We start from the raw sequence: 72,089 nt of genomic DNA on the forward strand, positions 1-72,089 counted from the left end.
CCCAGGCTGGAGTGCAATGGTGCCTTCTTGGCTCACCGGAACCTCCACCTCCCAGGTTCAAGCAATTCTTCTGCCTCAGCTTCCGGAGTAGCTGGGATTAGAGGCGCCTACTACGATGCCCAGCTAATTTTTGTATTTTTAGTAGAGACGCGGTTTCACCATGTTGGCCAGGCTGGTCTTGAACTCCCAACCTCAGGCAATCCACCTGCCTCAGCCTCCCAAAGTGCTGGAATTATAGGCATGAGCCACATGCCTGCCTGGCTGGAGGTGTTTTTTTTTTTTTTTTTTTTTTTTTTTTTACCTGCTCATCTTCTGCCTTGATGCCCCTGAGATTACTTTACAAACCCATCTTATGTGTAAGAGCTGTTGCTTGGGCGGGAGGGCTTCTTTTCTCTAATTCTAGGCCTGCCGTTTTTCTCCATGATGGACCTGATCTCCTTTTGCTTTGGGTCCCAGAGTTCCCTGTTAACTTCTCCTTGTCCCCTGAGTCCTGCTCTCCCTCCTCTGGATAACCCCTTCCAGCCCTTCACTTCTCCCTCCTGTTATTTGCAGGAATGGCTCATTGGCTGACCCCCCAGTCCCCATGGGAGACCCCTCCAGCACCAGAAGAGGCAGAGTAACAGTTTCTTTGGTAGCAGAATGTAAAATTGTAAAATGTGAAAGATAGGAGAAACACTATTAATTGTTCTGTTATTTATTGACATTTTAATTTATAGAATTATAGACTTACAGCAAAAATTCAAACACTGAGGGTCATCAGTGAAAATAAACATTTCTGCCTCTATTGCATGATACTTCAGCTCACTCTCTGGATGTAATTGTTGTCATGCATTTTTGTGTATTCATCTAGAAATTTTCTATGCATAAATAGACACATGCACATGTGTGTGCACGCTTCATGTGCATAAAACAAATATTGAGTGCCTATGATGTGCCAGGCCCTGTTTTGTTTCCTTGAAACCAGCATTCTACTGTTGGGAGATAGACAATAAGTAAATAAATAAATGGATAATATGTGAGGTGTTGATGTGCATTATAAAAACGATAAAGTGGGGTGTAGGTCTAGAGAATGATAGTGTGTGGGAGTGGATCTGTAGGTGGTATTTGAGGGAAGACAAGGAGAAAGTGAGGGAGTGAGCTGTGCAAATAGCTAGAGAAGGATGCTTCAGGAAGAATGAGTAAATGGTAAGTGAAAAGCCTTGGGGCAGGACGATTTGTGCCTTGGATCAGCAGGTGGGCAGGAGGCCAGCATGGCTGGGGCAGAGAGCACCGGGGAAGTGATAGGAGACGCAGGGCCTTCCAAGCTGGCCGTGCGAAGGACTTTGACTTTATTTCTGTTGAGACATAAAAGAACTTAGGGTTCTGAGAGGTGTGATCTCACTCACGTTTTACCAAGAGTTCTTGGGCTGCTGAGTGAGGAATAGAGCCCAGTGGGCAAGGTGAGAGCAGGGAGACTAGGGAGTATCTGTGGGCATTAGAGCACACACACTGGTGTCTGGTGTCAGGGAAGTGGGGTTGAATGCTGCGTTTGCCAGTTGATTAGAAAAGAAAGTTACTGAGGATGCTGTTGGGATTTTAGCCTGAGCAACTAGAAGAAAGTCATTGCCATTTGCTGGGAGGGGGAAGGCCGAGGAAGAAGCAGGTTTGGGGAGGGTAGTTCATAGAGTTTGTACATAGACGTGTTAAGCTTGAATGCCTATTTGACAGACATACAAGTGTAGCTGTCAGGAGAGTTCAGGGAAGAGGTCTGGATGAGATGGGCCTTGGGAGTCATGGTGGGTGGTAAACAAGGCATGTGATATGGTTAGGCTTTGTGTCCTCACCCAAATCTCATCTTGAATTATAATCCCCATAATCCCCACGTGTCAAAGGAGAGAACAGGTGGAGGTAATTGGATCGTGGGTCATTTCCCCCATGCTGTTCTCATGATAGTGAGGGAATTCTCATGAGATCTCATGGTTTTATAAGCGGCTCTTCCCCTTCACTCAGCACTTCTCCTTCCTGCTGCCATGTGAAGGAGGTGCCTTGCTTCTCCTTCCCCTTCTGCCATAATTGTACGTTTCCTGAGGCCTCCCCAGCCATGTTGAGCTGTAAATCAATTAAACTTCTTTCCTTTATAAATTACCCAGTTTGGGGTAGTTCTTTATAGCAGTGTGAAAACATGCTAATACAGAATGGCACTTGGCAGCACTTCCCACAAAGAGGAGGAATCTACTTTCCCATGCCTTCACTCTGGGCTGGTTTTGTGACTTGCTTTAACCGATAGAATGAAACAGGAGTGATGTATGAATTCTGAGCCTTAAGCTTCAGGAGCCTTCCCTGGCTTCTGCTTTTGTGCTGTTGGAATCCAGTGACCCCTAAATGAAGAAGCTGATGAGAGCCATGTGGCCCACTCACTCTCACCTCAGCTAACAGCCTGCCAACCCAGACCTGTGAGTGAGGCCATTCGAGATCACCCAGTGGCCATAGACTGACCAGCTGAGATTAGTTGAGTCAGCCCACACCAGATGAAGAACCTAGTCAAGCCACAGAACTATGAACCACAGAAGTGACTGCTGTTTCAGGTCACTAAATTTTGGGGTAGTTTGATATGGAGCAGAAACTGACTTAGGCAAAAACCGTTGGCATATAAAGGATGTAGATTAGTACAAGCATGAAGCACAGCATGGAGACTTCTCAAAGAACTCAACATAGAGCTACCATTTAATCCTGCAGTCCCACTACTTGGTATCTACCCAAAGGAAAATAAATCAATATATCAACAAGATACCTGCACTCATACATTTCTTGTAGCACTATTCACTATAGCAAAAATATGGAATTAACCTAAGTGTCTGTCAATGGAGGACTGGACGAAGAAAATGTAATGTTCAAACACAATGGGATACTATTCAGGCATAAAAAGGAATGAAATTACATCTTTTGCAGCAACGTGGATGGAACTGGAGCTCATTATCTAAGTGGAGTAAATCAGGCACAGTTAGACAAATATTGCATTTATCACTCATAAGTGGGAGCTAAAAGATATGTACACATAGACATAGCAAATGGAATGATAGACAATTGAAAGGATGAGGGGGTGAGTGGGGGATAGATGATGAGAAATTACTTAATGGGTACAATGGACATTATTTGAAGGATGGATACCCTAAAAGCTTTGATGATCACTATACAATCTATGCATGTAACAAAATGGCACTTTTATCTCATACATTTATACAAAAGCTTGTTTTTATAAAGATATCATGTTTTTCTTAAGTGAGATCATAATACTGTTCTGCAACTTGATATTTCTATTTAATGATATATCTGATGATAATTTCTCATAAGGTATATTACAATCTATTATTTTTAACAGCCAGATGAATATATTACAATAAACTCAACCAGCATCCTATTTAGATGGTTTCTAGTTTTTGCTATTATAAAGCCTTGGTGAACATTCTTATATACAGTATTTATATACATGTATATTTATTGGATAAATTCTTGCAAATCCAATTACCAGGTCAAGAGATTTGCATTTAGAATATATTAATAGTTGATGCCAAATTGTCTTCAAAAATGATTTACTAATTCACACTTTCTTATAAATGAGAGTGCCTGTTTCATCAATTCCTCACCAACATTTTAAATATTTACCAATCTGAAGGGTTAAAAATATATTTCATTACTAACTTACTTACATTTTTAATTATGAATGAGGTTGAGAATATTTTCATATGTTTAGTACCTATTTGTATGTTTTTCCTGTGAATTTCTTATTTTTGATTTTTGCCCATTTTCTATTGTTTGGTTAGCCTTCTTTTTTTCTCTTTTCCTTTTTTTTTTGAGACAGAGTCTCGCTCTGTCGCCCAGGCTGGAGTTTCAGTGGCATGATCTCAGCTCACTGCAAGCTCTGCCTTCTGGGTTCATGCCATTCTTCTGCCTCAGCCTCCAGAGTAGCTGAGACTGCGGCGCCCACCACCACGTCCGGCTAACTTCTTATATTTTTAGTAGAGACGGGGTTTCACCATGTTAGCCAGGATGATCTCAATCTCCTGACCTCATGATCCACCCGCCTCGGCCTCCTGGTTAGCCTTTCAAGAAATTGAACTATAAAAGGTCAATGGATATTAAAGAAATGTTATTATAGTTCAAAACACTTTACAGATATGCTTTTAAACTTGAGTTCTAGAGGAGCTTGAAAAGTAATAAAGATTTCCTACACTCCTGAAGTGTTTTATAAGCACAAAACTATACACACATCATCTAATATAATCTTCACAGCAGTCTTCTGAGGCAGGTCTTATCATCCCCATTTAATGGATGAGGAAAGTGAGATTCAGATAGATGAAGTAACTTTATGAGGGTAAAAATTTTTGAAAGATTTTGAAAAGGGCCTATGAAGATTACAGGGTATATTGTCTAGCACACTCTTTCAGAATATCTACATCTTTATTATCTTTGAGCTACTTTTCAACTTAAATGAGTAGAAAATGGTTAGAAATGCAAAGGATTCTTGTCATGAGAGATGCAAATAAGTCATGTTTAGTGGAGATGAAATTGATTATTTCCCTATGGCTATTGACTCTTGTTTTTCTTTATTTGTAATTCATTTCAGCATTCCTGATTGCCTATATGCTTGTCTGGTCTTTGAATATGTGTGTGTGTTCACCTGCACCCCTGACCCACCCAGGAGTTGGACCGGGAGTTGGGAATCCTAGGTCTTAGTCCTACACTCCTTCTAATTTGCTGTGTAACCTTACCATTAATCTCTCTGGACCTCAGTTTTCTCATCTGTTTTGGAGCTAGCAAGGCTAGCTCTGCCTTCAGGCATGCAATATGCCAGAACTACAGACAACAGCCCACAGGATCCAATATGTTGAGCTGGTTATGACATCTTAGTAGTTCTCTCATTAATTAATAAGCTGAATAAAACTTGGGTATTTGTTCATTTTCTATTGGCCTTAGTTCATTTTGTGCTGCTATTATAGCATACCACAGCCTGGGTAATTAATATATGAACAGAAATTTATTGGCTCATGGTTCTGAAGGCTGGGAAGTCCAAGAACAATGGACTGGTGTCTTGTGAGGGCCTTCTTGCTGTCAAGGCATGTCATCCCATGGTGGAAGGAAAAAGGTGGGGGAGTGGAGGAGAGAAGGGGAGAGAAGGTGCCAGGGGTTGGGGGGTGGAGAGAGAGAGAGAGAGAGAGACTGGACTTATCCTTTTATGAAGAACACATTCTGGTAATAACAACATTAATCCATTCACAAGGACAGAGCCTCATGGCCTAATCACCTCTTAAAAGTTCTGTCTCTTAACACTGTTACAATGGTGATTAAGTTTCTGACACACACTTTTTGGGGGGGCACATTCAAACCATAGCAATATTTTTTTATTTTACCTTTCCAAAATAGTTATCCTTGATCTTCTCTCAAGTCTGTGGTCCTCATAGCTAGAATATGAAGCTGTCAAGATCTGACTCAGATATGTCTGACAGGGATTCTTTATTATTATTGTTTTTAAGCCCCAGAGCTCTTTGAAAAACTGATGAAAGCAATGAACCCTTTCCTTAGAAAAAATAAACACACAGATACACACAATTTTGCATAGTCTCTTGGGAGCTCCTTGACTTCCTGGAGACTGGTTTAAGAACTCCTGGAGTAGAGCCTGAGATCAGAATGGATGTTCAAGCTCAGAAGTAGAAAGAGGTAGAAGGTGTATTTGGGAAAATGAGCTTTTCTTAATATGGCTTGAGTGCCCACCATGTGCCAAAATGTATTAACTCATTTAATTGTCACAGAAACACTAAGAGGCAAGAAATTGTTGTTATCCAGGGAACAGGTACAGAGAGGGGCTATGCCACTTGCCCAAGGTCACACAGCTGGCAAGAGTTCTAAAGTGATTCCTTTATCCCACACACATAAGGTAAAGGGAATAAAAATAGTTATTGGGGAGAAGATTCCTAGGGGGAAAGAAATGGCCTCACAAAATCAATGTTTACCTCAATAGTGAAGCTGAGACATCTGGTCATCTGAATCTCTATGGCTGGGAAAATCCTGTTTCGAAAGGAGCCTGGGGAAGAAGAGTATGTTGCTGAGAAGGGGGAGTGGGACCCCAGAGCAGAGAGGACCTGCATCTTTTCCACTCTTCTTACAAGTTTGGAGATCTGCAAATCTCATCCATGACCTGCCTATCACCAGGGCAAGAGAAATGGCTGTGGGAGGTCTAGAATGAGTGAGACCTGCTGCCTGGCCCAGGCCTCCCATGACCCTAGAAGTGTGTGGGAGAGTTGTCAGCTTTTCCTCTTGCTCATGAAAGAGAGAGGAAGCCAGCAAGGATTCACAACTATGGTGAGAGGCTACAGGGGAGGATGTGGAGTGAACCCCCAAAAGGCAGTTGAATGGGGTGATGAGTCCCTAGGGCAGAGAGTTCATGCCCAAGGCCAGGCTAGATAAGACACTAGCAGGAGGCTGAGAAAGCTGAGAAGCAAACATACCCTCTGGGAGGCTGGAGGTGGCATTTGCATAAACACTTCTCTAACCCTCCCGCTCAGCCTAGCAAAGACCCCTGTGGGAAGAAGGGGAACAGAGGCTAGAAGTTACCAGAATACGTTTCCTGCAAAACAACATAGAAAGTAAATCCAGTTATAGCAAAATGATAGAAATTTTATTTTGCACATTTAGGTTTAGGGTTGTAAAATGGGTACCTGCTACCCAAGTGATGAGCTACTGCCTTTGTTTGTTAACTGCTCTTTCCACCCTCAGCCTCTAACCGCCTCCTTTCATCCAGCGGTGCTAGAGACCTGGTGTCGATATCCACATTCATAGGCTCTGGGTGATCTGGCGCTTTTAAGATGGCAAAGCACTTTTGCATCCTGTGGGCTGTTGTCTGTAGTTCTGGCATATTGCATGCCTGAAGGCAGAGCTAGCCTTGCTAGCTCCAAAACAGATGAGAAAACTGAGGCCCAGAGAGATTAATGGTAAGGTTACACAGCAAATTAGAAGGAGTGTAGGACTAAGACCTAGGCTTCCCAACTCCCGGTCCAACTTCTGGGTGGGTCAGAGGTGCAGGTAGATTGCAGAGGATCTGGGATTTGGGGAAGATTCCTCGAATTTACTTTAGGCTTGTGCAAGAGGTCATTCCAGGCTTCCCAGCTTAGGGGAGCAGGGCCCTGTCCTTCATCTGCAAGGACAAGAATCAGAGACACCTGTGCAGAAGGGACACTCAGTGGATGACCTCCCTGAGAGCAAGAACTACTCATCCTGGGCTGGGATCCAAAGCAGCCACTTTTGCAGTGGAATCTTGGAATAACGATGTCACTCCACACTGGGTCTCGCCCTCACTTTGCAAAGTACACTCATGTCCTCTCGGAGCCTCCTGAACGCTCTTTGAGGCAGGCCAGGCTACCTTCATTTTACAGATAGGAAAACTGAGGCTCAGACAGAACATGTGGTTTGCCCAGCGTCTTTGCATGGAAATAGGGAGTTGAATGAAAGCTTAGACTTTCGAGGACAGAGTGAGGCTGGTCTTCCAGCTGGTCCCTTTTCATATATCCTAGAAAGATAAACTGAATGAAAAGAGCTTACCGTTCTACTTTTCATCTGTGCCAGAAATGACAACATCCCTTCCCCATCCAACGAGATAACGAAAGACACTAAATCCTGTTCAGAATTTTAAAAACTTTCTGCATTTTTCTCTCACTCTGAGATGCTCACAGTCATAAAGAATGTGTTAGATTTGGGCCAACAACAAGGTTGTTGAGCAAGTATTCTGCTTTCAGAGGTGGGCCAGAACCACCCTTTGACAACCGTGGACAGAACCCGAATTGTTTATCTCTACATCCTGTTCTGTTTATGGAGTTCTCAGTAGGTACTCCTGTGTCATGGATGAACGCATGCATGAACAAACAACCTCTCCTTGGCCTCCTCCGTGCCTCGGTGCCCACCATGGAAGGGTCTTCAGAAATCATCTTATCCAGCTGGCTCCTCTTACAGATGAGGTCCAGAGAGGGTGAGTGACCGGCTGGAGGTCACACAGCAAGTTAGAGGAAGCACAGGTGCTGGAGGATTACCTCCCTATTTCGGAGCTCAGCCTGAGATCTCATCCAGCCTGTCTTCTGAACCAGGAGAGCAGCTTTAGCCAGGAGAGACGAGAGCTGTCCTTTATTGTTTACTTTGCTTTCGAGTCTGGTGCAGCTTTCCAACTGGCATGTTCAGGGTAGCTTCCTGGGCTGTGGACCATTTTTGGATTGTGAGATCCATTCCCCCAGAGGCCCAGGGCGCATCTGCTACCTGCCTTCACCTAGATGGGAAAATGGCTCATTTGGGAGAGGATGTCCAATCTCTATGTTGAAGTAGCACAGATGCTGCCCCATTTGGGGTGTGGAGGTGGAAGGATGCATAACACAGGGATGCAAGTTTGATGGATGGGAGGACTTGGGACAGGCTGTGTGTCCCATGGGTGTCCTGGGAGGAGGGTGATCCAGGCAGGAAACCAGGCAGAGGCCAGCTGATCTTGAGCCGATGGACAACAGCTTGTGGGAGGAGCCAGCCTGTGCAGAGCAGTGGATGTCCACATGGGCCCCTGTCACAAGGAGAGGTCAGGAGAGAGAAGTGAGTCCTGAGCTGTCTCTGCAGCTTCTCAGCCTTTTCCTCCCTGGCCTGTGCAGCTAAGGGTGGGTAATGTGATCCACTTGTTCTAGTTTGCTTAGGACCTTCTGGGTTTAGCTCTGAAAGTCCTGTGTGGACCCATGCGAACCTGGACGGTTGGTTACTGTAGGTAGGGAGAAGTGCATGGTCTGGGGATTTAAAACCTGGCTTGAATCCTGGTACTTACAATTGTTTGACGTGGAAAAGTCACTTTGCCTCTCAGGGCCCAGCTTCTGCATTTGCAAAGACTGAATAAATGAAAAATCCCAGGCATTGCCGTGGGTATGTAAAAACCTTTAACTCTAGGGCAGAGAAGTAGTGTCTATTTTGTTTATTGCTCTATCCTCAGTGTTTAGCACCTGGTGCTGACTCGAAAATATGTGCTGTCTCCATGGATGGCTCCCTAAATACTTAGGGAGCACTTCCTAGGTGCTAAGCATCCTCTATGTCTCGGTTATTTCATCCTCATTAAAAAACTTGATTACACTCTCTGAGGGATTAGGTGACTCTTCCAAGCCACACCTCAGGCAATTCAGAGCTGGGATTCGAACTCAGGCACTCTGACTCCAGCCTCTGTGTACTGCACTTCCCTCTGTGATCCTGTTTTGTAAACTGAGAATTTTTGCACAGGAAGGACAGGCACCATGATGATCACTAAGGGAGGAGGACATGAGGACAGAGAGGCAGCCACTTGTCCCAGGCCTCACAGTCTTCCAGATTTCTCCTTGACCCATGCTGTTTCTAAAAGATTTTTCCTTGCACCTTTTCCTGTAGACAGAGCCCCCGAGGTGCTTCTTCACATCTGGGTCTGACTGGGATATTCCCAGACAATGGCTCCCTCCACCCTACCTTGAGTCCTCAGCCACTTACAGCCACATCCAGATTTGTGGGCAGGGCCACGCTGGCTTCACTCAGCTGCTGTGGAGCCCCCAGGCTGCCAATCTTCTCCTGCTTCCGCCACTTGGCTCGCTGATTCTGGAACCAGATCTGTAATTAGGGAGACAGGAAGGGGATAAGCAAGAGTTTTCCTCCATCTAATACCACCTCCCCCAAATTCATAATAACTATGCCTTCCAAGGGACTTCACTTTACAGTTTGTAAAGCTCTGTGGCATCCAGGATGTCTTTGGATCTGGAAGTCAGCTTTCTGAGAGGGAACCAGGGTTTCCACCTTCAATGCCTACAGGGCCAGGGGGCCATGCATGAGTGGAGCAGCTGGTGCTGCACAATTGGGAGTGTTGGGGTCTGTGGTGAATAGAGCCAAAATGGGGCAGCTTCTCAGCTCCTGTCAACAGTCACCACGTGGAAATGTGAGTCCGGTGTTGCAGGTTCATGCAGTCTCCAAAGTGGAATCTTGATTTTTATGTGAAAGCTTCTGAGTTTTAAACTACTGTGCAGACCAAATGGAAATCATGTGTGGGTCACCAGTGGGCCACCCGTTTTCAACCCCTGGGGCCCCTTGGCAGGCTGAACATTGGCAGCTCCCTGCGTTCCTGAGCAGGTGCTGATGGTCCCTGACTTGTGTCCATTTATCCTTGGTAATTCTGCACAGGCAGGTGTTGAATTCTGGGCTTCGTGGCTGATACAGGGGCTTCCCATTTAGCCAGTGCCTGATTCTAAATGGGAAGAAAAAGGAGAGAAGTCTAAGACAGGAGTGGTCCTCAGCCAGAAGGAAAGGATAGAATAAATAACCAAATGTTGGCCTGATTTTGAATTAGAATGAGTCCATCGCGTTTGTGGAAAGAAAAAAAGGAGAGCGACTTACAAAACTATTTTAGAGAGAATGCTAGTGGTGCCACAGTCGGATCTGGTGGAATGTCATGTGCTAGAGTGGCACTTGCAAAGCTGGGTGCATGTGAAGAGGGCAGGAAATACCTCTGGTGAGTGACAATGGGCTACTGTATTTCTAACCCTGCCATGAAGCAATACATAACTGGAGTGAAGAGATCACAGATGAGAGATTAGCCTGTTGGTGCTTAAACCAGGTCTCCAACCAAGACCATGAATTCAAGACTTTTTCCACTTTGCTACACTGCCTCCAAAGGAATCCCCATGTGTTCTAGATCAGGGGTTGACAAACTGCAGCCTACAGGCTAAATCTGGCCTTCCACCTGTTTTTGAATGGCTCATGAACTAAGAATAGTTTTCACATTTTTTTTTTTTTTTGGGACGGAGTCTCGCTCTGTCGCCCAGGCTGGAGTGCAGTGGCCGGATCTCAGCTCACTGCAAGCTCCGCCTCCTGGGTTCACGCCATTCTCCGGCCTCAGCCTCCCGAGTAGCTGGGACTACAGGCGCCCGCCACCTCGCCCGGCTAGTTTTTTGTATTTCTTAATAGAGACGGGGTTTCACCGTGTTAGCCAGGATGGTCTCGATCTCCTGACCTCGTGATCCGCCCGTCTCGGCCTCCCAAAGTGCTGGGATTACAGGCTTGAGCCACCGCGCCCGGCCTAGTTTTCACATTTTTAAATGGCTAGAAAAAAAAAGAAGGGTAATATTTTATGACATAGGCAAATTACACAATATTCAAATTTCATGTTCATACATAAAGTGTGTTTACATATTTTCTGAGGCTGTTTTTGTGCTACCTTGGCCTGTTTGAACAGTTGCTCTGACACTGACAATATACCCTGCAAAGCCTAACGTCATTACCATCTGGCTCTTTGCAGAAAAGTTGTTGACCCCCGGTCTAGATGGCTAAGACCTATTTTGTGAATGAGGCTTCATGGTGAACGACATTTTGGAAGTGTCGCCAAGTGGGGAGGAAGGGTATGGAGCAGAGAACCGTGGTGATCACTGATGCCACTTCACTCCCTTTCCATTCCCAGAGGAGAGAAACCATTTTGGAGCTAGAGTGACCTCATTTCACAGAAAATAATATTTAGCCAAAATGACTGTACTCACAGGATAAAGCCAACAGAAACTTTTAGATGGGGCAACCCCAAAGGGCCCAGGATATATTGTGTCTCACACATGGTCCCAGGGGCATGGAGGCTGGGAGCTGAGGAAGGGATGGCTGTACCTGCACCCGAGCTTCTGGGAGGTTGATCCTGGCTGCCAGCTGGCTGCGGATGTGAACGTCTGGGTAGTGGGTAAAGTGGAAGATCTTCTCCAACTCATGCAGCTGCTCGGTGGTGAAGGTGGTTCGAACCCTCCGCTTGCTCTTCCTCCCTTCTGCATGGGAGAGGGTCCAAGTTGGGTCAGTGGCCTTGATGTCAGCACCTAGGCGAGGTTTTTGTGTTGCCTTGTCCTACCCTTCCACCCCACTGCTGTTCCCGAGCCTTGGCCTCTGGCTCCTCAAGCTGGGAGCTTCACAGTATTCTCTTTCCTAAAATCCTCTGCCTCTACACCGACCCTCACCCACCATGGACAGTGAGGCCAAGTTAACCTTCTAGAAAATCTTCTCTGATTGTGCCTTTCTGCTGCTCAGTTGCCTTCAATGACTCTCTTTTGTCTACAGCAGGAGATGGCCAACTATGGCCACCAGGCCAAACCTGGCCCACTGTCTGTCTTTAAATAAAGTTTTATTAGAACACAGCTTCTCCCTTTGGTTTACATATTGTCTCTGACAGTTTTTGCACTATAACAGCAGAGTTGAATCATTGCAACAGAGACCATGTGGCCTGCAAAGACTAAAGTAATTACCACCTGGTTCTTCATAGAAAAAGTGTGTCAGTCTTGGTCTGCAAAGTAAAGGATGAGCTCGGTAGCAGTCAAAGCTGTTGACGGTCTGTCTCCAGCCCACCCGTCCAGCTTGCATTTTATTCAGGGCTGGCTGCATCATTTGTGGGACCCAGTGCAAGATGAAAATGTGAGGCCCATTGCTCAAAAAGCCAAAGAATAGCTTTTTATTTTTTCCATCGTCTCTTAAACTGTCATAGTGGGTTTTTATTTGCTATTTCATGTCATGCATCCCTCAGAGAGCACAAGGATACTCACAGGGTGAGAATAGACCTCACAGGGACCTGGGGACCCACCCTAAGACTTGCAGTCATGGATACCCCATGAAGAAACTTGGTTCCACTCTGCAACTCAGTGCTTGACCTCAACCCTCCGTGAACCCCTGCCCAGTCCCCTTCCCCACCAAGATGGAGGGAACAGCAGTTGCTGGGTAGGAGCAGAGAAACAGTTGACCAAAAGCCCGTCCTAGAGAAGCTGGGAGGTTATGAGAAGGCGTTGATCGCTTCTGGTGCATTCACCACTGTTCCACTGGATTTCACTAATCAGATATTCAAATATGCAATTAGTAAGATTTCAAGATGGTGACAATATGCATTCAATCCCACTCTCAGGGCCTCCTTCTAAGCACAGGGTCCTGAGCATCTGCATTGGTCACACACACGCCCATGAAGCCAGTCCTGCCTCCAATACTTTGTCGACCCACATACCTTGCTTCATTCAAGTTGGGCTGCTTACCATATCCATAACACATCACGTGTGTGCTTATCATTTTGTTTTTTCTAAGGCAATCCCCTCTGTCTGGGATCACCTCCTCTCTCTCGTCTGCAATTCTAATGTCTGCTGATTCTTTAGCACCTGCATTCATTCTTACAATCTCCAAAAATTATGTCCTAATCTTTCTAACCCTGGGTGATCTTCCTTACTGGCAATATCTTCATTCTACTTGCTAGCTTTGTCATTCATACATCCACCTTTTTTGTTAAGCACATACTTCTTTGTGCCAGGCACAACAGTAGGCAGTGAGGTGTAGAAAAGCTGAAGGCTTGGTCCTTGATTGGAAGCACTCATCATATGGTGAGATACGGGGTACAGATAGGCTTGCTCATGACTTAGAATACATGGTGGTCACTGAGCTAACAGAGGGAAGTGGACACCTGTTGGGATTTATCTGCCCAGAAGTGCCTCTTTTCTGGGACCTGCCCTGTCCTCCTTGTGGAAACTATTCTTCACATACACCAACCAAGTAGTTGTAGTGGGAACTGGATTGGTTCAAGTGTGGGAAGCTGAACTGGACCTTTTGGAATCAATCCCTGGAAAATTTTTGTTACACGACTAGGAAAGAGAATCAAACCCCTCTAGTGGTGCAGCGGTGGTGGATGTGAGAAGTAGGATGAGATCCATCAACTACCATCTCTCTTGTCATGCTGCTGAAGTTGTTTGCAGGGAGGTATAGAGCTAATTATGGGATATATTTTGGAGAGAGGCTGTCAGGTGAGGTTGGTGGATTATCTTTTGGCTGAGATAAATCAGGGACAACAGTTTGGTTTTGGCTCGAGCAAAAGATGTGTGTGTGTGTGTTCGTGTGTGTGTGTGCATGTGTGTGTTTGTGTGTGTGTGTTCATGTGTTTGTATTACGGGGAAATTGGGTGTTCATTTTGGACATGTTAAGTGTGTGATGTCTATTGGCTAGCCATAGGAAGCTATGGAATAGGAAGATGCATTGATAAGTTTGGAGCTCAAAGTGGAACTGAGGATGGAGGTTCGAATTAGGGAATTGTCAGCATCTATTTGGCCTTTGTAGTCATGGGAATGGGTATCACACAGGCAGAAAGTGTAGGTGGGGAAAAGGAGAGGGCGTGGGAGCAAGTCTGTGGTGCCTTCACCATGTAAAGGTTCAGCAATGGGGAAGGCAACAAAAAGACCAAGAAGGGAGGCCTCTGAAGGAGGAGGAAAGTGAGGACTGTTTCAAGAAAGAAGGCACAGTCAGCTGAGTCCATGCTGCAAACAGACCAATTACAATGAGGACAGAAAAGTGGTCCTTGAACCTGGCCACACAATGGAGAGTAAGGAAGATCGCCCCATCGGCAGAATGGGAGACTCAGCCAGCATTGCCTGTAGCTCCTGGTTGGAGCCAGGTGACAGAGGACGCTGGAGGAAGGACCAAACCAGGTGGCAGTGGGTTTGTTTACCTGACCATGGACTTCTGAGGACAGAATTAAAATCCTTGTCTTAATTGGACTACAGATTGTCCCTGTGATGTGATTTTAGGGATTGTAGAAAAGGCACAAACCCTCTCCCCAGATCACCTTCATTTTTGGGACCCAGGGGAATTCGTACCATTCTAGCTGACACCTTGCCTCTCCTGATTTTTTCCTCATTCCTTATCAGAAAAGTCGCTCTCAGGAATTAATTGAGAACCTAGGTACTTCCTGTCCCAGGGTCACTCATACTCATGCTCAGAGAACGCTAAGCCTCCCAGGGAAGGAAGCCTCATGTGTCTTCCATCATCCATCTCTAGGCTGTGAGCCCCTGGAGGGCAGGGACTGTATCTGAGTAGGGACTGTATCTGACTGTATCTGAGACCAGCTGAGGAACTGGCTCCCCGTGAGAGCTCAACAAATATGTGTCTTGAATGGATAAAAGTAGAATTCAGGCTCTGCTCTCAGTCCTGTTGGACAGAAAAGACTTCCATAGGATTTGTCTGAAACTCTGTACTATGTCAGATGTCACACATCAGAAAGGATGACTGACGTGAGCTGAAGCTGCTACAAAGGAGGGGTGGGAGTCTGAGCTCCAGCTGAGGTCCCTGGACTCCCACCCAGCCCACTTCCTTTTTACCCCAAATAAGAGAGGTAAAGTCATCACACACTAAGAATTGGAGTAGACACTCAGTGAAAAATAGATTTCACTTCTGAGGGTTTAACACCTGAAAAAATCAACTAACTTGTTTTCTTTCTTGGTGCTTATGATTGATCCTGCTGTCATTGGATAGTAGAAAACCCAGTGAGCTGGACGTCAGAAAATCCGAGCTCTGTTCCTGGTTCCACTATGCAACTTGTGCCACATTCTAGATTCATTCTCTGGGCCTCAGTCTCCCCATTGGTAGAATGGAGGGGGAGAGAGAGACATTGAATGATGAGGTCACTAAGGCAAAATCCACCCTGATATTTATAATCCTCCTTCTCTGGGATGGAGGATGAATGGCTCAAAAGTCCTTGCCTCAGGCTTGCCTGCAGGACCCGTTTACTTGGTGAAAGGGACAGGGCCAGTGAGATTTCTCTCCGGGAAGCCACCAGGCCTGGTTGCCTCAGTTGTAGAAATGGGATTTCAGGTTTGCTTTTGTTCTCAATCCTTTCTACCACCCCTCACTTTTGTTGTTAATCCATTTTTATCCTTTCAAAGTACTTTTGCTCACTTTTGTGGATTCTTGGAAGCTTCTTGGGAGTCGCAGGCAGTGAGGCTTTGAACATTACTCACCACTAGAGTAAGCTATTGGCCTGTGACCCACCTCTGTAGGAGAGCCTCATCTCTGCCTCTGCCTCTCGACCCCTTTCCCTCCCCAAGTCCACACTGCCTTTTTAACTTCGTGGTTCTTTAAAAAGATATTTATTCTATGTTTAGAGCTGGTGTTGTGTTTAAGGGATACAGCTGAAATCAGTCAGAATTGATGTAGAGAGAAATGGCAGGTGTTAATTCATTCCAAGAGCTCAGTGAATGTTGTCTCTGTAACCAGCAGCTAATAGGCACTGAGGGCCTGTCTGCAGGAGTACAAAATGAACAAGGCATGCCTGACAGTATTGGATTTACTCCTTCATTCATTCATTCAGTCAGTCAGCATATTAGATGATAGTAAATGATATGGTACAGTTCTGCAGGAAGCTGCAAAAAAAAAAAAAAAAAAAAAATTACAAAAGGGAAGATTCCAGGTTGACCTGGAAAACTGAGGTGTCAAGGACAGCAGGGAGTTGAGGTCTTCCTGGGACTATAGAAGTGTGGGAGAGAAAGTCGGATGTGGAACCAGAATACAGAAAATGAAACAATGTGAAGAACACAGGAGTAGAAACAGAAGACGGGTCGTAATGAAAATAAACCATCTCCTCCATTTACCCCAGAAAGAAACGCAGGTGAACAAGGATTTATGGCTAAGAATAGAATCCATAATAAAATAAATATTTCAAAGCTTCCATTTGTGTAACTAAAGGAGCAGCTTTTAAGACATGATGGCTTTTTTCCTGTTCCCAAGAGTACTGGAAGAAGGTAATTTAGAGGTGGGGTGAAGAAGGAAAGGATCTAAACTCTGCTCTGCAAAACAGCCTCACTGCTGACTTCATGGAGGAGGGGCTGCCTGCCAAGTCATAGGCTGGTGAGAAAAATATGTTTTCTCATCAGCTTTGAACTACACAGTCTCAGGATAAATGTTTGTCTTTGAGAGGTGATGATGATGGTGATGATGTTGTTGTCCCTGTGTCTCACAGTTTTAGTGGCCTCTCTCGGAGTAAGGAGGGGTGCCTAAAATTCATACTGGTGAGGAAGTATGACTGGAAAGACCCAACCAGAAGGCCAAGAGCAGTTTTGGGAGAGACAAATAAACTTCAATCTGGAGTCAGGGAAATGAGGTTAGGATCTGAGGCTGTACCTTGTGAAGGGTTTAACTCCTTTGAACCGCACTCTCCCCTAGCTATATGTGACTATTTAACTTAAATAGAGTACAAAAATTCAGTTTCTTAGTCATACCCTCCATTGCTCGATAGCCACATGTGGCTAGTGGCTACGATATTGGACAGTGCAGATATAGGACATTGTTATCATCACAGAAAGTTCTGTTGGACAGTGCTACCTTAGAGGGTCTCCCGCTGGATTTTTGGAAAAGTCATATTCTGGGTCTAATTTTAAGTTTCTCCCTGCATTGCAAGTTCCTCTAATTGCCACATAGTAGAATGCTAGTTACATGTCTTTTACCTTTTTATCTGTATTTTCTATTTTTCTGTAACATACAGGAATTTCTTGTGTAAATCAACAACCAAATAAAACAGCAGGGTGGGAAGAGATGAGAATAAAGAAATTACTGAAACAATTAGGAAAGATCACTGAAATCTCCCATCTGGAAGGAGAACTGGATCAGGAGTGAGAAAACTCTTGGGTTCCCATCCAGCCCAGCATCTCCCTACCAGGTTCTGGGCAGAGAAGCCAAGAAGCAGGTGGTCACAGCCCGGCCTACCTGGGGAGTGGGCATGTGGGGGCAACAGTGGAGTGGGATGGAGACAGCAGGAAAGAAAGAAAGTATCTGACAGGTATACTAGGAAAGAAAGTATAGTGTCAGCTTTGATGGCTTTGGGGAAACCGGAAGTATAGGGAAGGCGAGAGGAAGAGAGGACTGCCCCACACTCACATCTCCGCTGGTGCCTGGGGAGAAGGAGGATGACCAGGGGAGGGGATGGTGCCCAGGAGCTCTGGGCGATGAGTCAGAGCAGAGTCTCCTAATTATGGCCCACAAAGCAGTGTGGGAGTGTAAAGAGCAGTGTCCAAGGGGGCAGCTCAGGAACGATGAAGGTCAGCACTTCGACTTTCCTGCAGGAAAAGAGGAGACTGTGAGGGCACCAGGAAGGCCGATGCTTGGGTTACAGACCACAGAGGGTTACAAATAAGGGAATAAGGTGGGAGAAGGCAGAACAGCATAATATGGAACAGAGAAGGTAGAATGCAGTTCAGTGTGTAGAATTTTGGAAACTCGTTAGGCAAGAGGCTGGAAAATATAAGCTCATTGATGGCCCTGGCCCAGGCATAGGATAGGATTCTCAATCACCAGGAGAAACCAGGGTGTTCTGGGTCCCTGCTAAGAGGGGACACTTGTGAGGCAGCATGGATCATCCTGGAAGGGGCACTGGATCAGGAGTGAGAAAATCCTTCAATTCCCATCCAGCCCAGCATCTCCCTACCAGGTTCTGGGCAGAGAAGCCGAGAAGCAGGTGGTCACAGCCCAGCCTACCTGGGGAGTGGGCACATGGGGACAACAGTGGAGGGGGTGGAGGCAGCAGGGAACTGCCACCCTTTTCAAGTTGCTCCTCTCCCCACTGTTAATGGTACAAACCGTGACTCACACTTTAATAGGTCTTCGAAGAGAATGAGTCAGCAGAACTTAATTAAACCTGAGCCATTTAGCACATCGATCATAAGAAATACACAATTTACACAGGTGAGTAGGCCACCTAATTATAAACTGATATTTCTCCACGCTCAGTGCCCTCCCCTGATTGCTTCTTCTCTGGGGTCTGCTAATTAGTCCTGGTTGCGCAGCTAGGCCTCGGGGACGTTGCCGCTGGGCAGTCTCTGGAAACGGGCCTCATCCTTGTCTTCTGAAAACAGTGGGTTCACCATGGAGGACACCCAGGGCCCTCTTTGCTGCCCTCCTATAGGGGACACCTCCTGACACACGAAGGTGGGGTGCAGGGCAGGAGTCTCCCCATGGCTGACCTGTGCTGGCCTCATTTCCCTAGTCAGGCCACAGACTTTCTTTGGCTCCCTGTGCCCAAAGGGAACAAGGCAAGCTTCTTAGCATGGCATTCAAGGCCTTTCCCATTCCATCTTTCTAGCATCATCTGCTTTCCCTCAATTGTCATTTCCATAATTTTAGTCCCACCTGACCATTTCCACATTCCCCAAATCAGCTATGCACTTTTATTTTCCAGGCCCTTGTTCTGTGTTCCCTGAGTCTGGAAAGCCTCGTCCTCCTCCTTTGCCTAGCGAACTCCTACTCATCTGTCAAAGCTCAAATAAATCAAATATTTCTTTCCAAGGTCTGTTGTGAAACACAATAGTTTTTTTTTTTTTTTTTAATTTAAGAGTGTGAAATTTCAGCTTACAACAAACTAGCTTCCATATTTGTAAACATTTTTTTTCTATGAGTCTCTATGAGTCAGTCAAAATATCTGTAGCGATTATTACTGGATGGTGAGATGGTAGAATTATAGTTACATTTCTTTTACCTTTTAATCTGTATTTTCTATTTTTCTGTAATACACAGGAACTTCTTGTGTAAATAAATAACGAAATAAAACAGCAAGGTGGAAAGAGATGAGAATAAAGAAATCACTGGAACAATTAGGAGGAGACCCTTGCGAAACTCACCAGAAAGGGAGTGCCACTCCCAGGGGTGACTGGCTTAGCACTCTCTAGGCAGTGTGAGGCTTGCATCTTCCACACCTGTGGTCTCACTTTCATAATATTTTGTATGTATGAATTTTAGCATATGTACTCTCCCCACCACACACCCACACACACACACTCACCCATACTTTTTACTTATGTATTTAAAAAATTTTTTCTTTCTTCATTTTTTATTTTAAAGCAGCTGTACCCTTTGTTTAAATGAAATTATAAGGAAACCCTACAAAACAAACAGCAGTAGAGCTCCTTTATTGTAGTGTATGTGGGGCCTACTCCATCTTCCCTTCATCCAAGGCGGCTCTGGTCATGCATCTCAATGAAAGCCTGAAGTTCCCAAAACATTTTAAAATCTAAGGCTTAAAAAATGCTGATGTACATATATAAAAGCCAAAGTTCTTGGCTTGACACACTTGACCTTCTATCTACCTTACTTCTTTCATCTCTTGTGACTGTGCTCCATGAATTTTAGACTCCAGCCACTTGATTTTGTCGTTTCTCAAGGATTATTCCTTTTTATACCTCTTGGGTGCTGCTTCACAGGCTTTCCTCTTCCTGGAAAGCCTCTTCCTGTCCCTTTCTCTGCCTGACTCCATCTCAAAAGCCACTTCTTCTCTGAAGGGCTGTCTCTGATGGTGTTATGCAGGGTTCATTATGTCCTATTCTGTGTTCTAAAGCACTTTGTTAGGTTTGTATATCATATTTGTGCTATGACAATGCGCTTAGGTCTGGTGAGACTAAAACATGAAGCATGGGCACAGATTATTGCGACAGGGTAGCAATGGGTTGATTTCATGTGCTATAATATTTCAACAGTTCTAACTCTCTTCCTTGCTGGGAAGTTGTGTGCATGTGTGCATGTGTTGCATGTGTGCATGTGTGTGTGTACACGTGTGTGTTTATGTTTCAGACCCTCTCCACTTCCTCTCCAATCTATACTGTGTTGATGCAGGGGAATAATCAGACAACACAAGCTGTGCAGTCAGGAGATGTTTCAAGGTGTGACACAGGAAGTGTCCTAGAACTTATTCCTGTTCAATGGGGAAATCCATATTTAGTTACCCTTCTTGCCAAGAACTGAGGAGGAATTTAATTGTTCTCTTGCTTAAATACCTACAGAAGGCCGACCAAGGTGGCAAATGTGCCGAGTGCCCAGATTAGAGATATACAAAGCCACAGGGCTTTCAAACAGGAGGAAGAGACATTTCTGGCCAACAAATTATTAACAACTGCCTCCTTACAAGGAGTGAGGAGGAAACCTCTTTAGCAACACATCATTGATAAAGAAACTTGAGGGTTCCATATATGGAATCTAAAATGATGTACAAAGGGTTCTAAGGGTCCTGAAATAAGGAACCATCATCCCAGCATGGAACAGTGAAGTAGAAGAAGGAGAAGAGCAAGATGAAGACTCCAGACAAGGCCCAAGCACACACAGCTCCTCCAGCCACACCCTCTGGTCTCAGTTGACTGGTTTGGAGGTGGACATCTCACTCAAGCTCGGCCAATGGGTGTCCCTCCTCTGGGGCTTTTGAACGTGGGATTTTAGAGGGCTTGAGGACATCACTGGAGACTGATCTAACTCTCGGAACTATTGGAAGCTATTAGGAGAATGCCAATTAGCAGCAAGAAAGAGGTGAGCGCACATGCAGAGAGAAACAGCTGCAGAGACTTGATGACATTATTGGGTCTGGATCCCATCACAGCTGAAGGTTACTTATCATTCTGCCCTTCACGTGGCTTAGTCTGGGAACTGATTTCTTAATTTCCTCCAAGGCAATACATGTCCCTCTCCATTTTAGCTAACCTAAGATAATTTTTGTCAATTGTAACCAAATAGCTCTCATTAATACTGATCATTGTACACGTTTTTGCCTGAAATCTGAAAATGATTCTTCATTCCCCGAGGAATACAAAGCAAAAATAAAAATCTCTACTGTAGCCTACAAGGCCAGCGTGGGTTGGCTCCTTTCTGGCTCCTAGACCTCAAATTGTATCCTTGGGCATCATCTATTAATAGGCTCTTGCCCTTGGGGCTCCCTCCATGTGGAATGCCCTCCCTTCCCCCCTACTCAGTCTTCAGATTACAGACCAACCATAACTTCTCTGGGAAGCATTTTCTGACCTCCCTGACAGACCAACCTCCCATGGAATAGTCCCTTGGAGTACCATGTCACCATCTCCCCAGCACTTGTCACAATTGTAATTGTACTTTCATTTGTGATTATTTGGTGGTTATTTGTCTCACCTGCTGTCAGATCAGTGGCAGCATTAGATTCTCATAGGAAAAATAAACTCAGGGCTCCCATTGATTCTACATTATGGTGAGTATATAATAATAATAGAAATAAAGTGCACAATAAATGTTATGTGCTGGAATCATCCTGAAACCATTCCCCCACCCACTGTCCATGGAAAAATCATCTTCCACAAAACCAGCCAAAAAGGTTTTGTGATGCTCTACACCATCTCCAGTGCCCAGTTCAGTACTGTAGTGGCTGTCAGAGGGGTTTGCAACTTCATGGACACTTCTTTCAAATTCTCCTAACTTGGTGACTCATTTCTAATGAATGAAATGCAGTGAAAGTGATGCGATGTGATTTCTCAGGCTAAGTCCTAAAAGGAAGCTGCTTCCACTTGGCTGTCCCTCTAGGATTGTTTACTTTGAGAAAGGCTATCTGCCATTTTGTGAGGACACTCAAGCAGCATGTGGAGGTTCCTATATAGGGAAGAACTGGGTCCTCCCACCAGTGGCTGTTACCAACTCACCAGCCATGTGAGTGAACCACTGTGGACATAAATCTTTTATTCCAGTCCAGCCTCCAGATGACTGCAACCTCAAATAACATCTTTACTGCAATCTTATGAGGGACCCTGAGCCAGAACCACCCAGTTAAGTTACTCCCAAATTCCTGATCCACAAAACTGAGTGAGATAATAAATATTTATTATTTTAAGCCACTAAGTTTTGGGATGATTTGTTGTGCAATAGGTATGCCTCGCACTCAGTAGATATTCAGTGGCTATTTGTTGCGTGTCTGGATAAACAATACAATGGATAAATCAAACTTAAATTATAGCCAATGTTTTAAGTCTCCTCCTCTGCCTATTTGGATTTCTCCTAGCTCTGACATTCTGGGCCTTATGATTATAGTTGATGTTGTCAATGGCTGGCTTGTATCACCCAGGCCTTTCTGTGCTCCATATCTGCTTCTTACTGCCAGCGTTTGTCTTTAGGGATCAAATCCTTGGATAATTCTGGGGAGGATGTTTGCTCCATTTCCCAAAGGATTTGAGCTTCAATTACCCATAGGGGCCACTGGCTTAATGACATACCCTTTATTCATTGCCTCCCCTTCCTTGTATTATTTCACTACTTCCTTGCGTGTCCCATATCAACTACTTGTGCTCAGATCCTTTCCTTAGGGTCTGCTTTTTTGGGAGACCCCACACTAATACAGCGCTCTTTTTTGCAGGTAGGGGGCCATGCCTTGCGCTTTCCTCAGGGCCTGAGACTGAGCCAGGTTCTCAATTCTAGAGCCAGTCTCCCGGTATCCCTGTGGGAAGGTCCCCATAGCTCTGGTGTCAGGAACTGAGAGATGGAGTCCATTGGAGCAAGACCAAAGCACACTTCTCTCGGGGAAGTGCCCATTTTTAACTCCACGTCCTTTTGCCCTGTTCTTGTCTGCTCTGATGGGAGCTCTTGGATCTACCTGGGTAAGAGCCAGAGCTGTTAATCACCAGGTGATGAGATACACACAGGCCTTAGTCACAGCCTCAAACCAGGGCTGCCTCTCCCAGTTCCCATAGCAGAGCAGCTGTCTTTGATTTCAGGTAGTTCAGGGGAGGAGGAGGGCTAGGGAAAAGAGGGAGAAGAGAAGGAGGAGGAGAGGAGAAAGAGGTGAGGGACAGGGAAGGGAAAGGAGAAAGAGGAATATGAGGGGACAAAGAAGTGATGGAAAGTGTAATGGGCAGAATGGGTAGAATAGTGACCCCCAAAGGGATATGTCTAAGTCCTAACCCCTGGGAATTGCTAATTTTTTTTTTTTTTTTTTGTAAATAGAGTCTTCGTAGATATAATTAAGGCTCCAGGCATAAGATCTTCGCAGATTTAGGTGGGCCCTATATCCAATGACAGGTGTCCTTATAAGAGAAAGGGACATCTCTCTCACACACACATACACGGCAAGGCTGTGAGAAGATGGAGGCAAAGTGGAGTGATGCGTCTACAAGTCAAAGAAGGATAAGGGTTGCTGGAACCCCCAGAAACTCCGAGAGAGGCATGGATCAGATTTTCCCTTGGAGCCTCCAGAAGGAGCTATCTCTGCCAACACCTGAATTTCAGACTTCTGGCTTTCTGAATGGTAAGAGAATATGTTTCTGTATTTTGAGCCACTCAGGTTGTGGTAATTTGTTACAACAGCCATGGAAAATTAATACAGACAGGGAGGAAGAGGGAGAAGAAGAGGAAGAGGTGGCAGGAGGAGCAGTGGCTTCTAAATGGCAAAGACACCAAAACATTTCAAGGGCAGGAAAGGTTTGGAATTTGAAGAGGAGTTGCCTGCACCTCGAGGGTGGACAGGGCCGGGGAGGGTGTGATGGGAGGTGAGCCTGGGATGAACAAGGCCAGTCTGGGAAGGACTTTGAGTGCCACACTAATGTGTCAGGGGCAGGCCCTTGATGAACTGCAGCACGAGGGCCAAATCTGGCCTGACCGACCCCTGTTTTTGTGTATAAAGTTTTATTGGAACATAAGCCTACCCATTTATTTACACATTGTCTACAGATGAGTTTCAGCTGTGACGGAAGAGTTGCATAATTGTAATAGAGACCATCTGACCATCAAAGCTTAAAATTACCATCTGTTCCTTTGCAGAAAGTGTTGCTATCCCTTGCCACAGGATGCTTCTCAAATGCCAAGAATTCTACCATGCCCCTAGCCAGCTCCACAGACAAGGTGGGCAGAAGTCAGCACTGTCCCAGGGTGGCACTGCCAGGGACTTCCATCCCCCTCCAGGTGAGTAGTCACTGCATCTTGTTTTATTCACCTTCACCTTCCCAGCCCCCAGCCTGGCCCAGAGTAAGCATTCAGTGGTTATTCACTGAATGAATAGCTGGTGAGCAGGCAAGGGAAGATCCCTGGGTTCCCCAGAGGCCAGGCAATCCATACTGGTTTACCCACTGGGGTGGTCTCTCTTCCTTGTCAATTTTCCATCACCTTTCCCCTGGGGCCTATGATTTCCCCACAGAGGATTATCAGTGGTAGAGGTGCAAAGATGGTCTCTCTCTCTTTCTTCCCAGGGTCTGAGCTTTCAGTACAAAGAGGCTTCCTCCTGAATGGGTCTCCCTTAACTTTGGAGGGTCCTGGGTTTTGGAGGGCTTCCCTCTCCTTGGAGGAGAGAGAGCAGGAGGCTCGGTGTAGAATCTTTTCAGATAGAGAGGTCCTCTTGGATTTTCCCATTGACTTTTAAGACCTGGGAGGGTCCAACCTGTAGATCATGAAGGTCCCTGCAGGAGTGGGAAGATGTCAGGGGGGACCTTTGTCCCTGCCATGAGAAATGAGGACTACACTAGCCTTGGAGCCTTGGAGCCCAGATAACTAGCCTGATCCCATCTCTCGCATGTACTGGCTCTGTAGCTTGGAACAAACCACTTTACCTTTTTGAGTCTCAGCTTCCTCAAAGGACCACTTCCTTGGGCCACCAACATCAGAATCATTTGGGAGAGCTTGTTACAATGCAGATTCCTGGGCCTTTTGACTTAGAGTCAGAGTCTTGGTGCTGCGCCTGACAGGTTGCATTTTATTTTATTTTATTTTATTTATTTTTTTGTTTTTGTTTTTTTTTGAGACGGAGTTCTGCTCTGTCACCCAGGCTGGAGGCAGGGCTGATCTCAGCTCACTGCAAGCTCCCAGGTTTACGCCATTCTCTGTCTCAGCCTTCCTCGGAGGCTGGGATCACAGCCTCAGCCATCTCGCCCTGTTTTGTATTTTAGTAGAGACGGGGTTTCACCAGCAGCTTGTGATGGTCTCGACCTCCTGACCTCGTGATCCGCCCGTCTCGGCCTCCCAGAGTGCTGGGATTACAGGCGTGAGCCACCGCGCCCGGCGACAGGTTGCATTTTAATAGCTCCCTAGGTGAGATGGCAAAGGTTGTCTGTGAGCCAGTCTAGGTAGCCTTTTAAACGTTAAGTGGAGATGAAGAGGAACTTACTCCTCTACCATTATTCTTGGGGAAGGAGAGGGCGTTGCTATTTCTGGTCCTGTTGTTCTCTGCTGAGGGGTCCTGCACAAGAGGAGGCACATAAAACAGGGAAGTAGAGAAGCATCAGCCAGCAGCAATAAGCACAGGGCTGGGCATGAGGGCTCCTGTGAGCCTAGGGAGAGGCCTTCCAGCCTTTCTGCTCCTGCCCTGCCTGGGATCATGACCATCCCTTCCATGGGGAGAAAGATTGTACGGTGGAAAATCACCACAAGGGAATCCTCCAGGGTTTTTCAGCAACTAATTTGCTGTTAAATTGGTCATGGCATGTCAGAGCTGGGAGAGACCTTATGAATATTCTAGCCCTGCCCTTTCATGTTACAGGTGGGGAGATTGAGGTTAGAGAGGGCAGTGACTGGCCTGAGGTCCTCTTGTGCACTGGGGCCAGATCTGGGCTTAGAGGGCAGGTTTCCTGAATCCCTGCCCTCCTCACCCAGTGTGTTTCGCAGACTCCAGCTCATTTGCAATTTCTGCATTTCTTTTGTATAGTTTCTGGCATGTTCGGGTCCCATCTGTATTATTTGTTTTGCATTTTCCCAAATAGACTTTTTTGTTTGACTCAAATGATAAATGTATTTTAAAATAATACCTTATATCATGACCATAAATGGATAGCAGTGTCTTTCATCATAAATACAAGGTTAGTGTAGAAGTAATTACAGGACTATTGAGCTAGATCATCTTTATCTATATACCCACCAAGGTCATCTTGAGAGCTGCCAGCGGGACCCTCTCCACGCTTTCAGAAATACTGAATTTCAGCATAGTGGGAGATGGATGGATTTAAACTATGTTCAGGAATAATCTAGAGTAGATGGTCTCAGGCCACCAGGGTTCAATTCTAGTGTTCATTACTCACATGGTTTTTGTGGGGGATTTATCTTCTCTTCTCGGTTTCATCATCTGTAAGATGGGCTCCCAAGTGTGACAATGAGGTGGGAAAATGGCCACAAAAGTGCTGTGGAAGTCATAAAACACCATCCGATGTCACCACCGCTAGTCTGGTCAGCACTTACTGGGATCTGTTCTGGGACCAGATGGATAGCTGACACGGAACATGCCAGAATCTTCCGTGGAGGCCTAGAAAGAGTGGCTTCCTTTCTGAAGCCTGCCGTCATCAGGCTAGGGGAAGGGAAGCTGCTCTGGTAGGAAAGGCGAGACCTCTCTCTCATGACACAGGGTGATCATAGATTTGTACAACTGCAGCAGGAGAGACTCAGGACCCCAAGTGGAAATGTGTCTATGAATCTTTAATGGACTGGAAGATATTAATGAACTTCCAAAAATTAAGCTAGGGACCCTTTCCCTTTGGAAAACTCAGCCACGGGGAAACAGCAGCCTCCTGCCTGCGGACACACAACCCTCCTGGTCTTCCTCAACCCTGCAGCTGAGTGTGATCCCTCATCAGCTCCCTCCATGGGAGACTTGCCTGGTCGGGGGGATGTGGAGCTCTATTTATGGCAGGTAATGACATTAAGGGCTCCCTGAGCTTCCTTTCCAGCATTTTCTTGGATTAAAAGAGGGGAAAAGGGGAGAGAACTGAGAACCTCATGTGAGATATTCCAGGCTCGGTGACTGTCAGACTCAGAAGGCCCTTGAGACATCACCAGCTTCACCATTTCTTATTCCCTCACCCAAGTGTTTTGCCGAGAATAAACCTGAGGCTGCAGTGGACAGGGACTTTCCTGAGGTCACACAGCAGGCCACGGCAGAGCCAAGGCTCACACCCTGGGTTCCAAACTCTTAGCAGGTGTGTGCGTCCACCTCGATGCCCCAGTGCGGCTTTCCTCCTTTCCTCACGCTGGCTCTTGATCTACCTGGTCACTGTTATCTGGGGACAGGCCTTGAGATGGCCACTGGCTTGGGGAAGGTGATTAGGGTGGACTTTTCCCAAGCCAAAGCTTCAGCCCCTGGAAGTTTTGCAGACTGAACTCGGCTTAGGAGGAGGAGATTGTGCTGGACCCAGCAGGGATTTGGGGGAGTCAGAGCTGGGTCCTGATAGCGGGGCTTCTGTTTACCAGCTACGTAACTTGGGGACATTATCCTCCTCTTCTCTTTCACAGATGAGTTTTCTTATCTGTCCAGTGATGATAATCGTGTTTTTCTACTGAAATTAAAAGAGAATGCCTATGATTGTCATATGCTGTCATCAATGTCAATGCTGAATAAACGGCAACTAGCATTCTTAGCCGGGGCCTGGTTACAGTAACAAACCCCAGGTCCCTGCATTCTGCAGCTAACTGAGCTGAAAAATCACAGTTTTGGGTTAGATTGAAAGGTGTATCAGGAAACCAGCTCAGAGCCAGGTCTTGCTCTGAATTTTAGAGTCCTCTATCCAGTTGATATGGACGGAAAAGCGTTTTCTCTGCCTGAGCCCAGCTGGGTCTTAGAGACCAGGAAACAGAAAGAAATGATCAGGAGACACTTACCCTGGGGCTGGTCCTGTGGAGGCTTTTCTAGCCCAGAGCCTGAGGCCACAGCTTCTCCGGGGCCCTCTCCGCCTGGCCCTTCTGGTCTGTCCATGTCATTTCTCCTGGCAGGCCTCTTTAGGATCGCCTCGATGGAGAAGGACAGGCCCAGCTTCTTCGGGGCCTCAGAGCACCCCAAGCTGTTTCTCTCCATACCCCTGCAGAGAGCAGGGTCCACCTCAGCACACATTGAGGGGCTCAGGGGTGACTCTGTAGACCAAGGAGGGTGCCAGTGGAGACTGGCGTACTTCCTCCCCTGAACCTCCTGGGGTCAAGAGGGCGCGTGGAGGTGAAGAACAGAGGGTCTCCAGTTAGATGATCCAAGCAGGATTTCGCGTCTGCAGGGATTTCCATGGGCAGATGACAACAGAAGAGCTGGAAGGAGGGGTATCCTGTGCCTACAGCTCACAGCCCTTACCACTTTGATGTCAAAGGAGTCACCATGGCTGAATTGGGGTTCAACCTTCCAGAGAAGGGTCTTCTCAGATGCATTGCCTGCACAGTCACCAGCTTAGGCCAGGATCCCTGAGGTCACTGCCCAGTGGCGAACAAAGAGAAGAGGGAGAAACAATAAGGCACAGGAAAGAGGAGGTCAGTCTCCAGAGGAGGAATGGAGGCAGGGTGTCCACCTTTGCCCTTTCTCTGGCTTCTGGCCCTTTCCTGTGGCTCTAGCCAGCCTCCGGGAGGCTGGAGTGCCACCCTTGGCCTCAGGCGGCCAATTCAGTCCTGGGCTTTACTGCAGCTTGAGCCGTCTTCCCAGACACCCATCTTTACTTCCTTCAGTTCTGCTGCGTCCAGACTCCAGAACATACCTTCAGTGCATCAGTGCTCCTGCTGTCCTGCAGGTGGAGGCTGAGGAAAGGGGGTCCCTGGGTGCTGCCAGGCCTGTCTCTTCTCTGTGCCAGGGCTGGGCTGAGCTGTGAGTCTGATTCTTCTCAGGTGTCTCTGGGCTGGCCCTGGCTTTGTTCTATTCTATTTTTCCTGACCTCACTTCACGTGTGAAGCCCTCTCTCCACAGGCACCTGACCCAGGGTACCTCTCCCTTCCTTGTGGCGTCCTTTCTGCTGCTTCTCCCAGTCTCCTGAGACAGAACTGAAGAGGCCCTTTCTCTCCGACTGGGAGCTGACAGTTGTTGATCTGTCCTTACCAGGAATTTTGCTCCAAATTACTGTGTAACCAAGGAGGAGGGGGTAGTAAAACAGGCTGATAAGAGAAGAAACTCTCCACGCCCCTTAAGGCTGGGGATGCAGGTGTCAGGGTAGGAAAGTGGCAGGAGGCAGTGGGGATCTGAAGGACAGGTATTGGTGGCCCCAGGGAGGGGCTGTGCTGGGGAACTGGCCAGAGCAGGGGAAGGGAAGGTGGGAGCAGAATGGCCAGGAAGTGTACCCAGGCCCAATAAAACGTGTTTACTCAGCCAGGAGAGCCTATGGTCGTGTGTGGGGGAGGCTGGGCTGGGGTGCAGTCTGCTGGCTGTCAGCCTCAGGCATTCATTTGCTCTCAGATGTGCTTTCCACGGCTTGCAAATATCAGATCAGGAAAAGCATTCCGGGGCTTTCTGACATAGGGAAACTGAGGTCCAGAAACAAGGTGGTGCAGAAAATATGATGGCAGGGCCTGATCACAGCCCTCCCCTGGGGAGCTCCACGATGCCTTGCTGGCCATGAGGAAACAATTTTCTCAAGAGGGATGGATACCCTGGAAGAGACTGTGAATGTGAATTTGGATGTTAGAATACAGATCTTTCATAGAGGGCAGGGGTGGGAGGTTGGGGGTAGGGAAAGCTGGTCTCTACTCCCTGAGAAGAGTGAGTCAGGAGAGGGAGGGACTCATCCCGAGAGAAGGAACAGGTAAAGATGCCCCATTTGAGGAGCTGTGCTCCTTGGAAGTGTCAGGCTGTCTGATTTAATTAGGGTGGACTAGGCTGTGCTGCAGTAACAAGTAAACCCTATCGTCTGGGGAACATATACTATCTCACCCACATCACATTCTAACGTAGTCATTTAGGGACCCAGATTCCTTTCAAACAGTGATGCCACCATTCTCCAATCATTGGCTCCAAGTTTTCTGGGGAAAGGGAGATAGGAAAGAAGAAATTATTATTTTTTTTAAATTTTACGTTAAGTTTTGGGATACATGCGCAGAATGTGCAAATTTGTTACATAGGTATACATGTGCCTTGGTGCTTTGCTGTACCTATCACCCCATCATCTAGGTTTAAGTCCTACATGCATTAGGTATTCATCCTAATGCTGTCCCTCCCCTTGCCCACAACCCCCTGACTGGCCCCAGTGTGTGTTGTTCCCCTCCCTGTGTTCTTGTGTTCACATTGTTCAACTCCCGCCTATAAGTGAGAACATGCAGTATTTGGTTTTCTGTTCAAAGGAGAAATTTTGATGAATCAGAAGTAGAAGGGGTTGATAGACCTTCTGCTCACATTCTGTGGCCAAGGGAGTCACATGACCCTGCTTAGACCTATCCCTCTCCTAGGGCTGGACAGGAGAATTTTGCTGTGCCAGGAGAAAAATGAACTAGTTTGGTGACCTTTGCAGTGAAGAGGCCAGAGTCCCCTAGAAGTCAGGTCCAGCATTGGTCCATGGAAGGGGTTGTTGGATGGGAGGATGAAGTTCCTTACACTCAGGGCAGAGGAAGCTCTGACTGGTACTTGAGATGCTTGGTCAAGGGCGAGGACAGGATCTTTGGGGGTGGAAGTGGCAGAGGTGAAAAGAGAGAGGCAATAGAGCCCTTTCTCTCTGCTGGGCCTCCGGCCTGCAGCTGTGTGCTCACCGTTTCACTGAATCCATTCAACAGCCTTATCAATTAGGTGTCATTAATGCCATTGAACAGCTGAGGAGATACGCCTAGAGAAGGGGAGTGATGAGTGTAGGGCTACACAGCTAGCCACCAGAGGCAGCAAGATTCAAACCCAGGTGAGTCTGGCTCTGCATCTCGCACTCCTCCCACTTTGCTGTAATCCGCAGAGACCATCTGGCTCAGCCCTCTCATTTCACAGGTGAAGAACTGAGCAGCAGAGAGAAAAGCTGCCAGAGTTACACCTGTTGTTTTCAGCGCCTTGCTTGATTTCCTTTCATTTTGCCTGTTTCCAAGGTGTGATTGGCCCCTGGACAGGTTAACAGAACACCCTTCTGTGGTGTGGACCTGGACACTTGCTCCCGTCTCTCCCATGGTTAGCCATAACCCTGATGTTACTGACTTCAGTTATTTTATTACTCACATGTGTGCTCATTCCACGAATACTTCTTGAGTATCTACTATGTGCCAAACACTCTGGAGATGTAGATGAAGGAGACATGGCCCCTGCCCTGAGGGAATTACATTCTGGGGTGGGGGGGTGGGTTGGGGTGGGGGGAAGGGGAACATGGCTGCAGACGAACAGTGACACAAAGCAGGAAGTATCAGTGGTCAGCGATGGAATCTTGTGGGTGGTCAGAGAGAAGTCAGAGATTGTGTGGCTGTTGGATTAATGAAAGTTTTGAAGAGGAAGAACAACAAAGGAAGGAGAGGGGCCGTCATATATAGGTCCCTTTTCTAAATTGTCTTATTGAATCTACTGTAAAATTCACAAGCAAATAAACTCTGCTAAGGTGGATATCTTAGCTTGTTTTACAGCGAAGCAACTAAATTTTAGAGGCTTTAAGTAATGTGCCCAGGGTCCCACAGCTATGTAGTGGCACAGCTAGGATTCCAAGCTGAGTCAATTACCTTGGTCTTTCTAGTGTCCCTTACTGACCCTCAGAAGCAGAATTTGAATTGGACATCAAAGAATGAGTAGGTCATGTGGTGACCTACTCTGTGGGGACAAAGACTTGGAGCAGGGACACATTGAGGCATGCATGGTTGATATGGTTTGGATCTGTGTCCCCGTTCAAATCTCATGTTGAATTCTAATTCTCAATGTTGGAAGGTTGGAGGTGGGGCCTGGTGGGAGGTGATTAGATCATGGGGGTATTTTCTAATGGTTTAGCACCATCCCCCTAGTGCTGTATTGTGAAAGAGTTCTCATGAGATCTGTTTGTGTATAACACCTCCCCCTTCTATCTCTCTCTCCTGCTGTGCAATGTGAAGATGTGCCTGCTTCCCCTTTGCCTTCTGCCATGATTGTAAGTTTCCTGAGGCCTCCCCAACTGTGCTTTCTGTACAGTCTCTGGAACTGTGAGTCAATTAAACCTCTTTTCTTCATAAATTACCCAGTCTCAGGTAGTTCCTTATAGCAATGTGAGAACAGACTAATACAATGATGCACACTGTTATTAGTTTCATGGATGAGAGAGGGGTTTCATTTTATGAAGAAGTATTTAGGAAGAGCATGTGGGAAAGGTAGATTGCAGTCAGCCAATCATTTATGCATCCATAAAATAATTTTGAAGCATCCACTATGATGTGCTAGGCAGTGATCTTTATGCTGAGGAGACAGTTGTGGTTAAAAGAGGCAAGGTCTATATTCTCATGGAACTTACATTGAAAATAGATAATAAACAGGTAATAAATTCATAGCACATAAATGCCCAATGTAATTTCCATTTGTGATGTTGAAAAATAAACTGCAGCACAATACAATTTTAAAGTGTTTATTTGAGCAAAAGCAATTCATGAATCAGGCAGCTCCAAAGCAAAAGTGGTTCAGGAGGTCTGTTGAAGACATAGGCTTTTATAGAGAGATGAAGAAGTGATACAAGGAAAATATTTGATTGGTTACAGTTATAAAGTTGCCTTGTTTCATCAGTTCCACTGAAGAGTCCCTTGTTGTGTAAGTTTGTTGGCAGCTTTTTTTGGTTGGACTTCAGTTCCGTTTTTCATTAACACAGGCATTCACAAGAAGTAGCTTAAGTTTAGTTTTACTTGTGTTTGTAAATCAAGCAATGATAAGGTCACTTATGAGGCCTAACTGGCTTTGTCGGCTCAGGTATTATCCACTTTAATTTACTTTTGCAATGACAATGTTATAAGTAAAACAAAATAATAAGCTAGAGAGAGGCCAGGTGAGGGAACACAGTTTGATTTTTCCAGATATGAATTTTATCCCCCAGGCAGTAAAAGAGCCATGGGCATTTTTGTGAGTGATGTCTCTCCTATCAACCAAACAGAAGGTTAAGGAGGCATTGGGAACCCAAGTAAAGTGGAGGCAAGTTATAGGCTGTGTGTGTTGGAGTCTGGGAGGGAGTGTGGATCAGAATGATCTTAGCTGCAAGTGATTGAATACCCAACTTAAAGAGGCTTAAACAATGAGGGTTTGTTAATTCACATAACCATGTGTGTAGGTAGGAGGATGCAGAGTGGCTTAGTTCAGGCATGAAAACAATGTAAAGAACCAGGCACTTCCGTCTTTCTTCTCTGCCATCCCCAGTGTATTGGTTTAACATATCCTGTTTTCATTTTATTATTATTTTTAAAAAATTATTTATTTTAAATGACAAAATTTTATATATTTATCATGTACAATATGATGGTTTAAAATACGTATTCATTGTGGAGAGGTCAAATCAAGCTACTTCACATATGCATTACCTCACATAGTTATTGTGTTTTTTTTTTTTTTTTTTAATAGTAAGAACACTTACAATTTATTCTTAGCAATTTTTTTTTTTTTTTGAAATAGAGTCTCGCTCTTGTTGCCCAGGTTGGAGTGCAATGGCGTGATCTCGGCTCACCGCAACCTCCGCCTCCTGGGTTCAAGTGATTCTCCTGTCTCAGCCTCCCTGGGATGACAGGCATGCACTACCATGCCTGGCTAATTTTGTATTTTTAGTAGAGATGGGGTTTCTCCATGTTGGTCAGGCTGGTCTCAAACTCCCAACCTCAGGTGATCCACCCTCCTCGGCCTCCCAAAGATTACAGGCGTGAGCCACTGCACCCAGCCAGCAATTTTAAAGAATACAACACGTGGTTATTAACTATAGTCACCATGTGGTACAACAGATCTCTTGAATTCATTCCTCCTGTCTAACTGAAATTTTATATCCTTTGACCAACATCTCTCCAGTCCCCCCTCCAGCCACATCCCCAGCCCCTGGCAATCACCATTCTTCACTCTCCTGTAAGCTTGACTTTCTTAGACTCCACATATAAGTGAGATCATGAGGTATTTGTCATTTTGTGCTTGGCTTATTTCACTTGACATAACGTCATCCAGGTTCATCCTTGTTGTTGCAGATGATAGATTTCCTTTTTTAAAAATGTGAATTTTAATTAATTAATTTTTATTGATACATAATAGTTGTATGTATTTACAGCATGCATGTGGTATTTTGATACACGCATACAATGCATAATAATAAAATCAGGGTAATTGGAATATTCATCACCTCAAACATTTATCATTTCTTTGTGCTGAAAATATTCGAAATCTTCTTTTCTAGGTATTTTGAAATATGCAATAAATTCTTGTTAACTGTCATTGTCCTACTGGATTTCCTTCTTTTCAAGGCTGAATAGTATTCTGTTGTGTATATATGCACCACATTTTCTTTGTCTATCATCCATTGATGGGCACCTGGTTGCTTGCAGATCTTAGCTATTGTGAATTGTGCTGCATCCATTGCACTGGTTTTATCTTTGTCTGACATGGCTGGTAGATGGTTGCTGCAGGTCCAGGCCTCACACAAACCTTTCCAAGGTGGGAGGATAAGACTTGCCTTTTTCATTCTTTTTATTTATTTTTAATTTTTTAAACTTTTATCTTAGGTTTGGGGGTACATGCACAGGTTTGTTATTAACAAATTAATAAATTAGTAAATTGTGTTTCATGGGGTTTGGTGTTTCAGATTATTTTGTCACCCAGGTAATAAGCATAGTACCCAATAGATAATTTTTTCCATCCTCTCCCTCGTCCTTCCCTCCACTCTCAAGCAGGCCCTGGTGTGTGTTCTCTTCTTTGTGTCCATGTGTGCTCAGTGTTTAGCTCCCACTCATAAGAGAGAACATGAGATAGTAGGTTTTCTGTTCCTGTGTTACTTTGCTTAGGATTGTGGCCTTCAGCTCTATCCATGTTGCTGCCAAAGGACAAGATTTTTTATGGCTGCATAGTATTCTATGGTGTGTATGCACCATATTTTCTTTATCCAGTTTATTGTTGATGGGCATTTAGGTAGATTCCATGATGCTGCTATTGTGAATAGTACTGTGATGAACATGTGTGCATGTGTCTTCATGGTAGAATGATTTATATTCCTTTGGATATATACCCAATAATAGAATTGCTCAATTGAATGTTACTTCTGTTTTAAGTTCTCTGGGAAGTCTCCAAACTGCTCTCCACAATGGCTGAACTAATTTACATTCCCACCAGCAGTGTGTAAGCATTCCCTCTTCTTGGCAACCATGACAGCATCTGTTTTTTTTAATGTTTTTTATACTAGCCATCCTCACTGTGTGAGATGGTATCTCATTGTGGTTTTGATTTCCATTTCTCTAACGATTAGTGATGTTAAGCATTTTTTATATGTTGGCCATATGTATGTCTTCTTTTGAAATGTGTCTGTTCATGTCCTTTGCCCATTTTTTAATGGCGTTTTTTGTTTTTTGCTTGTTAATTTGTTTAAGTTCTTCCTTATAGATGCTGGATATTAGACTTTTGTGAGGTGTATGGTTTGCAAATATTTTCTTCAATTCTGTAGATTTTCTGTTTACTCTCTCGATAGCCTCTTTTACTGTGTAGAAGCACTTTAGTTTAATTAGGTCCTATTTGTTAATTTTTGTTTTCCTTGCAATTGCTATTGGTGTCTTTGTCATGAAATCTTTGGCAGGGCTTATGTACAGAATGGTATTTCCTAGGTTACCTTCCAGGGTTTTTATAGTTTTAGGTTTTACATTTAAGTCTTTAATTCATCTTAAGTTGATTTTTGTATATGGTGTAAGGAAGGGGTCCAGTTTCAATCTTCTACATATAGCTAATCAGGTATCCCAGTGGGAGAGGTGTGGTCAGGGCTTTACACTCCATGGAACCAGTGGGGTTGGGAACAGGGAGCAGCCCCTTCCCTTTCTGAGTTGGCGTGGTGGGAGCTTCGCATTCCCTGGGCACAGCTGTGGCCACCCAGCTGCAGCTGAAGACCCGGGCCTCCCTGTACTTTTAGTGGGCAGGAGCAGGCAGGAGCCCCACCCTCCCAGGCACAGCTGCAGTGACCCAAACCGCGGCTGCAGACACAGGCATCTATGCATTCTCAGGTCCCCCTGCCCCTGCAGGCTCAGAAATGTCTGCTTCCACTCCCTGGCCTCTCTCAGCTCCTGGCGCTTGCTCTGCAGGTTTGAAAATGCCTGCTTCCACTGCTTGGCCTCTCCCTGTTCCTGGTTCCTGCTCTAATCTCAGATAAAAGTTCAGGACAAGCCAGGGTGCTGTCGTAACCTGGCTGGGTATGTGCATGCTGGGGACAGTGCTGACATGCCAGCCCCCTGCCGCCTTGGCCTGCTCTGGAGTTTGAATGCTAATGAGCATGGGAGGGAGGCCGAGGAGGGGCTTAGGATAGCTCAGTGCTGGCCTGCAGGTACCTCTCAGCACCAACAGCATGAGTGCCATGAACAGCAGCAGGAGGCAGACAGACTTCTGAGCAGAAAGGGGCGAGTCTCTGGTGAAGCCTCACCTTCAAGCTGGGGAAGCCCTGAAGCCTAGGGGCTGGGTGGCCAGCCCTGTTAACCAGATTGGGAACTTGTGTTTTTTCTGGGCCCGCTCATGAACCAATCAACATGAACTCCCTCCCCTTTGAAGTCCATAAAACCCCCAGACTAAGTCAGATTTACAGAGAAGATGGGACAACCAGCTGCAGAGAGAAGCTACCCACTCCAGGGTCTCCTCTCTGCTGACAGCTGAACACTCATCAGAACATCCTGGCTGCAGAGAGGAGCTACCAACTGCAAGTCTCCTCTGAGCTGCTCTACTGCTCGGTAAAGCTCCTCTTCACATTGCTCACCCTCCACTTGTGCACATGCCTCATTCTTTCTGGGAATGGGACAAGAACTCCGGACCTGGTGAATGGCGGGGCTGAAAGAACTGTAACACAAATGGGTTGAAACATGCCCCTTGCTCACCACGTTGCAGGTGACGAGGAGAGAAGAGCTGTGGACATTTGGGGAGCCTGGACCTAGGAGCTCCCTGAGCCAGGGCTGTGACACCCTCTTTGGGGCTCTGAGGTTCCTGGTGTCTCCAAGCTTCTGGGTGCCACCACATTACCTGGTGCCAGCTGTGAATGCTACTTGCGGGACACCTCGTCCAGCCACAGCCTTACAGGGAGCTGGCACCCATGCCAGCACCTAGAGCTGCCTGCCTCGCCACAGCCGGTGTGGGACAGAGCCCATGCTTGCTTGCTCACACAGCCCTCACTGCTCCGCTTGCCCTTGGCAAGCATAGAATCCAGTCTGGTAGTGCAAGCTGAGCACAGCCTGCCAGGCCAAGTGGGCCCAGCAGTTTCCAACTGGCAAAGTGACACCCTAAGGATCCCATAACACCATTTATTGAATAGGAAGTCCTTTACCCACTGGCTGTTTTGTTGACTTTGTTGAAGATCAGATGGCTCTAGGTGTACAGTTTTATTTCTAGGCTCTCTATTCTATTCCACTGGTCTTTGGGTCTGTATTTGTACCAGTACCATGCTGTTTTGGCTACTGTAGCCTTGTAGTATAGTTTGAAGTTGGGTAGTGTGATGCCTCCAGTTTTGTTATTTTTGCTTAGAACTGCCCTGGCTATTTGAGCTCTCTTTTGATTCCATATGAATTTTAAAATAGTTTTTTCTAGTTCTGTGAAGAATGTCATTGGTAGTTTGATGGAAATAGCATTGAATCTGTAAATTGCTTTGGGTAGTATGGCCATTTTAATAATATTGATTCTTCCTCTCCATGAGCATTCATGGTTTTTCATTTGTGTTATCTCTCATTTTTTTGAGCAGTGTTTTAAAATTCTCTTTGTAGGGATCTTTAACCTCCATGGTTAGCTGTATTCCTAGGTATTTTATTCATTTTGTTCTCACTGTTTCTAATCATAAGAGAAAAACCTTTCCTAGAAGTCTTCTAGCAAATTCCCTTTCTTTCTCATTGGCTAGGATTGTGTCACATGTCCCCACTTAAACCAGTAGCTGGCAGATGTAATGCAATTACCATTACAAGTTGAGTTACTCAGCATTTGCTCCCTTGGACTACGCAGTGGGACAGCTTTCTTTACCACTCTCTGGAGCTTAGTTCCTGGGAAAAATTGGGGTTTGTCAGCCAGAAGAAGACAGGTAATTGCTGTTCGGGGAGTGCAACCAATGGTATCTGCTTCAAGGTGTGTGTGACAGACAAAATGGTTTTTCTTTTCAGAAGATGGTGCCAGAAAAGGCATGTGACTGCATGTGTGGGGCATTAGTACTTTCTGAGCAATGGGAGACATGGACTAATTACTCTCCTCAAGTTCATGGGAGAAGGTAGAAAGGAAGAAGAGAAGGAAGGAAAATCCCCTTCTTGAGCGTCTCCCCTCTATTTATTCTACGGCATGCCTTCACATTTGTTTACAGTTGGACTATGTCCTAAGCCCATTGTATTATGGCATTTGACACTCACAGCTTCCGTTGGAAGTGGGAGTTATAATCCCTTTTGCACAGTTAAATAAACTGAAGCCCAGTGAGGCAAGTGACTCCCTCAAAGTCTCTCCATTATCTCCTAGCAGGAGGGAGAGTCCCAGCTGTAACCCGATCTTTCTATCGCCCAATCTCAAGCTCTTTCCACCACTCTACACCTCTTTTCTGAATTATTTTTCCATCCTAAGTTTTAAGAAAGAGCTTTCAAAGAAGCATCTCTGTGAAGATTTCAGCGGGTTGGTTGTTGAGAGATTTGAGGCCTTTAGGGTTCCTACTCTCTACTACTTCCCTCTAGAACATTTTTTTCTAGGGATTAACCCTCTGTGTATATCTGAGATTATGTGATACAGCTTCCCGAGCAGAAGAGGGCTAGATCCCATGTGCTGAGAGATCAGGGACAATGAAAGGAAGATAGCCTATCATGACGATGGTCTGGTGAGAGGATCAGTAGTTCTCAGTGGACCCTTAGTCCTTGTATTATTTATTTGCCCTTGAGACCTGCATTTGACATGGCTTCCTAGGGAAACCAAGATACTTTAGTCTGCCATTCTGAGCTCACGTTTGACTGATTCTTTTTCACCCCAGATTTTGTTGAGAACATTTGAAGCCCTCTCATAGCCTACTGAGTTCTAAGCCCCCTTGCTTGGGAATGAGATCTGGTTCCTCCCCACAGGCTGGGCAGATCCTGGAGAGAGGTGCAATGTTCAGAGCACAACATAGAATGTAGAACAAAACCCTTTCAGGGTTTAGTAACCAGAGAGTCTGGACTTGACTCAAAGTGGACTCACATCCCTCTAGGTGGTTATGTTCAGCCTGCTTGGACCTTGAGTTGTGTAAGATGGTTAAAAGCCTCCATTTATATCACATATTTCAAGTTAGTCATAATAATGTCTGAAGAACAGAATGTCAGGGTTGGTGTAGGATTTTCAGGGTTCCACTTAAACTGCTCTGGAGTAGAACTAATTTACCATAGATCATCTCCTTATGAACAGATGTGTCAAGCTGAGCAGACAAAGTTTCACCAATGGATTTATAAAGCACTAAGCATTAGTATATGGCATGAATCCGGGGAAATTATCCACTCAATCCTTCATTCAGCAAACATTCATTTGGCGCCTACTATGTGTCAGACACTACACTAAGTAGGAGAGATATATTGAACCAGACGGACATGGCTCCTGCCCTGATGTGGTCATAGATCAGAGAGGACACTAATGATAAACAAATAGAGAAGTGATAAAATAGTTACAAATTATGGTAAGTAGTTTGAAGGAGTCAGTGTTGTAAATTGTATTACAGTTAGCCTTTCTTATTTATTACTAAATTTAGGATGCTGATTTTCACCCAGAGACAAAGTAATAATATGTCTCCCTTCTTAACCCTTGGTATTGCCGTGCTTAAGGCTATTAATTCATGGTTGCATCTCAAAAGATGGGGCTGTTGAGAAAAGGGGAATGGAACTTGCAAATTGCTGGAAATTGCTTTTCTGAGAATCTCTTGAAATGCTGAGAGACACCTTGGGGATACCCCATTACCACTGTTGATGGGGTTGTCGGAAAATTAAAACTGGCTTTTAGTTCATTTTGATTTGATTAAATGTGGATTTTGTCCTTCATTCTTGGTTTGATAAATAATGTCAGAGAAAAACCCAAAACAAATGAACAAAAAAGTAAAACAATTCTTAAACTGTGGCCACTGTTTGCTGTGTGAAAAGGAGTTTGGAAGTGTCACAATAATCAATATAAAACCTAAATCTTGCCATATAGTCATATTGCATCTTGTTGGAGATTCATTTTCAAGGATGTGACTCAAGGTTATGAACGTTAGAATTACAATACTCCAGGAAGTCCCTTAGGTAAGTACCTTACTGAGATGTGTGCATTGGCTCTGGGGAAATCCCAGCTGGCAAGTTTTTCTTCTCTAGAGTTGGAAGAAATTGCTGTTTCTTCAGATAAGTCCTAGATGGGACATAGGGTTCATGTGTAATCTGTTGACTTAGACTCATGGTGGCGAGATGAGAGACTCAGAGAAAGGACTGATGGAGGGCATGTGTCTCCCATCTCATGCTCACTCAGGGTGGTGGCTCCCAAGGCCCCAGCTAGGTGATTCTGCAGCTTAGAATCACCCAGGGAGAATGTTCACAAAGCTGGGTGCAGTGGCTCATCCCTGTAATCCCAGCACTTTGGGAGGCCAAGGTGGGAGGATCACTTGAGCCCAGGAGTTCAAGAGCAGCCTGGGCAACATAGTGAGACCCCACTTCTACAAAAAATAGAGAAAAATTAGCCAGACATGGTGGCATGCTTCTGTAGTCCTAGCTACTGGGGAGGTTGAGGCAGGAGGATGGGTTGAGTTCGGGAAGTTGAGGCTGCAGTGAGCCGTGATTGTGCCATTGTACGCCAGCCTAGGTGACAGAGTGAGACCATGTCTCAAAAAAAAAAACCCCCACAAACCCCCACAATTCTCTGTGGCTGGGCCCCACCCACAGTAATTATGTCCGAATCCTCTGGGGAGAGAACTCACACACAACTTCAAGCTAATACATCTTTCAGGGAGAACATATTCTGGGGATGGTTACCCTTAGCAGGAATTTGGAGGGTGAGATTTCTGAGGTCCAGTTTCAAAGTGATACCCTAAATCCCTGCTTCTGAAACTTCAGTGTGCATTGAAATTTTCCAGAGTCTTATTGAAAGTGCGGACTCTGATTCTGTACAGTTGGTTGGTTAGGCCTGGCATTTCTAACAAGCGGTCAGAGAATTTGCATGCACCAGTTGAGTGGCAAAGCCCTAGGTGATGTGTAGAATTAAGTACCGTGACATTTGAGAAGCATTTCCTTAGAGTGTGACCCCAACCATGGCTGCACATTAATATCACCTGGGTAACTTAAAAAAAAATACCAGTGTGAGGCCTCTCCCCCTGGGGTCCTCCTGATTAAGTTGGTTTGGGGTGGTTCCCGGTGGCAGTAATTTAAAGAAAGTTCTCTAGGTGATTCTAATGTGCAGTTAGGGTTAAGAATGTCTGCTCTAGAGGCTTGCTGGGTTTTTTTGTTTGTTTGTTTGTTTTTAGCTTGAGATCAATGCTGCTCAGTAGAAATATAATGCATGTGAATTACTTCCCTATTACTCTGTGATTAATAACCCAGGGCTTAATTATTTCACACAGTTTCTGAGGATCAGGAATCTACGAGCAGCTTAGCTGGGTGGTTCCAACTCAAGATCCTGCATGAGACCGTGGTCAGGATGTAGGCTGGGCTGTGATTACCAGAGACTGGACTGGGGCCAGTGAATCTGCTTCCAAGAAGTTTCCCTAACATGGCTGTGGATAGAGACTCAGACCTCACCACATCGGCCTCTCTATAGGGCTGCTCATAACATTGCATTTAACTTCTCCTGGAATAAGTGAAGAGAGAGAGAGAGAGAGAGTGAGCGAGCGAGACAGACAGCAGTTGCAGTCTTTTATAGTCTAATAGTGGAATGACATACTGTATTAGTTAAGGTTCCCAGGAGAAACAGAACCAATAAGATATAGGTATATAAGGGGAGACTTATTATGGGAGTTGGCTCATGTGATTTGGGAGGCCATGATCTCTGCCATCTGCAAGCTGGAGAATCAGGAAAGCTGGAGGCAGAATAATTCAGTCCAGGTTTGAAGCTGAAGCCTGAGAACTGGCTGGGGATGGGGATGATGGATGGGGTACTGGGTTAAGTCCCAGAATCTGAAGACACAAGAACCAGGAGCTCCAATATCCAAGGAAGGGCAGGAGATGATGGATGTTCCATCTCAAAGAGGGAGGGAGGGAGGGAAAGGGATGGGGCAGGGTGGGGGTGGGGGTGGAGAGGAAGAGAGGGAGAGAAAGAGAGAGAAAACAGGTTTGCCATTCCTTTATCTTTTTGGTCTATTTGGGCACTCAGTGGATTGGATGATGCCTGCCCTCATTGGTGAAGGCCATCTTCTTTCCTCAGTCTACTGATTCAAATGCTAACCTCTTCTGGAAACACCCTCAAAGACATACTCAGAAATAATGTTTTGCCAGTTTTCTGGGTATTCCTTAGCCCAGTCAAGCTGACACATACAACTGGACCATCACCCATGTCATCACTTCAGAAGTATTCTGTGTGTCATGCAGACCAATCCTGATAGCTCTGAGGCAATGTGGGAGGGACTACACAAGGCTGTGAAGACCAGGAGGAAGAGATCACTGGGGGTCATCTCGAAAGTGGTTACCATGAGGCATGAAAGTAATTTCAAATTCTCTAGTGGTCATAATAAAAAAGTAAAAAAAGATGGCATTAATTTTACTAATATATAGTATTCTATTTACCCCAAATATTCAAACATTATCATCTCAACATGTGATCAACATAAAATTATGATAATGATGATAAAATCATTATGAATGAGTTGTTTTGCATTCTTTCTTTGTATTACCTTGAACTCCTGTGTATTTTACACTTATGGAACACCTCGCTTTGGATTTGCCACATTTCAAGTGTGCAGTGGCCAAGTTTGTTTCCTCTTCTTAACTCCATATGTACCTCTTGTCTAGGTGGATCCAAAGGGTAGATTATCCTACTTTGTAAAAGAATCACCTTCCATTTCTCTCTAAATGATAGACCCATTGGTTTACTTCACATTCCAGCTAAATTATCTTCCAACTTCCCTCTTACGAATTGCAAGTTGCATTTCTCAAGCTATATTTTGTATGAGGAGTCCCTGGGTTTTTCAACACATTTATCCCACATTATTGCCCTGTCTATACCATTTGTGCAAAAATTTGTCAGGCACGATATAAGAATTACAATAGCAATGACTGATTTTGGCCTTTGACTTAGTGGAGAGAAACTAATTATATGGAGAGAAACCAATTATGGGCTAAACTACAGGAGCTCAAGATCGATCCCCACCCTGCCACAGGTGCTTACATAGAACTCGCGCCTCAACACAGCATGAGGGCCAGGTCAGCAGAAACAGTGTCCTGATGAGTCAAATAGCAATTCCAGCTACAGCACAAGAGCAATGTACTTCCATCTCTGCTTCCTTTAACGGGTATTTTATGACTTGAAAGATTTTTGGATGAGCTGAATGCATTACTCTTTGCTATAGGGAACAGAAAGATACAAGTCTTTTCTATGCAGATGACATGGTTTTATTGTCATGAACCAGGACTAGCCTCATTACTGTCAGAATAAAAATGGCTCAGGATGAACTACTGCCACCCCCCAATTGTCATTTTTGGCAGATGTTCTCCAACATTGAGTTGGCTTTTATTCAACAACTTGTGAATTGCATTCACTCATTTAGTCACTTAGGGCTCCATTTTCCCACTAAGCCATTTGAGGGACTAACCAGGAGGTTGTATTTGCTTAACATTAGGCATCTTATAGGTGCAGTATTAGGAATTTTCTAAGTCCTTCTTGGGAGATTAGTAAAATGTACTTTGAAAAACATTTAAGCTAAAATGATTATGGCTTAGCTTGATGGGCTAGGACATTGTTTCTTGTGTAGGAGCAGATCCATAGCCATTTTCTCTAGGAAAACAGCTTTCCACAGGCGTCCCACAGGTATTGCCACAGGCATTCCCATGGTATTCTCACAGGTATACCCAGAGGTGTTCTCACAGGCATTCTCACAGGTATTCTCACTGGTAATCACATGGGCATTCTCACAGGCATTCTCTCAGGTATTCCCACAGGCATTCTCACTGGTATCCCCACAGGCATTCTCACTGGTATTCACACAGGCATTCTCACTGGTATTCACACAGGCATTCTCACTGGTATTCACACAGGCATTCTCACTGGTATTCACACAGGCATTCTCACTGGTATTCACACAGGTATTCTCACTGGTAATCACACAGGTATTCTCACTGGTATCCCCACAGGCATTCTCACTGGTATTCACACAGGCATTCTCACTGGTATCCCCACAGGCATTCTCACTGGTATTCACACAGGCATTCTCACTGGTATTCACACAGGCATTCTCACTGGTATCCCCACAGGCATTCTCACTGGTATTCACACAGGCATTCTCACTGGTAATCACACAGGTATTCTCACAGGCATCCCTACCGATATTTCCACAGGTATTCCTACAGATATTTCCATAGGTATTTCCAAAGGTATTTCTATAGGCTTTCCCACAAATATCCCCACAGGTATTCCCACAGGTATTCCCACAGGCATTCTCACAGGTATCCCCACAGACATTCTCACATGCACTCCCATAGGCATTCCCACAGGCATTCCCACGGATATTTCCAGAGGTATTCCCATAGGTAATTCCAAACTTATTTCTACAGGCATTTCCATAGGCATTCCCAAAGGTATTCTCAAAGGCATTCTCCCAGGTATCCCAACAGGCATTCTCACTGGTATTCACACACGCATTCTCACAGGTATCCCACAAGTATTCTCATGGGTTTTCTCACTGGTATCCCAATGGGTATTCGCACAGGTATTCTCACTGGTATCTCCACAGGTATTCCTTCAGCCTCTCTTTGTTCAGAGGTTGGTCCATTAATTGATTAACACACTTGGATCCTCCCTCGGCTGGTAACATGGAATGTCTGTGTGACAGGCGGTCCTTTCTGTAGACTACAACTTCGAACTGTTTGCTCTCTACATCGTATCTCTAATTAGATGGAGAGAAATGCACTTCCCAGAATTCCTTTTAGAAGGTGAATAAGATCTTGAGGTTCTCATGATGTTCCTTTTATGAGGGTCCACGGTTAAATTCTCCTAAAACTACCATGCCAGGAAAAGCCCACTTCAGGAGCAGCTGGGCCATTTTCCATCTTTTAGAATCACCCATCCTGACTGCTTGTAGGTGGCTCTGTTTCTGTTCCCTCCAACCTCCATGGCTACCAGAAACTAAGCTGAAAAATTCATCTGGCCAGCCAGACATGGTGGTTTACGTCTGTAATCCCAGCATTTTGGGGGGCCTAGGTGGGTAGACTGCTTGAGGATAGGAGTTTGAGACCAGACTGGCCAACATGGCGAAACTCTGTCTCTATTTAAAAATATACAAAACCTAGCCAGGCAAGGTGGCATGTGCCTGTAATCCCAGCTACTCAGGAGGCTGAGGCACAAGAATCGTTTGAACCCAGGAGGCAGAGGTCACAGCGAGCCGAGACTGTGCCACTGCACTCCAGCCTGGGCAACAGAGTGAGACCCGGTCTCAAAAAATCAATGAAATTCATCTGGTTTCCTGGATCTTAGAATGTGCTGGGGCGTCTTGCTGCCTCCCCCTTCCTTGTCCTCACACTGGTTTCTTTATTCCTTCCTTTAAAAGATGGGCTGGGTTGCATGTATTCAAATCAACCGCTTCAAGTCTTTTCCAGGATGAGGCAGAGGTGCAAATAAATACTAATAAGAATGGAGCAAGTCATTAATCATCTTAAACAACTAAGGCATATAGAGGGGACTGGGACCCAGGTATCCTTCCTGCCTAGCCAGTGCTTTCCTGTCAGACCATGATCCAGGCACACAGGTGTAACAGAAGACTTTCGCTGTCTTGGAGGCAACACATTCCTGCCCCAAAAGATAGGAGTCGTGGATAAAGTGTAAACCCAGAATCTTTGATCCATGGGGAAGTTCCAAACACAGACTGCCAAATGCTGAGGGACTTTAGCAGAGGCAAAGAAGAAATTGCCTCTGACACACGTGTGTGTGTGTGTGTGTGTGGTGTGCGTGAGTGTACTCAAGTGTGGACAAGGAGAACTCAAGTCTTTCAGCCTGGCACACAAACTTATCACTATCCATTCCTTGCTTCTGTTTATTTCTCTGCACCAAGTCTACTCGAGTGACTCCTTGTCCTGTGACAGGTAGTGCATCGTCTGGGTGACTTTTTCTATCCTTCCTGGCTGGATCAGCTTCCCTCCTCTGTTCAGCCCCACTTCTCTGTATCCCTCAGCTCTCTGAGCTTTCTACTATTATGGTTTCCATAAGCTGGCATGCTGTTTACTTGTGGAATCCCTCTGCACCATGAGACCCTTGAAAGCACACGGCTTACTCGTCTTTACTGCTCCACACCTAACACAGTAGCTTGCACATAGTAGGTGCTCAGTGAGGGTCCGGTGAATAAAAACACATGTGTTAGCACATTAGTTTGCATTATTTTTGGCTGCATGTCACAGAATACAGAAATAAATGTCTTAAAAATAGGAATTTAGTTTTTGTCATGTAAATGGAGTCCCAGTATTGTCAGGCCAGGGCTGGGTTGGCAGATCCACTGTCATCAAGGTCTGCCTACCTCAGCGTCAGCTTCCAGCCTCATGGTTGTCTCATAGTCCAAAATAGCTGCTGGAGCTCCAGACATCAGGTTTACATTCCAGGTAGAAAGGAAAAAGGACCAGTCCTTCAGCTGGGTGAGCCTCTGCCAAGAGCCCTTCTGGAGGGAATCCCGTTTGATAACTTTCTCTTTCAACTCATTGGTTCCCCTCCTTGCTTAGGTGAAAGCAAGGCTGAAAAACGTGGTTTTCACCTGTGAACATTGCTGCTTTAAATAAATTGGGGTATTACTGATGAAAAGCAGACACATGAATACTGGATGCACAGCCAGCAGCCTGTACTGCTGCTCATAGTTGGGACTTATAATGAGCAAGTCCTCCGGAAACCTGGAGAAAGGAGGTTTGGTAATCCTTTCAGTGACAAAGGAATAATGAACACATGATACACTGAAGCAGAGATGGCTAAAGGCAACTTAGTGAGCCACAAAGCCTGTCACCTCTCAAGAATATGTCAATATGAAAGGGATTGTCAGCTGGGACATAGAGATCCTGGGGCACAGAGAAAGCCCACAAAGGAGCATTGGTAGGCAGTGCTTCTTCCCTACCCCTGGGGTCAGGGACTACAGCCAAGGGGAGAACTTTAGCAAGTAGACGTTAGTTATTTTGATTCCACTGGGGATGTGCGTGTAACCAATTGTATATGAATTCAAGTCTGCTTCGCCATTTTGGAGTACAAATGGCTGTAAAAGGAAACAGCTCAAACCCTCAGCTCATTCATGTGAGCGTGCTGACACTCAAACAACAACATAGAACACAGCAGGCAACAGTGTTATGGAGGAATAAAAAAGCAGAGTAAGGAGATGAGAATGGGAGGAGAAGGTGCCAGATGGGGAATGGCAGTATCAGGGAAGCAGCCCAGAAAGAACTCAAAGATAGAAACCAAGATGCCGAATCCTTGCCCCAGCTCTGCTGTTGACTTGCTTGTGTGTGGGTAGACCATTGGGTTTCAGTTTCCACCGTGGTGGAATGGGTCAATGGACCCGGTGACCAGAAGGGTTCAGTGATTGATAATAGCATGGACAGTCGAATGCGTGTTTCCTGCGTTTGAACTCCAGCTCAACAGTTACTGGCAATAACTGAGCAAGAAACAAATCTCTCTGAGCCTTGTCTGTAAAATGAGGATGAGAGCAGTTACCACGCAGGTGTGTTTTGAGGTAGCTTAAACGAGGCCATGCAAATAAAGTGCCTGCATGAAGTTGGTGCACAATTAATAGCAGTTTTTTCCTCTGCAAACTCCGACTTCACCCACGAAAAGCTGTCCTTTCGGGACAATCTGCTTCCAGCTGTCATCGCCGCTGACTCCGGGCTCCCTTTTGCAGCCCATCTCCCTGGTGACAGTTGCTCTGATTATCTCAAAAGTTCAGCGCTACTACCCTTTTCATGGAGGGCCGGATGTGCTGCTGTCTGGAGTCCTTTAAACCCATGATTTATTAGATTGTTGTCCCTGATGATTTCTCAAATGAACCCGTAAATTAGAAATGTTAGTAAAGCATCCCTGGGGTCTTCAACTGATAACTTGCGTTATGGGGTCCGTTTATGAACCAATTATGGTCAATTGACACTTCCATCTGCATCCGCATCCATCAGGATGCAAATGGCTCTTGGACTCGTGCTCTGAGGGTTGAAAGGCAATGGCAGCTGGATTATGTGGTTCCAATGATGTGGGTCTTCCTTTCTTCTGCACCTGCAGGCTCCCTCTATTGTCAGATCTATGACTAAAATATACTTGACTTTCTTTTACTCCCCATCTGCACTTCAGAGCTTTCGCTTGGTGGATGATGCATGCATGGATTTATTCATTCACTTACTCATTCCTTCCTTCTTGCCCTCTTTCCTTCCCTCCTTTGTTGAAGGTTTACTGAGGTACCTCTTACCTTTTTGGGCAAGTCTATAATTGTATAAATAATAAAGATGAAGGTCATGATGATTTTTAAATATCATATCTGTTTTTCAATATTAATACATGTCAGAAACTCCCTTTTCCAGAGGAGGAAACTGGGGCATACAGGCAATAATATAACTTGTTCAAGATCAGAGAGGTTCAGTGACTTGCCCAAAGGCACACAGTGAATAAGTAGGGAAGCCAGGGAACTTTGGGCAAATTATTTTAACACTGTGTGCTTCAGTCTCTTCTTCTGTAAAATGGGTCTATTGATGGAACCTGTGTCGCAGGGCTGCTGTGAGGCTTGAACATAAAGGGCATAGAACAGTGGCTGGTCTGCAGAAAGCCCTCAGGATGCCGTAGCAGCTGCTATTAGCGCTATACCTAAAATTGACCGTTTAAGTTAAAATCTCCCAAAAGCCTAATGAGGAAAAGGAGGTCCAGAGAGGTGAGTAACTTGCCCAAGGCCACACAGTTAAGAAACAGTGAAGGTGGAATTTGAACCCAGGTCTGTCCTGCTCTAGAGCCTATACACTTAAAAACCACTTTATCTTCCAGTGCTCATTGAAAAAAATCAAAGCTAAAAGTGACTATTAGAAACTGCCTTGGGGTTTTCGATGGAAGGTTAAGTTCCTTCCCTTGGGGCATCAGGGAAGACTTCCTGGAGGAAGGGGCACTTGTGCAGTCTCTGAGATGAGGGGATGGAGAATGTGCTGTGGAGATGGGGATGGCAACCTAGGGAGAAGGCCTCACCTGGAGAAGAGCTGCCGTGAATTTGCTGGCATTGGAGGGAGGCTGAATGTTCTTGCCAAGGACTCTGGACTCTGGGCCTGGCCACTGGGAGGGCCAAACCTGGCCCATCCTCTTGTGCCTGCTCTCAACTCACCTATGTCCAGCTTTTCATGACCTAATAGAGGTGGGGATAAAACAATGTCTCCGTCTCGGCTGTCAAGAGCTTAAGATGAGATGAGGCCACTGAACATCACACATGCGCAGTGGATGGCAACCTAGTGACTTGCATGATAGACCTCATTGTGGTTGAAAACAGAACCCTGCCTTTGGAGCAGCTCTTTGTCTGATGAAGGGAAAGGAACAGGGAAGGGGAGCACAGGTGGAGCTCTGAGGGACATTGGCTGAGGAGCTGAGTGGCTGCGTCTATCATTGCCACAGAGGGGTGGTCAGCTAGTGTGGGTTCACCAGCAGAGGGACAGACCAGAGAACAGGCAGCATGACAGAGCTTCAGAGGGCAGTGCAACCCATCTCTCACTCTGGAAGGGTCTGCTGGTGCTGCTAGAACTTTCTGGAAATGGCAGTATTTACACAGTGGATTTTTTTAGTAGGAAAGGCCTGGAGGGCCCATTTAACCCAGATGGGGAATTGCAGCCCTGGAGGAGAGGCCATTTCCCAAAGCCCACAAGGTCAGTTGGTGGAAAAGCCAAGAACTGTGGCAACTGGGTCTCTTGATTCCTGATTTTGTAGCATAGAATATTCCAGAGCTGGGGGACCCCTTGAGGAGGTTGATGGCAGCGTCACCCAGTGGCTAAGGCTCCAGGCTGCCAAGGTCAGACCATCTCAGCTTCACCTCTTCATTCTGCTGCTTGCTGGCCATGTGAGCTTTGTCTGGTTACTTCTTGGGACTCAATTTCCCTCCTGTCTTCAGTGCGACTAACAATGCCCAATGTCACAGGCCTGCTGTGAGTATTAAATGAGATCATATGAGGCCAGCACAGTGGATGCTGTGGCCGTTACCATGCGCCCTTGCCTTGGGTTGGGGCCACTGACTAGGCTCCAGGCCTGGGTCCAGATTGACCTAAACCAGGAACCTACGAATGATCCCTGCCTACTTTTCCTCACACCCCACACCCACTCCGTCAGCAAATCCTGCTGGTTAGAACTTTCAGATATATCCTGAATCCCACAACTTCCCGCACCACCTTGGCGGCCCCTGGAGTGAGCCAGGTGCATTCCTCTTGGACAAGCACGTAACCTCCCTGCCTTCTTCTTTCTCTTCAGTCTGTGCTGCATCCAGCTGCTGTATCTGTCTCCATATCTGTCCATTCCTGGTCAAAAGCCTTCCCTGACTCCACATAAAGTCAGATGGCCCATGAGACTCTGTAAAATCTGATCCTCATGGGCTCTCTGTCTTCCAGTTACACAGACCTCCTGGCTCTTCCTCAGAACACATCAGACACACTTGCATCTTTGCACTTGCTGTTCCCTCTGCCAGGAATGCTTTTCCCTACATAGTCTCATGGCTCATTCTTTCATTCCTTCCAGTCTGCCCAGACACCATCTTCTTAACCAGGCCCACCTTGCTCACTCCTGCTCTGGCATTCCTGATCCTCCTTTTCTTTTTTTTTTTTTTTGAGATGGAGTCTCATTTTGTTGCCCAGGCTGGAGTGCGGTGGTGCGATCTCAGCTCACTGCACACTCTGCCTCCTGGGTTCAAGCAATTCTCCTGCCTCAGCCTCCCGAGTAGCTGGGATTACAGGCATGTGCCACCACGCCCAGCGAATTTGTGTATTTTTAGTGGAGATGGGTTTTTACCATGTTGGCCAGGCTGGTCTCGAACTCCTGACCTTAGGTGACTCTCCCGCCTTGGCCTCCCAGAGTGCGGGGATTACGGGAGTAAGCCACGGCGCACGGCCTCCTTTTCGTTTTTTAATAACACTAGTCCCCTTCCAACATGCTATTTAATTTACTTACTGAATATGTTCACGGTTTAGGTCTTATCCCCCTGTCCCTTCCATCAAGCTGAATTAGAGGCCATGAGAGTCAGGATTTTTAATCTCTTTGTTCACAGCTGTATTCCAAGCATCTAGCATGGTATTTGGCACAACAGATATTTATTGATCAAAAGAAGGAAAGAAAGGCTCTTGATTCAATTTTTCCTGGCCTGGGTCACCTCTCTGGCCATACAAGTATGAATGTATTTCTTTCATAAGCTTCCAGTTACCTATTGGAATATCAGTTCCATCTCTGTATAATGCAACCCTTATGAGTCCCTCATCCTCTTGGCTACTACCAACCTGTCACTGAAATATACAGCTAAATGTAATGAAAGTAAGTTAATTGCATCTTGTGTTTAACACTGTTTTATTAGAATTTAAATTGTGCACTAATTTTTAGAGTGAACACAGAATGAATCTTTCTCTTTTTGGTAGAATTTTTCTGACAAGATGGCATAACGGTGTGTTAGGACAACCTTCACTTCTTATTATATTTTCATAGGACAACTATAAAGAGGGTCATTTTTTTTTTTTCTTGCAAAAATGCTTGAGGGTTTTGTAAGTTTTCCTAAGGGTTTTTCGTAGTACTTTGATATTGAAATTATTCTCTTTTGAGGTACTTATTCATTATCCTCATTGATTTTTCTCTTTGTTAATTATTAACAGGCCTAACCCTTCTACATAGCTACTAATAACTAGCAGTTTTTGAGAGCTCACCCTGTGCCAGGCTTTTCATATGTGTTCATGGATTTATTTTTACTGCGACTCAACGTGATAGGTCATATTGTGGTGCACATGTTTTTTGTTTTGTTTTGTTTTTTTTTTCTTTTTGAGACGAAGTCTCACTCTATCACCCAGGTTGGAGTGCAATGGCGTGATCTCAGCTCACTGCAACCTCTGTCTCCCAGGTTCAAGCAATCCTCCTGCCTCAGCCTCCTGAGTAGCTGGGATTACAGCCATGTACCACCACACTAGGCTAATTTTTCTATTTTTAGTAGAGACAGGGTTTCTCCATGTTGGCCAGGCTGGTCATGAACACCTGACCTCAGGTGATCGCCTGTCTCGGCCTCCCAAAGTGCTGGGATTACAGGCGTGAGTCACCGTACCTGGCCTGTGGTGCACATGGTCTAAGGAAATTGAGGCATAGAGAAGTTAATACCTTGTTCATAGATGTGCAGCTAGTAAGTAGGGGAGCAGGGACTTGGAACCACACTATCTGCTGCTTAACCACTCATTTGTCAGAGACTTTGTGTATGTCGTGAGCCATACGCTAATATCACTTTCACTGACCTCATGTGAGATTTGCATTTACAAATGACATTAATCTGCATTTCTTGTGTACACCATTATGGGATGTTAAAGTCCCACAGTCTGTAAGACTGACTGATGATTGACCCAAGGGTGTGATGAGCCATGATAGAGATGCATAAGTGTTAAATAGGGTGGGACATTTGAGCAAGCTGGCCACTTCATTATTAAGTTTGGCCATGGAAGGAATTGATGTTTGGCCGTGGAAGGAATTTACTGGGGATGCCTAGAACATGAGAACTGCTCTAGGCAGTCCTAATAAATTCACAGCTCTGCGTTTAAAGTGAAAGCCTGGGCCTCACCCCAGGCTGTATCCTGTATTCATTCTTTGCCATCATGAAAAGCCAATCACGACAGTTTGATGGGGCAGGGCCAGGGCTGGGGACCAAGGGTGTAGGTGGAGGCGTCAAATTAACATTTGTCGAGTACAAACTCTGTGCTAGGCCTTCTGGGAGATTTAATTAGTCTTTACTGTAAGCCAAGGAGAAAGGTATTGTCATACCCATTTTACAGATGAAGAAACTGAGGTATGGGGGGGTGAAGACACTTGGCCTCGGTGCTCAGATATAGGTTCAGATGTGGGTTGGTGGGTCTCCAAAACCTAGGCATTTTGCACTGTCCTGCACTACTTCCTTAATAATTCAGAGGCTGGGCGCAGTGGCTCATGCCTGTAATTCCAGCACTTTGGGAGACGGAGGCGGGCAGATCATGAGGTGAGGAGATGGAGACCATCCTGGCTAAGACGGTGAAACCCCATCTGTACTACTACTACTACTAATAAAAAAAATTAGCCGGGAGTGGCAGCGTGCACCTGTAGTCCCAGTCACTCGGGAGGCTGAGGCAGGAGAATGGCGTGAACCCAGGAGGCGGAGCTTGCAGTGAGCCGAGATCGCACCACTGCACTCCAGCCCAGGCGACAGAGCGAGACTCCGTCTCAAAAACAAACAAACAAACAAACAAACAAACAACAGAATGTAGAAAGATTAGCTGAGGGGGGACCATGGAGAAGGATGGCAGAGTTTGGTTGGGAGGTGGCCAGAGTGGTGGTGGAGGCAGGAAGTGAGATCACCCTGGACACAGTCTACCAGCATCTGTTCCCATTGGCTGCTGCCTGGGTTCTCCAATTCCTTACAGTTGGAAACAGGCTTGTTTTCTAGGAGTGAAAAGGAACGATGGCTATCTGGTGATTTGATCACTGCTACTTACGAAAACCCCAGGATATGTCATTCCCCAATTTAGGAGCTGCAGCAGAGTAGCTTGTTCACCATCTCAGAAATGTCAGGTTGACCAGATGGAGAGGAGCCAGAGTGAGGCAGAGAACACAGTAAGTTTTCCAGCAGAGCCCTGCAGAATGTAGAGGGAGTGTGTCTCTTGATTCATGTACCAATTACACACAGTGTATTACATTACAAGGCTAATAGGAAATAAACCAGAGCAGCATCTCTCTGCGCCGCGGCCCACGCACGCCTCTGGATTGCTCAACCCTGGCTGGCCACCTCCTGGCCTGGCCCCTGGAAGTTGAGGAAGTGGATTATATTTTTGGCTTATCCAGGAATCATTTTCAAGGGGGTCATGCGCATTGAACAGCCAGTCTGTGTCAGTCAGGAGACCCCTTTTCTTTCCCTATGGCTTCCCTAGATGGTTTGGGGTTCAGGTTCATGTGTAGGGTCTTGGCTAAAGAAATAGAAAATGGGCCAGGTGCAGTGACTCACACCTGTAATCCCAGCATTTTGGGAGGCCGAGGCAGGCAGATCACTTGAGGTCAGGAGTTGGAGATCAGCCTGATGAACATGGTGAAACCTTGTCTCTACTAAAGATACAAAAATTAGCTGGGAATGGTGGCGTACGCCTGTAATCCCAGCTACTGGGGAGACTGAGAATTGCTTGAGCTTGGGAGACGGAGGTCTCAGTGAGCCGAGATTGCGCCATTGCACTCCAGCCTGGGTAACAGAGCTAGACTCCATCTCAAAAACAACAACAACAAAAAACCCCATGAATATGGGCCCCCTGCATCATTCCCTCTTGTGCTTCCAGAACTGCTGCTGGCTACAGTGCAGAGCCTGTGACTAGTCAGAAAAAGGCTCCCCTCAGAGCAGATGTAGCCCTGAGGGTGCAGCGCTTGATAAACAGAGTGAGAGAGGGTTTAGCTGGCTCATTCAGCTGGTGCTCCGGTGCAGAGCACAACCTGCCTGATCATGGACAATCTGGGGTAGATGAGAGGGAGCAGAGCAGGGTGTGGGGAGGAGAAGAAATAAACCTGGAGGAAGAGGTGCAGCCAGACTCAGAGACTGAGAAATGGGCCTGTGCCTCTCCCTCTGCCTTGGCTCCATTCCCTTCCCCCAGTTCCCCTACTATGCCTTTTTCCTACTTGTCTTAACATCTCCTTCCAATCTCCCCACTCTGTGCAAGATGACTCCGTTAGGACTTCGGGAGACAGTCTTGGGGTTCAAATGGACTCTGGAGGAAATGAAAATGATTAATAGCATAAGAAAATTTGCTCAACCTCATCAGCAACCCAGGAAATGGGAATTTAAGTGACAACAGGATGCCTGGGAATTTTATACAAGAGAGGGATGTGGTCAGAATGCTTTCTGAGGCAGTTACCTTTGCTCATTTTGAATTTTTTATTCGACATATAACTCCCTGGGTATGTCTCAAGATGTGATTCAAATTTTATATTTTAAAAAATTCTGCAAAACCATAATACTGAAAATGGGCCTTGTGATCACTGGTAGATGGTCCCCAAACCCCTGCTGTTCTGGAACTGGAAGGCAGAGTTAAAGAAGAGCCATCCCATGGTCTGGGGTTAGAATAAACATAGGAATGAGTGTGATTTAGGGTGGTAGAACTCTGCAGGCCAGCACACCTGGGCTGAATCCAGGTGTGACACTCCCTGCCACATGACCTTGGCTAGGACAAGGTGGACACCAAGTTCTGCCACAGGATGATATCCCTGAGCCCCTGGGAGGGGCATGAGGAGAAGAGTGCTTGAATTCCAGCTCCATCCTTTATTTGCTGAGTGATCTTGTGATACGGTTTGGCTGTGTCCCCACCCAAATCTCATCTTGAATTGTAACTCACACAATTCCCATGTGTCATGGGAGGAACCCAGTGGGAGGTGATTGAATCGTGGGAGTGCATCTTTCCTGTGTTGTTCTCTTGATAGTGAAAGAGTCTCATGAGATCTGATGGTTTAAAAATGGGGGTTTCCCTGCACAAGCTCTCTTTTTGCCTGCTGCCATCCATGTAAGACGTGACTTGCTCCTCCTTGCCTTTCGCCATGATTGTGAGGCCTCCCTGGCCATGTGGAACTGTATGTCCAATTAAACCTCTTTCTTTTGTAAATTGCCCAGTTTCAGGTATGTCTTTATCAACAGCATGGAAACAGACTAATACGTCTTGTTTCATTTACCCTGAACTTCTGAACCTCAGTTTCCTGGCCTGTGAAGTGGGGCTGCGTGCACTTCCTCAACAGGGTCAGCACACGAGATTAAATGAGGTAATGTATAAAGGAGTCTCAGTATAGTGACTGGAACATCATAGGTATTCAAAACGTGCCTTTAGATATGATGGAGGTTGACTGGGAGGAGGGGGTAAGGCATCCCAGGGAGTGGGTACTGCTTGCATTGGGAAAAGCATCGAGCAGCTTGCCTTGTTGGGGGAATTGTAAGTTGCTCATGGAGCCTGCCGTGTACAGAAGGGTGTGGTGAGAGATGGAACTGAAGAGGTGACAGGCAGTTAATCATGGAGGGTGTTGAATATGCTGTGGAACTGTCTGTTTCCTCTGATCTGGAGGTGTGCCAGGCATTACCTGATTGTGTTTTGGCCCCAATTCATCCTCCTTTGCCCTGCTGTGTGACAGTGGAGTGGGACCCTGTGAACTGTTCTCCTTTGCCAGCTAGCACAATGCTAGGCCTTGGCAGTAGGGGGCGCTGGAGGAAAAGGCTTCTTTTCATAGTTCCTGTGCTTTCCTTTCTTCTGGCTCCTAGGGCATGGCTGTGAACAAGTGGCTTCCACACCGGCAGAGCCCTTCCCTGCTGGTGATATGTAGGAGACTTATAAATGAACAGCCTCTGGTGAGAAGCCAACCAGTGGGTGGTTTCCTGTCTGTTATGATCTGAATGTATCCTCTCAAACGTATAAGTTGAAACGTAATCACCAAGGTGTATAGGATTAAGAGGTGGGGCCTTTAGGAGGTGATTAGGAATGAGAGCTCTGCCTTTATGGATGAGATTGGTGACATCATGGAAGGACTGGAGAGAGCTAGCTAGGCCCTCCTGCCCTTCCATCTCTTCTACCATGTGAGGACATAGCATTCATCCTTTTTGGAGAATGCGGTATTTAAAGCAGTATCTTAGAAGCAGAGACTGAGCCCTCACCAGATACTGAAACTGCTGATGTCTTGATCTTGGCCTTCCAAATCTTCAGGGCTGTGAGAAATACATTTCTATTATTTATAAATTACCCAGTCTGTGGTATTTTGTTACAGCAGCAGGAATGGACTAAGATACTGCCCATTAGCCCTGGCCTGTGGCACCTTAAAAAACACTACCAAGTCCCCAGCTGTCCTTGGTCACACCCTCCTAGGGCTGCTGAAACAGATGGCTACCAACAAAGTGACTTAAAACCACAAAAATTAATTCTCTCTAAAACAACAAAAATTAATTTCCCGAGGCTGAAAGTCCAAAATCAAGGTGTTGCCAGGGCCATGCTCTTTATGGAGGCTGATTTTAGTCCATTTTGTGCTGTTATAACTGAATACCACAGACTTGGTTATTTTTTGAAGAACAGAAATGTATTTCTCACAGTTGTGGAGGCTGGGAAATCCAAGATCAAGGTACTGGTGTCTGGTGAAGACCTTCTTGTTGCATCCTCACGCGGTGCAAGGTAGAAGGTGCAATAGAGGATAAACCCTGAGTCTTCACATGGCAGGAGAGAGAGAGAGACAGAGAGAAATTCCCTCCTGAAAGCCCTTTTTATAGAAGCATGAATCCATGAGGCTTCTGCCCTCATGATCTAAACAGCATCCATTAGTTCCCACCTCCCAACGCAGTTGCATTGGGGATTAAGTTTCCACCTGAGTTTTAGAGGAGATAAAAACATTCAAACCATAGCAAGACTATAGGTGGGGATCTACTCTGTGCCTTTCTCTTATCTCCTGGTGTTCCCAGCAATCCTTGACATTCATAGGCTTGCAGCTGCATCACTCCAATCTCTGCCTCTGTTGTTATATGGCCTTTCCTCTGTGTGTTTGCCTCTGTGTCTCTTCTCCTCTTCCAAGGACACCAGTCATATTGGATTAAGGCTCATCCTAATGACCTCATTTTAACTTGGTTGCATCTGCAAGAATCCTATTTCCAAATAAGGTCACACTCACGGGTTCTGGAGGTTAGAACTTCAACGCTCTTTTTTTTGGAGGATGTGACTGAACTCATCACTGTAAGTAAAGCCCTTAGCTTGGTGCCAGAGCCTTGTAAGTACTCGATAAATATTAGCTATTATTATTACTTCTGAGGCTCAAAGGAGAGACAAAGTAAATAAAGTCCCTTTGCAAATCATAAACAGTGGGCAGTGCTATTGGTATTTTCTTTGTTTGTACTAATAAGAGGTGCCTTCTGACAGACGGGAGACGCAGACATCCTCAAGGAAAGAGATAGCACGGCGATAATGCGTAACTTCACATGCGAGTGGTAGACACAGAAGGCAGGGAGAAAGGATAAACCATGCCAGGGCAGAAATCTCCCATCCACAATTGATGGCCAGCTGTGGGACAAGCTGTAGACATTCCTGGAGCAGGGCTCAGGGTGTGGGTGCTCAGCCAGGGCCAACCCAGGGCAAAGCTGGAAAGAAAATAGCCCTGTCTTTGGTCTCCCGGTTAAGACCATCTGACTACCCCTGTATGCTCTCTCAGCTCCTGCTGTTCCCAGCAGTCCTTGATGTTGGTTGGCTTGTAGCTACATCACTCCCATCTCTGCCTTTCTCATCACATGGCCTTCTCTCTGTGTGTCTGTCTCTGTGTCTCTTCTCCTCTTCTTATCAGGACACTAGCCATATTGGATTGGGGCCCATCCTAAGGACGTCATGTTAACTTGCATCTGCAGGAATGCTATTTCCAAATAAGGTCACAAGGTCCTGTGGACTCTACTTCCAAAATATGTTCCAGTCCCAGTTCCCTCCATGGCTTTTGTCCAAACCATCACCATCTTCCACCTGGACAGTCGTGACAGCATCCTCTCCGGCCTCCCTCTTCTCCCTTTGGCCCCTGCCTTCCACCTTCCTACCACCCCTTCCTCTTGTTCCCCAGGCTCCACCTCCCTGGCTTTTTTTTGTGTCTCTAACACATCAGGCTTGATCCTGCCTCCGGACCATTGCACTGGGCCTGTTCCCTCACTGCAGAAAGTCCTTTCTCAGGTCGTGGCCTGGCTTCCTTCCCTCTCATCATTCATGCCAATTTCTGTTCAAATGTCTTCCCTGACTACCCTGTTTAAAGGAGCTCCTTGCCCCAATCCCTCTCTCACTGCATTCATGTCTTACCTTCTCAATACCTTTCTTGGAAATTATCTTGTACTTTATTTCCTTGTGTGTCTGTTTCTGCCACTAGAACATAACAAGCTCTAAGAGATCAGGAATTATGATTATCTTGTTCAGTGCTGCATCTTTATGCCAAGAACAGAGTGTGGAATACAGTAGGAGCTTAGTAACATTTGTTGCGTGAATGGAAATCACCTCTGAGACCAATACAACCTGGAGTGTGCAGGAAAAGAAATCAGGAAATTCAGCACCAGGTCCTTCCCACCACTCGTCCGTTGGTCCTTGGTTTTGGTAAATAAGCCTCTGCCTTGTTCCTGGAACCCAGTCCCTGCTTTCTCAGTTTGTTTATTCAACAATTGTTGAGTACCTACAAGGTGCCACGTACCGTAACAGGTGTTGGAGAGGCAGATTTTAAAAGCACGGTAGATGGAAGCACAGAGAAGACATCTACCTAGACCTGCAGTGGGAGGACAGCTGGGAAGACTTCCTGGAGGAGAGGGCACCCCAGCTTGCACCTGAAAGTCAGACAGACAGGGTGTGGCAACCAGGCAGCAGTACAGGGGAATAGATAAGGCTGAGTCGTATTCAAAGTTGTCACCTACTCAACATCGCCAAGCCTTGTGCAAAGCACCTGGAAAGGATGATCTCATCTGTCCACGTGGCAACCCCATAGGCAGGTCCTTTTACTGTCCATACGTGGCAGAGGAAGGAACTGATTTAGAGAGAGGTGTGGGCTTGCCTAAGGGGACACAGCTAGTATGTGCAGGTTCTCAGGCTCCACGTGGGCTTCTGTGCTCTCTGGCTGGTACCCTTGCCTCTTGTCATGCTGCACACTAGGAAATGGCCTCAGATCCTGAGTCATTTCTCTGCACTCGTACAGGGCCCTTCCCTCCTTCCACGAGGGCTGCCTGACTCAGGGATTGTCAAGGTCATCCTGGTGGTGAGAGCCTGGCTCCTGGGCCTCTTTGGTGTTCGATTGTCCAAATCTTGGCTTTCCCCACATTCTCGGCTGTTCTGCCCTGGACCCTGTGCCCAGCAGACCCTCCTTGTGATTCGCTTAGGTTGCTTTTGGCTGCAAGTCAGGGAAACCCCAATCCAACCTGCCTCCCACAAGGAATGTAATTATCTCTGGAGACAGGTGTGGGGTCCTGCATCTACCCTGCCTCCAGCAGCCACCTGCTGCATCCTGGGACCTGTCTATCTTCATCCTCATTAGACAGAGACAGGAGCTGCCGAGGCTGCCCACTGAGGCCGTGGGGCCCAAGGAACCCATCTCTCTGTTGCCTCAACACAGTCTCCAGAGTGACTGAGGACCATGGAGATTCAGAGCCCCAGGAAACACTGCCCACCGGGCTTTCACAGCCCGAGAGACCACCAGGATGAACCCCCCCACACAGCTGCCGCCAGGAACCACAGCCCCGGGTCAGGACAGTGAATTTAGATAAGATGCTCTGGAAGAAACACCTGCCCAGTAACAACACCTCTACCATTGAACTGACTCCAATGCTGGCTTTGAGTCTCCAAAACCAGTAAACTCTGTTTCCCAGCAGCTTATGTGAATGTCTCCTTTTGCCAATAAAAGTTTCTCTCTTCAGATGCATATGGGCTGGTCATAGCTGTGTGTGTGTGTAGTGGGCGGTGGTAGGGGGGTGGTTGGAATTCTCTTTTCTAATTCCCTAATAATTGCAACATATCTAGAGATATTTTTTCTCTGATTTGTTTTTGGTTGACAATACCCCACCTCAATAGTGCCTTCCCATCATTCTCTTCTTCTCTTTCTTCTTCTCTTCCTTTCCTCCCCTCTTCATTCTCTTCTCTTCCTACCCCCTCTCCTTCTCCACTTTCTTCCCCAACTCTCCCTGCTGCATCCTCCTCTCTGTCCTCTTCATCCTTCTCCTCTCCTCCTTCCCCTCCTCCCCTTCCTCTTTCTCCCACTCTGCTTATTTTACTTTGACACACTCATCGCCCACTCATCACCCACTGATACAACCCTTATTTGTTTATTATCTTCCTAAATCATTAGCCTTGCATCTCCTCGAGGACAGAACTTTTATCTGTTTTGTTCTTTGTTATTTGGCAGCCAGATGACAATGGTTCTAATTTCAAATACGTTTATTATTCATGTCATTTCCCCTCCACATTTTAACACCTCTGAAATTGGGATATTTGTTAAAATCGCCACTGGCCTGGCAGCGGTCATAAGGTAGTTGTCACAGCATGTGCATTAAAATCAGAACTTCCAGAACAGGTACTAGCAGCTGGAAAGAAAATCCCAAGACAATAGCAAAGCATTCTTTTAAGGAATGCTGCATTACACAGAGGCACTGAGGACAGCATTGTGTGTAAAACAAGGACAAACGTGATTTTGAATCAGAAAGTGATTCAGAAGATTTAGTTGCTGAATAGGAAGATGCTTAAGGAATATCCTAACCCATTTGTTTGCATATATTTTTTCTTTGATGTATTCACAAGTGAGATAGGTGATACAGCTCTACATTTAAAGAACCTAAATAACTTTTATAAATATAAAGTTAAAAAAAAATCTAAGTACGATGAAAGCATTGAGGTCTAGTTTAATTTGGGAGGGTGTTTTCCTTTACTTGTATATAGAAGTCATGCATCTTACAAATGATGATGGATGAAACTGGGGGTCAGCAATCTTCTTACATAAAAGATCAAATAGTAAATATTTTTGGCTTCCCAGGCCATCGAGTCTCTATTGCAACTACTTAACTCTGCTGCTGTGCAACCGTAGATATTGCTTAAATAAACACACGTGGCTATGTTCTAATAACATTTTATTTATGGAATTTTAATTTCATAATTTTCATGTGGCATGAAATGTTATTCTTCTTTTGATTTTTTTTTACCATTTAAAAATGTGAGGAAATATTCTTAACACGTGGGCTGTGCAAAAATGGGCCTTTCGGCTGATGTTTGTCGAATCCTGTGTTGAAGTCAATGAAAGGTGGTAAACCTGTTTTACAGAGAAGAAAGTCGAGCCCAGAAGAGTCGTTGAAATGTCTTGCTCAAGAGAAAAGAATCCTGGATCTGGGAGCTCTCTTAGACATTATCTCTTTCAATTAATTATAGGAGTCTGTGCCCGCTCTGCAGATGGAGAGGCCAGGAGCATTGTACAGTTCGATGTCACAAAATGAGCTGCTGGCATTGCTGGGAGGATGCTTGGTGTCTCAAACTGTGTTTTAAAGATACAGTAATGAGTGTAAAAGTGCTGAACACAATTCAAGGCACGTGTTAAAATTTTACTAAGTTGGTGGCTGGCAAGATGGCCGAATAGGAGCAGCTCTGGTCTGAGACTCCCAGCGAAATCAGTGCAGAAGGCAGGTGATTTCTGCATTTCCAACTGAGGTATCCAGTTAATCTCACTGGAACTGGTTAGACAGTGGGTGTAGCCCATGGAAGGTGAGCTGAAGCAGGGTGGGACGTCGCCTACCCTGGGAAGCACAAGGGGTCAGGGAACTCCCTCCACTAGCCAAGGGAAGCCGTGAGGGACTGTGCCATGAGGAATGGTGCATTCCAGCCCACATACTATGCTTTTCCCACAGTCTTTGCAACTTACAGACCAGGAGATTCCCTTGGGTGCCTACACCACCAGGGCCCTGGGTTTCAAGCACAAAACTGGGTGGCCCTTTGGGCAGATACCGAGCTAGCTGCAGGAGTTTTTTTTCATACCCCAGTGGCACCTGGAATGCCAGCGAGACAGAACCATTCACTCCCCTGGAAAGGGGGCTGAAGCCAGGGAGCCAAGTGGTCTACCTCAGCAGTTCCCACCGCGAGGGAGCCCAGCAAGCTAAGATCCACTGGCTTGAAATTCTCACTGCCAGCACAGCAGGCTGAAGTTGACCTGAGACACTCAAGCTTCGTAGGGGGAGGGATGTCCGCCATTACTGAGACTTGAGTAGGTGGTTTTCCCCTCACAGTGTAAACAACGCCAATGCAAAGTTCGAACTGGCTGGAGCCCACCGCAACTTGGCAAAGCCACTGTAGCCAGACTGCCTCTCTAGAGTCTTCCTTTCTGGGCAGGGTATCTCTGAAAGAAAGGCAGCAGCTCCAGTCAGGGGCTTATAGATAAAAAGCCCATTTCGCTGGGACAGAACACCTGGGGAAAGGGGTGGTTGTGGGTACAACTTCAGCAGACTTAAAATTTCCTGCCTGGAGGCTCTGAAGAGAGCACTGGTCCCAGCACAGGGCTTGAGCTCTGCTAAGGGACAGACTGCCTCCTCAAGTGGGTCCCTGACCCCCATGCCTCCTGACTGGGAGTCACCTCCCAGCAGTGGTCGATAGACACGTCATACAGGAGAGCTCTGGCTGGCATCTGGTGGGTGCTCCTCTGGGACAAAGCTTTCAGAGGAAGGAACAGGCAGCAATCTTTGCTGTTCTGCAGCCTCTGCTGGTGATACCCAGGCAAACAGGGTCTGGAGTGGACCTCCAGCAAATTCCAGCAGACCTGCAGCAGCGGGGACTTACTGTTAGAAGGAAAACTAACAAACAGAAAGAAATTGCATCAACATCAACAAAAAGGATGTCCACACAAAAACCCCACCTGAAAGTCACCAACATCAAAAACCAAAGGTAGATAAGTCCACAAAGATGAGGAAACACCAGCGCAAAAGGCTGAAAATTCCAAAAACCAGAATGCCTCTTCTCCTCCAAAGGATCACAACTCCTCCCCAGCAAGAGAACAAAGCTGGATGGAGAATGAGTTTGACAACTTGACAGAAGTAGGCTTCAGAAGATGGGTAATAACAAACTCCTCTGAGCTAAAGGAGCATGTGCTAACCCAATGCAAGGAAGTGGAGAACCCTGATAAAAGGTTAGAGGAATTGCTAACTAGAATAACCAGTTTAGAGAAGAACACAAATGACCTGATGGAACTGAAAAACACAGCAGGAGAAGTTCGTGAAGCATACACAAGTATCAGTAACTGAATAGGTCAAGTGGAAGAAAGAAAGGATATCAGAGATTGAAGATCAACTTAATGAAATAAAGCATGAAGACAAGATTCGAGAAAAAAGAATATAAAGGAATGAACAAAGCCTCCAAGAAATATGGGACTATGTGAAAAGACCAAACCTATGTTTGATTGGTGTACCCGAAAGTGACGGGGAAAATGGAAACAAGTTGGAAAACACTCTTCAGGATATTATCCAGGAGAACTTCCCCAACCTAGCAAGACAGGTCAATGCTCAAATTCAGGAAATACAGAGAACACCACAAAGATACTCCTCGAGAAGAGCAACCCCAAGACACATAATTGTCAGATTCACCAAGGTTAAAATGAAGGAAAAAATGTTAAGGTCAGCCAGAGAGAAAGGTCGGGTTACCCACAAAGGGAAGCCCATCAGACTAACAGCAGATTTCTCTACAGAAACTCTACAAGCCTGAAGAGACTGGGGGCCAATATTCAACATTTTTAAAGAAAAGAACTTTCAACCCAGAATTTCATATCCAGCCAAACTAAGCTTCATATGTGAAGGAGAAATAAAATCCTTTACATAAAAGCAAATGCTGAGAGATTTTGTCACCACCAGGCCTGCCTTACAGGAGCTCCTGAAGGAAGCACTAAATATGGAAAGGAAAAACTGGTACCAGCCACTGCAAAAACATACCAAATTGTAAAGACCATTGGCACTATGAAGAAACTGCATCAATGAACGGGCAAAATCACCAGGTAGCATCATAATGACAGGATCAAATTCACATATAACAATATTAACCTTAAATGTAAATGGGCTAAATGCCCCAAGTAAAAGACCCAGACTGGCAAATTGGATAAAGAGTCAAGATCCTCCTTGTGCTGTATTCAGGAGACCCATCTCATGTGAAAAGACACAGATAGGCTTAAAATAAAGGAATGGAGGAATATTTACCAAGCAAATGGAAAGCAAAAAAAAAAAAAAAAAGGGGTTGCAGTCCTTTTTCTCTGATAACACAGACTTTTAAACAACAAAGATCAAATAAGACAAAGAAGGGCATTACATAATGGTAAAGGGATCAATGCAACAAGAAGTTTAACTATCCTAAATATTTATGCACCCAATATAGCAGCACCCAGATTCATAAAGCAAGTTCTTAGACACCTACAAAGAGACTTAGACTTTCACACAATAATAGTGGGAGACTTTAACACCCCACTGCCAATATTAGACAGATCAACGAGACAGAAAATTAACAAGGATATTCAGTATCTGAACTCAGTTCTGGACCAAGCAGACCTAAAAGACACCTACAGAACTCTCCACCCCAAATCAACAGAATAGACATTCTTCTCAGCACCAAATAGCACTTATTCTAAAATTGACCACATAATTGGAAGTAAAACACTGCTCAGCAAATGCAAACAATGGAAATCATAACAAACAGTCTTTCAGACCACAGTGCAATCAAATTAGAACTCAGAATTAAGAAACTCACTCAAATCCGCACAACTACTTGGAAACTGAACAACCTGCTTCTGAATGACAACTGGGTAAATAACAAAATGAAGGCAGAAATAAAGATGTTCTTTGAAACCAATGAGAACAAAGACACAACGTACTAGAATCTCTGGGACACATTTAAAGTTGTGTGTAGAGGGAAATTTATAGCACTAAATGCCCACAGGAGAAAGAAAAGATCTAAAATCGACACCCTAACATCACAATCAAAAGCAATAGTGAAGCAAGAGCAAACACATTCAAAAGCTAGCAGAAGACAAGAAATAACTAAGATCAGAGCAGAACTGAAGGGATAGAGACACAAAAACGCCTTCAAAAAAAATCAAATAATCCATGAGCTGGTTTTTTGAAAAAATTAACAAAATAGATAGACCCCCTAGACAGACTAATAACGAGGAAAAGAGAGAAGAATCAAATAGACATAATACAAACTGTAAAGGAGATAACACCAATGATCTCACAGAAATACAAACTACCATCAGAGAATACTACAAACATCTCTACACAAATAAACTAGAAAATTTAGAAGAAATGGATAAATTCTTGGACACATACACCCTCCAAAGACTAAACCAGGAAGTCGAATCTCTGAATAGACCAATAACAAGTTCTGAAATTGGAGCAGTAATTAATAGTTTACCAACCAAAACAAACAAACAAACAAACAAAAACAACAGCCCAGGACCAGACGGATTCACAGCCCAGTTCTACCAGAGGTACAAAGAGGAGCTGGTACCATTTCTTCTGAAACTATTCCAAACAATAGAAAAAGAGGGACTCCTCTGTAACTCATTTTATGGGCCAGCATCATCCTGATACCAAAATGTGGCAGACACACAACAAAAAAAGAAAATTTCAGGCCAATATCTCTGATAAACATCGATGTGAAAATCCTTAATAAAATACTGGCAAACCGAATCCAGCAGCACATCAAAAAGCTTATCCACCACAATCAAGTTGGCTTCATACCTGGGAAGTAAGGCTGGTTCAACATATACAAATCAATAAACGTAACTCATCACATAAACAGAACCAATGACAAAAACCGCATGATTATCTCGATAGATGCAGAAAAGGCCTTCAATAAAATTCAACAACCCTTCATGCTAAAAACTCTCAATAAACTAGGTATTGATGGAACGTATCTCAAAATAATAAGAGCTATTTATGACAGACTCACAGCCGATATCATACTGAATGGGCAAAAGCTGGAAGCATTCCCTTTTAAAACTGGCATAAGACAAAGATGCCCTCTCTCACCACTCCTATTCAACATAGTATTGGAAGTTCTGGCCAGGGCAATCAGGCAAGAGAAAGAAATAAAGTGTATTCAAATAGGAAGAGAGGAAGTCAAATTGTCTGTTTGCTGATGACATGATTGTATATTTAGAAAACACCATGGTCTCAGCCCAAAATCTCCTTAAGCTGATAAGCAACTCCAGCAAAGCCTCAGGATACAAAATCAATGTGCACAAATCACAAGCATTCCTATACACCAATAACAGACAAACACTGAGCCAAATCATGAGTGAACTCCCATTCACAATTGCTTCAAAGAGAATAAAATACCTAGGAATCCAACTTACAAGGGATGTGAAGGACCTCTTGAAGGAGAACTACAAACCACTGCTCAAGGAAATAAGAGAGGACACAAACAAATGGAAAACATTCCATGCTCATGGTTAGGAAGAATCAATATCATGAAAATGGCCATACTGCCCAAAGTAATTTATAGATTCGATGCTGTCCCCATCAAGCTACCATTGACTTTCTTCACAGAATTAGAAAAAGCTACTTTAAATTTCATATGGATCCAAAAAATAGCCTGAATAGCCAAGAGAATCCTAAGTAAAAGAACAAAGCTGGAGGCATCGCGCTGACTTCAAACTATATTACAAGGCTACAGTAACCAAAATAGCATGGTACTGTGACAAAAACAGATATATAGACCAATGGAACAGAACAGAGGCCTTAGAAATGATGCCACACGTGTACAACCATCTGATCTTTGACAAACCTGACAAAAACAAGCAATGGGGAAAGGATTCCCTATTTAACAAGTGGTGTTGGGAAAACTGGCTAGCCATATGCAGAAAACTGAAACTGGACCCCTTCCTTACACCTTATATAAAAATTAATTCAAGATGAATTAAAGACTTAAATGTAAGACCTAAAATCATAATAACCCTTTAAGAAAACCTAGGCAATACCATTCAGGGCATAGGCATGGGCAAAGACTTCATGACTGAAACAACAAAAGCAATTGCAACAAAAACCAAAATTGACAAATGGGATCTAACAAAAGAGATTCTGCACAGCAAAAGAAACTATCATCAGAGTGAACAGACAACCTACAGAATGGGAGAAAATTTTTGCAATCTATCCTTCTGACAAAGGGCTAATATCCACAATCTACAAGGAACTTAAACAAATTTACAAGAAAAAAAGAACGACCTCATCAAAAAGTGGGCAAAGGATTTGAACAGACACTTCTCAAAAGAAGACATCTATGTGGCCAACAAGCATATGAGAAAAAGCTCATCATCACTGGTCATTAGAGAAATGCAAATCAAAACCACAATGAGATACTATCTCATGCCAATTAGAATGGTGATCATTAAAAAGTCAGGAAACAATAGATGCTGGAGAGGATGTGGAGAAATAGGAATGCTTTTACACGGTTGGTAGGAGTGTAAATTAGTTCAACCAGTGTGGCGATTCCTCAAGGCTCTAGAACCAGAAATACCATTTGACCCAGCCATCCCATTACTGGGTATACACCCAAAGGATTATAAATCATTCTATAAAGACACATGCACACGTATGTTTATTGCGGCACTGTTAACAATAGCAAAGACTTGGAACCAACCCAAATGCCCATTAATAATAGACTAGATAAAGAAAATATGGCACATATACACCATGGAATACTATGCAGCCATAAAAAAGGATGAGTTCATGTCCTTTGCAAGGACATGGATGAAGCTGGAAACCATCATTCTCAGCAAACACAGGAACAGAAAACCAGACACCACATGTTCTCACGCATAGGTGGGAGCTGAACAATGAGAACACATGGACACAGGGAGGGGAACATCACACATGGGGACCTGTCGGGGGTGGGGGATAGCATTAGGAAAAATACCTAATGTAGATGACAGGTTGATGGGTGCAGCAAACCACCATGGCACGTATATACCTATGTAACAAACCTGCACATTCTGCACATGCATACCAGAACTTAAAGTATAATAATAATAAAAATTTTACTAAGTTTACTCCCCCTTCCTGCTTTGTCTTCTTTTTAGCCAGCCTTCCAACTTTTTTTTTTCTTTTTTCTTTTTGAGACGGAGTCTCGCTCTGTCGCCCGGGCTGGAGTAGTGCAGTGGTGCAATCTCGGCCCACTGCAAGCTCCGCCTCCCGGGTTTACGCCATTTCTCCTGCCTCAGCCTTCCTAGTAGCTGGGACTACAGGCTTCCGCCACCAAGTCCGGCTAATTTTTCGTATTTTTAGTAGAGACGGGGTTTCACCGTGTTAGCCAGGATGGTCTCGATCTCCTGACTTCGTGATCTGCCCGCCTTGGCCTCCCAAAGTGCTGGAAATACAGACAGGCGTGAGCCACCGCGCCCGCCCCCTTCCAACTTTTTTGTCAAGGGAGAAGGCAGGCCCTAGCCCCAAAGCTCTGCGCTCCTCCTAACCCCACTGGGGCTGGAACGCCCCCGCCCCAACGTGTGGCACCAGGAGTGGGGGCCACAGCTCCGTGACCTTCGCCTGCACCCCCTCCTCCTGCCCCCTCTGAAGCTGTCTGTGCTTTTTCCAGCCATCACCTAGGGCTCTGCCTTCCTCCCCTCACCTCTTTCTCGCTTGCTCCCGCGCTCTCTCTCCACTTAGTGGTTCATTTACTGCTCAATCTGTGATTAATTAAAACAATTTAAATAACTGTGCTGACGCTAAATTCATTTACAGCCACCTCCGCCGCGCAGGGCTGCGCGTGAGCACGGGGGAGCCGCGGTGCGGACTCGAACTGACCGCCAGGGGGCGCTGTGGTCTCAGGTTTGACTGAGACCTTGGCGCAGGATGGCTGGGTTGGGTGCAAGAAAAAGGTTAAAACATGCAAGTTCTCCCCTCCCGCCCACTTTGCCTTCTTCCACGTGGGCTTCCACCGTGCCCGTGCCCTCGCAGTCCCCAAAGATCCGCTGGGTTAATCCAGAATAAAAAATGTCAGGGAAGCAAAGTCCTTTCTCCTGCCTGAGGCCAGTCCCAGGACATTCCCAGAACACCCGGGGCCCAGGGACCAGGAAGGTCATGTTTGCAGGAGGGGAAACAGAGGCACAGACTGTGAGAAAGGAAAAGCTGCCCATGGTCTCCCTTGGTGAGGGAAGGGTAGATCCTAAATCCAATGCCTGGTGTCCTTATAAGAGGAGAGGACACAGAGAGACACATATGTTGTATCAAGGGCCAGACGCGGGAGCTCACGCCTGTATTCCCAACATTTTGGGAGGCAGAGGCAGGTGCATCACCTGAGGTCAGGAGTTCAAGACCAGCCTGGTCAACATGGCGAAACCCTGTCTCTACCAAAAATACAAAACATTAGCTGGGCATGGTGGTAGACGCCTGTAATTCCAGCTACTTGGGAGGCTGAGGCAGGAGAATCACTTGAACCCAGGAGGCAGAGGTTGCAGTGAGCTGAGATTGCACCATTGAACTCCAGCCTGGGCGACAGAGCAAGACTCTGTTTCAAACAAAACAAAACAAAACAAAACACAAAAACAACCGTGTGAAGACGGGGCAGTGACTGGTGTGATGCTGCCATGAGCCAGGGAACCCAAGAATCACCAGAAACTGGAAGAGACAAGGAAGGATCCTTGCTTGATCCTTCAGAGGGAATGTGGCCCTGCCAACACCTCGATTTCAGGCTGCTAGCCTCCAGAACTGTGAGAGAATAAAAATAAGTTGTTTTAAGCCGCCCAATTTGTGGTCATTTGTTATGGCAGCGCTAGGAAACTGACAAGGTGTTAGACAGAAATCAGCATCTAGGAGCCTACTCAGTGCCGGGCGCTTTGCTAGATGGGTTCATGAACGTTTTCTCATTTAAGCCTTACCACAGCCACGTGCCGCAGGCTAAATTAACATCCTCATCTGTCTTGCAGGGCCAAACAGCTGGGAAGAGGCAGAACCAGGTTCAAGGGCAGGCCAGCCTGGATCGGCAACTAGGGGTCCCAGCAGGTTGCCTACCTCATGCTCTAAGGCCCCACTGTTTCCTGGGATCTTGCCTTGAACCGAAATGAGACCAAGGATGTGTAAGTTTGCTGGGTAGGGGAGGGACAGGAGCTCAGACATGGTCAGGAGGACCAGGCATGGCTGGAGGATGCTTGCTGTGTGGGTGTGCTCTGGTGGAGAGAAGACGGCTCCACCCAGGCTGGTCCCTCACACAGAACTTTAGGACTCTGCACTGGGGAGCAGTGGCCCACCTTATGGGTTAGCATGGTATGAGATTGGTATGAGTTAAAATGACCTTGGGTAAGTGACTTCACTTCTCCATGCCTCGAATCTCACTGGGGCCAATTTTGCCCCCCAGGAAACACTTGGCAGTATCTGGAGATATTTTTGCTCGTAACAGCTGGGTGGGGGGTGCTACTGGCTTTGAGTGGGTAGAGACCAGGGATGCCGGCCAATGTCCTACAATGTACGAGACAGGCCCTTACGACAAGGAATTATCCAGCCCAAATGTGTCAATAGTGCCAAGGCTGAGGGACTGTCTCTATACAGTCTGCCCCGTCAGTTCCCTTAGCTCATCCCCAGCCCCTGTCCCCTGGCCCCCTCCACTTAGCCACACTGGCCTCCTCTGTGCCCCAAACGTGCCCTGCCTGAGAGCATTTACACTGGCTAGTTCATCCTCAGTATCTGCCTGGCTGGCTCATTCCATGTCTTCCAGGCCTTTGCTCAAATGCCACCTTCTCAATAGGATCTAGTCCAACCACCCTATTTACGGTTACAACCTGCGCCTACCTCCGTGGCCCTTCCATCTGTCTTATCCTGCTTTAAAAAACATTTAAAAAAAATTTGTAGCACGGATCACCTTCTAACATTCTCTGTATATTACTTATTTCCTATATTTCTTGTCTGTCAACAGAT

The 72,089-nt window shown here is 45.7% G+C and overlaps 1 protein-coding gene across 1 annotated transcript; it reads right to left on the reverse strand.

The window, feature by feature from the left end:
- Positions 1–6,634: 6,634 nt before the first annotated feature.
- ISX (intestine specific homeobox) lies at positions 6,635–29,700 on the reverse strand. Its single transcript, XM_003905459.5, has 4 exons — positions 28,162–29,700; positions 11,653–11,804; positions 9,505–9,621; positions 6,635–8,569 (listed from the first exon to the last, which is right to left on the reverse strand). The coding sequence occupies exons 1-4, from the start codon at positions 28,388–28,390 to the stop codon at positions 8,330–8,332; spliced, it is 738 nt and encodes a 245-aa protein (XP_003905508.2). The 5' UTR covers positions 28,391–29,700; the 3' UTR covers positions 6,635–8,329.
- Positions 29,701–72,089: the final 42,389 nt, after the last annotated feature.

The sequence above is a fragment of the Papio anubis genome, chromosome 16 (genome assembly GCF_008728515.1).
Source record: "Papio anubis isolate 15944 chromosome 16, Panubis1.0, whole genome shotgun sequence".
Taxonomy (NCBI): domain Eukaryota; kingdom Metazoa; phylum Chordata; class Mammalia; order Primates; family Cercopithecidae; genus Papio; species Papio anubis.

What these genes read in the sequence shown, in the direction of transcription:
- ISX (XM_003905459.5), bottom strand. Translation starts at nt 28,390, where the DNA reads ATGTGTGCTGAGGTGGACCCTGCTCTCTGCAGGGGTATGGAGAGAAAC. An exon ending in TCCACAGGACCAGCCCCAGG is followed by an intron (nt 11,805 to 28,161) that starts GTAAGTGTCTCC and finishes TCTCCCATGCAG; the next exon opens with AAGGGAGGAAGAGCAAGCGG. An exon ending in TCCCAGAAGCTCGGGTGCAG is followed by an intron (nt 9,622 to 11,652) that starts GTACAGCCATCC and finishes CCCTAATTACAG; the next exon opens with ATCTGGTTCCAGAATCAGCG.